The sequence below is a fragment of the Euprymna scolopes genome, chromosome 36, assembly GCF_053919585.1.
Source record: "Euprymna scolopes isolate OS-2025 chromosome 36, ASM5391958v1, whole genome shotgun sequence".
NCBI classification, from domain to species: domain Eukaryota; kingdom Metazoa; phylum Mollusca; class Cephalopoda; order Sepiida; family Sepiolidae; genus Euprymna; species Euprymna scolopes.
Window position 1 is genome coordinate 32,719,762 of NC_136517.1, and position 72,089 is coordinate 32,791,850.

Here is a 72,089-nt window from a genome sequence, read left to right on the forward strand (position 1 = left end):
GTATATATATATATTATGCATGTATATATATATATAATGCATGTATATATATTATGTATATATATGTATATATATGTATATATATGTATATACATTTATATATATGTATATGCACATTTATATATATATGTATATATGTATTGCTCATTCAATGTATGTATTTTGCTTTTTTTTTTACATTGTCCTAATAGCTTTCTTTCCGTTGACTTTAACGCCTCTACCAACGTTCTATGCAGTTCCTCGCCCCGAGACAACCAACAATATATGCTCGTATGTATTTAGTAAGTCGATGCTATTTTTATTTCACTTATTTGTCTTCCCCGAAGTTACCTCCCCTTACTCAATGTCAAAGCACGACAGAATAAAACAAATAAAATTTTGAGAAAAGAAGACAAAAAGAGAAGATTAAAAGAAAATGGCTTCCATTAAGACATGCGAATGTTAAAAATGGCGAGAGATCTGGCGTTGCGCTTGACTCCATTAGAAGGCATATTGTTTGCAGGCATTTCTCCGTGGATTAGGACATTTTTTATTTATTTATTTATTTATTTATTTATTATTATTATCATTATTATTATTATTATTATTATTTTTTATTTTTTTTATTTTATTATCTTTTTTAATTCCGATAGCTACAGCGCTGGTTATGAGCAGAGTAATGTGGGTTTGGTGAGGTATTTTTAAATGGGTCTATGGTAGACGTGAAGTTATCGTGGAATTGGAAGTAGAAATCGTTTGCATAAAAGTAGATAAAATTGGAAAATAAATGAGTAGGATTACGTGGACAATCCCAAACCCGTATGTTTCAAGGCGGGGCATCATATTAATGATAAAAGGAAGAAAGAAAACAAGGTACATTTTGAAGAAAGGAAAATAGATATAAAAAGACTCGCGTGGAGAGAAGACGTTTCAATTAGTCATAAAGTTGAAAAAAAAATGTCCAAGTCATTTTCCGATACAACATCCTAAGGAAACTGATTAGCTCCAAGTGGGGAGCCATAACACACACAGTAAGATGTACTGTCTTGACCCTCTGTTAATCCTTTTACGGAGTATTGCGTGTCTTGTTTGCGAGAGATGAACGCATGCCAAAAATTTAATCCAGCATTGAACACCACCTGCCGCTTGACCACTGGCTGCCTGAAACCTATCAACCTGAGCGATCTGTACCTCCTCAATAAGATAGCCCCTGCAGATGTGAGACTATAAGTTGCCAACCAGGTAGAGATCACGAAAAGCTAAGTGATAAACACCATCTCCTTCATGGACGTGACCAAAAGACTCAACGATGGAAATCAAAGAGATTATTTCTTAGCCACGTCGAAATTCTAACGCGCGCGCACACACAAACACACACATATGTATATATATATATATATATATATATATATATATATATATATATATATATATATATTCTTCTAAGTTTCTCGTAAAACCTTTAAAACTATATAAAAGATGTCCTCCATTGAAATATTATTTTTTCAGTGAGTCAATTACTTTTCTGTATCGATAATTAGTTTTACTTACATGAACAAACAATAGTGCCAGTGTTCTTAAAGGAATCATCAGTTGTTTACACAACCTTACTAAGGCATTGGAAAATTTTAAAATGACAAATGGAAAATTTAAACAATCTTTATTTATAAAAATAATGTCTTTTAAATGTTGCCCATTTTCAGCTTAGTATATTACCTCTCGTTATGGCAATGCCAAATGACCACCACGTTCCCCAGACTTGACTACCTCTGACTTTTTCTTGCGGGGGATAGCTTAAAGAAAGAGTCTATGCTAACAAACACTAAACCCTGCAAGAATTAAAGGAAAACATCAGGAACGAAATAAGGGAGTTAAATCGCAATCCAGAGATTCTGCAATCTGTCATGAATAATGTTTTGGAAAGAGGACAAATATGCAAAGCTGAAAATCGGCAAAATTTAAAAGACATTATTTTTTATAGATAAAAATTGTTTAAAGGCTTCAAAGTTAAAAGTTAATTTTTTTTATATTTCCCAATATCTTAGATTGTGTTAAAATTACGGAAAGATATCATTAAAAAAAAACACTCTATTTCAGTTCCAAACTATTTAGACACTTTTTTGATATGTTGTATATTCCAGGGATATAATATTTAAAAAAAAAAAAGAAAAAAAAAGAAAACTTCATTGCTAAGAAAGACCGTTACTATCCATTTCAAATTCTCGACGACTCACGAACTGTATTCAATTTGGTCACCGAGGATTTCAAATGTGGGATATTGGCCTTCTGCAAACAGTAAAAGCTTTTCCATGTTTTTTTTTGTTTTTTTTTGTTTTTTTTACTCACTTTTTCCCTAACAAGGCATATCGTGACTTGGACGTAAGGGTCTACTATTTGGGACCATACCTAGGAAAGATTAACAAGATGTTTGTTTACATTACATTTAAACTTCTGGTAGCAGGAAGGGAATTCCAAAGTCAAGCTGTTAGAGGGAAGAAACTATTAGTATAGAAAGCTTTCTGGCATTTAAAGATCTCAACACTAAAGGGGTGAGATTCTGTCACTAAGCGGGCTTGTCGGAGATATGTACCTTGAGGGGACACAAGTGCAACGAAGCCATCAGTTAATGAAACCATGGTAAAAAATATATAATATATATATATATATATATATATATATATATATATATATATATGCATACATATAACCCTAACACCCTCTCTTGTCAGAGGGCCGGGCCGCATCCGTCGCTATCCTAGTTCACGGGAGCATACTTGTGATGTACTTCTGGCCGTGTTCATCGCTCCCGGCTCGCAGGACCATATATGCAACCCAGCAGGGTTACATTCTTACTTGTCTAGTGGTGGACCCCTCAAGGGTGACCAGACTCTCACTGGTCACTGGAAAATATCTTTCTGCTGCTCAGGGCACGCGAAATGTGCATGACAATATGTCCGTGTGGCAACATTGTCGATTTCGGCCATCACTCTGGCTTCGTACTGGATCCAGTCTATCTCTTTCATCATCTGGCGTCAGGGCATACCTGAAATAAACTGCATCTTCATTCAGGCCGGCAATCGAGAAAGAAAGAAAAACTCTTGTTCATTTCCGTAAAAACCAACAAAATAATTATTCATAAATCGTTCTACACTTGTTTAAAGTCGAGTTCTTTGATCCGAGCTTCATGATGCAGGTTGTATAACTTAAGTTCCTCTAATTAATTTCACAGCTAAGAACAAGAGCCTTTAAACTTAGCTCTTATGAGGCCCCCCCAAGGCGAGGCGAGAGCGATGTGGACGCCTCGATGCCAGCCAGTAAAAGGACCCTAACTCTAAAAAGCCAATCGTTTTTATAAAACTGGCCTCTTATTCCCTCTCTCATATTGAAGATTACTTTTCCTTTCTTTTTCTCTGAACCTCTTTTTTTGTCTATCCCATTATCTTATTCTTTTTCTTCTTTCGTGAACTCCTTTCTCTATCCCCTTATTTTATTCTTTTCAGTTTCTATTTTCTTGTGACCCTCTTCTTCCTCTTTCATTACCATATCTCTCCCTAGGTTCAATTTATTTATTTATCTGTCCAACTAACTTATCACTGGCTTGGTGGTCTGGTAGTTAAATACCATAGGTGGATCCAAATGACAACATCTCCCAGACACCAAAGCAGACCTTTTGAACCCAAGTCATTGTACCTGTCTCAATCAATTAGTAGTTACAATTCATTTTTACCAAATCCAACTAGAAAAACAATCTCTTGTTCCACGAATCCTATCATCAGATTGTATATTTTCTTTTCATTGAAAAAGATACTATTTCTTCTTTGGTGGACAGAAATCTCATAAACATCTGTTTTTCCTTGACCAAGTGTCAGCATGGCCCCTGACCATACCTCATCCACTCTCATCTTCATCTAGCTGTATAGGATATCTGGCACTGCCTGGGGTCCCGTTACATCCGCCCCTTCCTTTTACTTTTCAATTAGTCATAATTGGTATATATGCGACCTGCACCAGAAGCCTGACCCGAAACTAGTAATTCTACAATCAGTCAATAAAAAGCAACTGACAAAAATTGTCCATTCAGCATGCAAAAATGTTCTGGTCCAATGGTTCTAGTTGTACTGCTGTATATATTATAATGTAGTATGTATGCGTGCATAAGTACTTGTATGGAGTTTATAGTTCTTATCACCAAAGAAAATGGCACTCATTCAATAACTAAACATGCACCCATGTTTATATAAGCTTCCACAGCTCATGAGTCATGGATCTTAATATTCGCCTACACATGCATTTTTTCAATTGATAAACTTCCTTTTGTTTTCACTTTACTATTGAGGTGACTAAATCATGTACATGCAAAACAGTTTCTTGTTTCCCCTTTATTTTCAGTTTTTCTCTACAACTGGCCATGTGCATGCAAAACATGTGCTTCCTTTTTCATTTTTTTTTTCATTTTCGGTACTTCTTTATGACTTAACCTATGTGCATGCAACTGAGGAAAGATAACCATGCTCAGTTCACTATCAAAGGAGGGTTCATACACCCTTTAAACTACTTGCTCATTTTCTCTTTCTCATAAATCATAAACAATCAGAGAAATATTTGCGCTTTTGATATTTGTTTTTTTTCATTCTTTTTCTTTTTTAATAATGGCTTACGGACTGGCTTTGGGGTCCCTGTTTGTAACCTTGGATTTTGTCGATGGTTGCAGCTCATGCATGCTATCCAGGTTTTGGTGGAGGGCACTCATTGGTATTCCCGCCTCGCCCAGGTGCGCTACTGTTAGTGGTTTGTGGTTACCTGATTTCTTCTTACATTTAACACTGGGGAATCCTTTCAATATTGACTCCCACATTTTTATCCAGCTATTTGCTAATTAAAAAAAACAATCTCCAGATTTTTCTCACACCTTATTGAGTAAAAGAAAGGTCAGATCCTTTCCACACATCCATTTTTCTGATATTTCTCTTCTTTTCCAAATTTAGTTTGTCCTCAACTAAACTATTTCCTTTCAGTCAGAATTCCCAAATACAATACAGAATTCCCAATACAATTAATTCTCTATCCTACAAGATCGACAGAAGTTTCCAGGCACACTAGCCACATGCAAATTTTCCAGTGCATCGAGCCAACTGATGGTAATAAGATCTTTCATCTCATAATTCACACGGAATCAAACAGAGATCTCTATCCATTTCTGGTGTGATTAACCCTCTTTAACTGTGTCTTCTTTCAAGCATTGTATCTCCGCATGACTAATTTATTGTTCATCCGTGGGTCTAATTGCTCCCCTTCAAATCACAATCTTCAAAAAAATCTCACTTAATTCTCACATGATTATCCGAAGCCAACAAAATGAAAACGAGGTAAATATGGTATTCTGGTGACTGAAATAACTCCAACCAAACGTGGCACAGTCAAGCCACATATACGCCTCTATTTATTTATCTCTACTTGCTCAATTGCAATCCACTCATCTGCTATACAAAAATTCGAATTTACCATCAATACTGTGGGTTTTAAATCTGAGCGACATGTTGGGCACATAAAAATTATTAGCGCTACTCCAGTAGAGTGCTCGATTACAAAAATATCTAAAAACGTAGAATGCAATATCTTTACTCATAACATCATAAACCACGGAGTTTTTTTTCTTTTTTTCAGACGCATCTCTCTCAATCCTTTACACGAAGGGAAAGAACTCACGTCCTCAGCTCATGCATACCTCTTGGCATAGAGGCACATTTCCCAATGATATTTCATACTTTCACAATTTCAAAGCCTTCTCAACAACTGCATATTTATTTTTTTTCAAAACAGAATACTATAAACACCGTTAGTTTCTTTAAGACATTCTACTCGACAGTTTAAGTGATTTAATACTACTCTCAAGTAGATTATTATTTCGTTTTTGTTTTCCCTCATGAAGTTCTCCAACCCAACGACTTTCTATGGAACAGTTGAGAAGCATTTTACTATTTCATCTTCTATGAATTCTCCCAGGCTAAATTATTCTTTCTTTTTTTTTTTCAACAGCTTAAATGTTTTAATGTCATTTCCAACCAATTTACCACCTCACACTCTGGGAAAACTCTCAGGCCAAATGACTTGCTATTCGGCAGTTTAAATGCCACAAAATCTTTTTTCAAATAATTCACTATTTCGCACCTTATGAAAACTCTCAGATCAAATGATTTTTTTATTCAACAGTTTAAATGCTTTAAAATCACTTCCAACAATCTACTATTTACATTTCATGAAAGTTTTCACACTAAATGGTTTTCTATTCAACGCAAGTGAGAATGCTACACAACAATTTCACACGGTATCAGTCCTCATCTAAATATTTTCTTTTCTTTTTTAAAAAAAAAGTACATTTCAATACAATTATTAAGATAACGAAACAGTCCCCTTCATTTTTTTCTTCAATCAAATCACAGTTCTATCAAACTCCATTTGTTTTATCCTAAAAAGATTTAAGATTCAATTCCATGATACACATGTTTTAGTTTCTCTTCTGTCTATCCCCATTGGTTTCTATCTACTAGCACATCTGAAAGAGCGGCCCGTGCCACAGCCTGTCAATACCACGTGCGCACAAGGGCCCGGCATGCACACGGCAGCACCAACAGTTGCAACCCAGTCCATTATCAGATTGTTACCCCGTTAACTACTTATGGTCTACCTGGTTCATTGCTCTTAGGCTGACAGGAACCTTGCTTCCCCAATCTCAGTTTTTTTTCCTTTAATTTTAATAAAATTCTCCAACCAAACGCCCCTTTATTTGACAGTCTAAATGTCTCACCACCAATCTCAGGCAAATCATTACTTCATCTTTAATTTATTCCTATGAGAGCTTCTATTCATTACAAAATCAGAACGGCATCGATACCGCCGGTTTCTATTTCTCTAAGGATCGGTATACTTCTCTCAATCTCTATTTGATTTCCCTTTTCACAACCATTCTTCAGGTTATCTCGGCATGAGCATCTTTTTTCTCTCTCTCTCTCACTTATTTGACCTTTCTATCTCATGGTGCATTATTCTCAAGAGTTTTCCCGTTCATCAGTGGTGCACAGTGTCTGTCACTGCGGACCGGCCGTAGAAATCACATATCTATGATATTCGTATTCTCACATGCCTTTTCCATGGCATCTCACGCAGACATATCCTGTGTCTCGTTAAACCTTTGACCACTCAATTCTTCATGCCTTTACATATAGTGCACATTGCACAATTCTCAACCTCAACTTTCTAGCACTCCGCACCTCTTCACATCCCACCCGCGGGGATCACATCGTATTTAGCCAATTCTTTCTTTTTTCCATATAAATACATTTAATTAAATTACAGGCGCTGAAAATTCATACAAACTTTATCAATTTTAATAACACCTTTACAAAATGGTGACTCTGAATATTTGAAAAAAAAGCTATCTATACAAGAAAAACAGCTTATTTGTGACCATTATGATGAAAAAAATGTCCATAGGGGAGATTGCTAAAATATTGAAAATGTCTAAAAGAGTTGTTTTTCGGGTTATTGAAAATAGATAAAAAAAAAGGTTTACCATTGACTGAAAAGTAAAAATCGGGACGACTCCGAATAACAACTAAGAGGGAGGATAGAAAAGTCACTAGATCTGATCGTTTTAAAACTGCGACTTCGATATCCCGGGATTTTACATACGAAACTGGACAAAAAAGTTCCCGACAAACGATCTCACGAAGATAAACGAAGTTGGATTATTTTCAAGAAGACCATGCTCAAAACCTTTAAGTTTTATTAACGATAAAAACGCCAGATTGTTATTCGTCGAAAAGCATTTGTTTTAGAAAGAAAAAAAAATGGGAAAAGCTTATTTTTTTTTTTACAAGAGGAAGTCATTTCAGTGGAAATTGCCCACTTTGTATGTAACATCTGCTTCCGGATGTGCAAATCTGTGGCGGAAATGTAGTGTTTATCCAACTAGAACAAGCAATTAATTGATTTGATTGAAACGTACAATAAAATATATAGGAGTGTGAGCTATTCATTCATCATCATTTAATCCCGGGCAACGTCGGGCTTCCCTGCTAGTAAAGATGTACAGGAAGAAATAGGTAGCCATGTTAGGTAATACATTAATATAAATCTAGGCAACTGAGATAGATAAATTAAATCGATAAATGTATTCTATTCTGAAAGGAAATGAAACAGGAGTTAGGGATGGAGGGCTAAAATCCTGTTACGAATTTCTAGTTTCTCTGACATGGAAGAATCAAAATAATAAAGAAAATATTTCATATGATAATGTAGAGATTTTTGACACTGGAAAAGAGTGTTTTCCGTGAATGTTTCCGATGCTTGCTATATATAAGTGACAAGAGAGATGATCCATAATTGTATTTATTCATTCGATTTTTACTTTTTCCCGCGTTTTTCTTTTTGTTTTGTTTTTTTTTTTTTGGTCTGCCATATTTGGTTTCGTCATTCCAAAAACAAATATGGACGCATTTGGAAATGAGATAAAACCAAGTAGAACGACGAAGTAAAATATGAAGAAATAAATAAAGAAAAAAGAAAAAGATTAGATTTAATGTTTGAATAAATGGCAGGAATTATTGGAATCACAGAAATGAAGAAGACACGTAAAATCAAAAACTGGTAAAATGAAATGGGAATGGGAATAGGAATTGTAAAATGAAATAGGAAAGGGAATAGGAATGGTAAAATGAAAGAGGAATGGGAATAGGAATGGTAAAATGAAATGGGAATGGGAATAGGAATTATAAAATGAAATAGGAAAGGGAATAGGAATGGTAAAATGAAATAGAAACGGGAATAGGAATGGTAAAATGAAATAGGAACGGGAATAGGAATGGTAAACTGAAATAGGAACAGGAATATGAATGGTAAAATGAAATAGTAATGGGAATAGGAATGGTAAAATGAAATAGGAACGGGAATAGGAATGGTAAACTGAAATAGGAACGGGAATAGGAATGGTAAAATGAAATAGGAAAGGGAATAGGAATGGTAAAATGAAATAGGAACGGGAATAGGAATGGTAAACTGAAATAGGAACGGGAATAGGAATGGTAAACTGAAATAGGAACGGGAATAGGAATGGTAAACTGAAATAGGAACGGGAATAGGAATGGTAAAATGAAATAGGAAAGGGAATAGGAATGGTAAAATGAAATAGGAACGGGAATAGGAATGGTAAACTGAAATAGGAACGGGAATAGGAATGGTAAACTGAAATAGGAACGGGAATAGGAATGGTAAACTGAAATAGGAACGGGATTAGGAATGGTAAACTGAAATAGGAATGGGAATAGGAATGGTAAAATGAAATAGGAACGGGAATAGGAATGGTAAAATGAAATAGGAACGGGAATAGGAATGGGAATAGGAATGGGAAAATGAAATAGGAACGGGAATAGGAATCGTAAAATGAAATAGGAACGGGAATAGGAATGGTAAACTGAAATAGGAACAGGAATAGGAATGGTAAAATGCAATAGTAATGGGAATAGGAATGGTAAAATGAAATAGGAACGGGAATAGGAATGGTAAAATGAAATAGGAACGGGAATAGGAATGGTAAACTGAAATAGGAACGGGAATAGGAATGGTAAAATGAAATAGGAAAGGGAATAGGAATGGTAAAATGAAATAGGAACGGGAATAGGAATGGTAAACTGAAATAGGAACGGGAATAGGAATGGTAAACTGAAATAGGAACGGGAATAGGAATGGTAAACTGAAGTAGGAATGGGAATAGGAATGGTAAAATGAAATAGGAACGGGAATAGGAATGGTAAAATGAAATAGGAATGGGAATAGGAATGGTAAAATGAAATGGGAATGGGAATAGGAATTGTAAAATGAAATAGGAACGGGAATAGGAATGGTAAAATGAAATAGAAACGGAAATAGGAATTGTAAAATGAAATAGGAACGGGAATAGGAATGGTAAACTGAAATAGGAACGGGAATAGGAATGGTACAATGAAATAGTAATGGGAATAGGAATGGTAAAATGAAATAGGAACGGGAATAGGAATAGTAAAATGAAATAGGAACGGGAATAGGAATGGTAAACTGAAATAGGAACGGGAATAGGAATGGTAAAATGAAATAGGAAAGGGAATAGGAATGGTAAAATGAAATACGAACGGGAATAGAAATGGTAAACTGAAATAGGAACGGGAATAGGAATGGTAAACTGAAATAGGAAAGGGAATAGGAATGGTAAAATGAAATAGGAACGGGAATAGGAATGGTAAACTGAAATAGGAATGGGAATAGGAATGGTAAAATGAAATAGGAACGGGAATAGAAATGGTAAAATGAAATAGGAATGGGAATAGGAATGGTAAAATGAAATGGGAATGGGAATAGGAATTGTAAAATGAAATAAGAAAGGGAATAGGAATGGTAAAATAAAATAGAAACGGGAATAGGAATGGTAAAATGAAATAGGAACGGGAATAGGAATGGTAAACTGAAATAGGAACAGGAATAGGAATGGTAAAATGAAATAGTAATGGGAATAGGAATGGTAAAATGAAATAGGAACGGGAATAGGAATGGTAAAATGAAATAGGAACGGGAATAGGAATCGTAAAATGAAATAGGAACGGGAATAGGAATGGTAAAATGAAATAGGAAAGGGAATAGGAATGGTAAAATGAAATAGGAACGGGAATAGGAATGGTAAACTGAAATAGGAACGGGAATAGGAATGGTAAACTGAAATAGGAACGGGAATAGGAATGGTAAACTGAAATAGGAATGGGAATAGGAATGGTAAAATGAAATAGGAACGGGAATAGGAATGGTAAAATGAAATAGGAACGGGAATAGGAATGGGAATAGGAATGGTAAAATGAAATAGGAACGGGAATAGGAATCGTAAAATGAAATAGGAACGGGAATAGGAATGGTAAAATGAAATAGGAACGGGAATAGGAATGGTAAAATGAAATAGGAACGGGAATAGGAATGGTAAAATGAAATAGGACCGGGAATACGAATGGTAAAATGAAATAGGAACGGAATAAGAATGGTAAAATGAAATAGGAACGGGAATAGGAATGGTAAAATGAAATAAGAATGGGAATAGGAATGGTAAAATGAAATAAGAATGGGAATAGGAATGGTAAAATGAAATAAGAATGGGAATAGGAATGGTAAAATGAAATAAGAGTGGGAATAGGAATGGTAAAATGAAATAGGAACGGGAATACGAATGGTAAAATTAAATACGAATGGGAATAGGAATGGTAAAATGAAATAGGAAAGGGAATAGGAATCGTAAAATGAAATAGGAATGGGAATAGGAATGGTAAAATGAAATAGGAACGTGAATAGGAATGGTAAAATGAAATACGAACGGGAATAGGAATGGTAAAATGAAATAGGAACGGGAATAGGAATGGTAAAATGAAATAGGAACGGGAATAGGAATCGTAAAATGAAATAAGAATGGGAATAGGAATCGTAAAATGAAATAGAAACGGAAATAGGAATGGTAAAATGAAATAGGAATGGGAATAGGAATGGTAAAATTAAATAGGAAAGGGAATAGGAATCGTAAAATGAAATAGGAATGGGAATAGGAATCGTAAAATGAAATTGGAAGAGGAATAGGAATGGTAAACTGAAATAGGAACGGGAATAGGAATGGTAAAATGAAATAGGAATGGGAATAGGAATGGTAAAATGAAATAGGAACGGGAATATGAATGGTAAAATGAAATAGGAACGGGAATAGGAATGGTAAAATGAAACAGGAACGGGAATAAGAATGGTAAAATGAAATAGGACGTGAATAGGAATGGTAAAATGAAATAGGAACGGGAACAGGAATGGTAAAATGAAATAGGAACGGGAATAGGAATGGTAAAATGAAATAGGAATGGGAATAGGAATGGTAAAATGAAATAGGAACGTGAATAGGAATGGTAAAATGAAATAGGAACGGGAATAGGAATGGTAAAATGAAATAGGAATGGGAATAGGAATGGTAAAATGAAATAGGAACGGGAATAGGAATGGTAAAATGAAATAGGAATGGGAATAGGAATGGTAAAATGGTTTTCCTTCACCCTAAAAAAATTGCTCCAAAGTGTCTTTTTTTTTCTTCCAAAGTGTAAACAATATTATGTTTCAGAAATTTGGGGATTGATAATTTGTATCATTTGGATTATTCGGACTATTGTTTTCATCTTGATTAATATTTACATGTGTTGGTCGATGTAACCGACCTTTATACCGGTGTCTTTTGCCGAACTCTGGAATCGTTCCACAAGAGACATCCATCGACGAAAGAAGGAAAACTGAAATACAAATGTGCTATATTACATGTTCTATACCGTCACTGACTCAAGTCCAACATCAACAAATTCCTGATGAATCCTCCCCTTAAGTAAGACGCTCTATCAAATCTCCAGTACTAACTTCCCTTACACAAGTGTTCATTTGCTCCCCTCCGTGTCTGTTGTAGTATGTAGTGTCATCAACAAATATACCCATCTCGAAGGTAATTTTATCAGGGTAGTCATTTATGAATATGAGGAATAATAAAGGTGCACACTCGTTTTTATATCATGCTGTTTTGATGTGATTAGACAAATCGCCCAGACTTGCTGTTGAGTAAGTTTCCAGATGTTATTGTATGGACACTTTTATTGATATCACACACAGTAAATTCTAGCCCCCCTTCGAAGTAATCCTTCTGACTAAAATGCACTAATTATACATTTTATTTGTGAGATGTGGTGAGACGACAACAACTATGGATGGCAGTAATTGCTGAGAATGCAGTTAGGAGATTCCTATCCCGTCGCGGTTACCACCTGACGAAGGCCAGAGGAATAGTTGGTCGAAACATCGTGAAACAATATCTAAGAAAGATAGATAGACTGAAAGATAATAGACTGAAATGAAATAAAACAAAATTGGTAAATAATAAAACCCATCTCAATAATGAATTCCAATTGAATAATGTATACTATTTAGTATGGACCTGACCATGAAATAGATAAGAAAATAAACAGATTTATAAAACCAAAAAGTCCAACCTTGATCGTAGCGCAGTCCATAGAGATGTTGAATCTTTACAGTTCCAGGTGAAAATTGTCTGAAGATAGCGGTTTCAATTCTACCCAAAGCCGGCCAAAGTCTTACATGGTGAGTCGACAAAAATTATAAAAGGCAGTAATTGTTGAGGATGCAGTTAAGAGATTCGGAGTTCCTATCCCGTCGCGGTTATCACCTGACGACGGCCAGAGGAATAGTTGGCTGAAACGACGTGAAACAACATCTAAAAGAGATTAGGATAATAGTCCGCAATAAAATAAGATAAATAACAACACATCTCAATAATGAATTCCAATTAAATAACATTATACAATGCACTAGTTATACAATGTCCTAGTGATATACGGCCGAGTGGTCCTAGACGTTGTATCAAAGTTTACAGTTACCCAAAGGTGCTGAGTTTAATCCTGAACGAAGGCAGTGAAAAGTAACATTCAAAACAGAGAATCAGCAACTATGTATCAGAGCCTAGCTGGAGTCCGAACACGGTACCCCCGTAATAATAATAAAGGGTTGGGTTCGAGACTCCTAACAAACGGTTCCCCAGTTTGATACAAACCACCTGATGAAGGCCGGAGGCTAAAACGGCCGAAAAGTTGTGACTATAACAACCAAGATAAGGAAGTCAGTCCGACAATCTCAATCGATGCACTAGTTGTACCGTTCTAACAACTTCTGGAAGACCCCATGGAAGTCCTTTCATGCGAGCGTGTCAATAACCCGCGTTACAACCTCGCTCATCTCTTCAATTGTCTCATAACGACATCCTCTAAGGTTTTCCTTGAGCTTAGAGAATTAACAAAGGTCACAGGAAGCAAGTTCTGGACTATAGGGAAAGTGGGGTATTGTCTGGATGCCAATCTTCATCAAAGACAAGGTTGGAGCAACTTTGCACAAATCTTCAGCATCTTTCAGTTCCTCGCGAATAATTTTTTTTTTTTTAATTTTTTTTTTTTACACAGTGATCACCACTTATCAAGGCCCGGAAGCCACTCAGGGATAAGGGTTATTGCAAGTACATCACGTTAGTGAGGAGATTTTATGAAGTGTTTAATTAGGGGGGCGGTTCATTAGGAATTTGTTAACATTAGACTTGAAGACATCCAAGTTGTAGTCCGGAGGGAAGCAGGCAGACGGAACAGAGTTCCACAGGCGTGCAGTTCTAAGAAAGAAGCTTTGTTCATGGAATCTGCGTTTTGATTTAGCCACAGATATAGAGTGAGGGAAATTTTTCACAGTGGATTCAGCTAGACGGGTTTTTCGTGAAAGTTTGGCGAGGGGGGACCAGGGATTGGAGTTCAGACGAGCACCTACCATGAAAATAGCGATAAAACAAGGATAGGCTCGCAACGTCTCTTCTGTGGGAGAGGGGTTGCAGGGTAGAGAAAAGGGCATCCCCCACTAAACCACGAAGTCTATTTTGTACTCTGTCAAGGCATGATAGGCTGTTTTTGGCAGCTCCTGCCCAGATATGGCAACAGTATTCCATCCTTGGCCGTACTTGGCTTTTATATAGATAGAGAATTGCATCAGTAGTGAGATATCTTCTGGAGCGGTAGAAGGATCCCACCATCTTTCCTGCGACCTTGGCAACAGACTTGATGTACGTGTTCCATTTCAGATCAGGAGTAAAGGTCAAACCCAGAAGCTTGTCAAAACACGGGGCCTCACCCAGACGAGAGCCATCCATCACAATTGATTCCAGCTGGGGATCAGAGCGTTGATGATGTAAGGATAGGAGTTTGGTTTTAGATGCATTAAAGGTAACTAGCCACATCTTCCCCCACTGAACCACGCGCTCGAGATCAGAGGAGAGAGAATCCGAGAGAACTTCGTCATTTACAGCCTTTGATGTGTTGCCGTAAATGGTCGTGTCATCAGCATAGATGTCAACGAATGATTTAAGTATGTGTTTAGTGAGGTCATTGATGTAGATCAGGAAGAGAGTTGGGCCCAGGATTGACCCCTGAGGGACTCCAGCATTTATATTGCAGGCCTCCGATTTTTGTCCATCTACCACTACTCTTATGAGCCTATCGGAGAGAAAATATTTAATGATTGAGAAAACATTTCCAGTTATACCGTAGCTGGAAATCTTGTGAAGTAGACCCTTATGCCATACTTTGTCAAAGGCCTTTGATATGTCAAGAGCAATTGCCCTAGAAAGGAAGCCTTTGTCAAGAGATTCACTAATCCTGTGGGATATAACCGTCAGCACATCTGCGGTAGATCTTGCAGAGCGGAAACCATATTGTGTGTCACTAAGAAGGTTATTCCTGCTGAGGTGGTTGACTATTTCTCTATTTAATATTGATTCCAGTAACTTACTCATAACACAGAGAAGACTTATTGGTCTGTATTGAGAGGGAGATGACTTATCACCTGAATTCTTAAATACAGGGCAAACTGATGAGGTCTTCCAGGGGGTCGGAAAGCACTTCTCCTTAAGGCAGCGCTTAAATAGTTTCGTAAGTATGGGAGCAAGTTCTGGTTGAAGCTTTTTTAACACTATAATTGGGATACCATCAGGGCCATTTGCTTTACTGGAATCTAGGTTTTTTATTAGCTTGGCGACCTCATGCACGGATATTTGTATGTTACCTAGCTTGTTCTGTGTTATAGGAGGAAATATGGGGAGTTGATGGCCTTCGCGAATAATTGTGTGTACAGTTCCTGATATCAGACTCTGTATTTATTGTTTCTATAGACACACGAATGCCCTTATTAACGAAATTCTTTATTTTGTCAACCAACTCTGGTGTTCTGACTTCCTTACTCCTCTCGCACCTCATCGCTCACAGACTCTCTGCCTTCTGTGAATTTCTTATGCCACTCTAAAACTGATCGATTCATGTAAGATGATCCAAAAACAGTCTGCAGCATTCCATATGTTTTTTGCGGCATTTTTCCAAGTATAAAACAGAATTTTATTGCATATCATTCTTCTAAACTGTCATTACATTCAAATTAAATTTTTGAAATTCACCAATGTGACAATCAGGCTTTAGTAGGGTGTATTCCAATTCCTGTTGTATCTGTTCATTTGTACCTGAAATCATACAAAATGGCCAGTCATCTCATCAGATGTATAGCAATAACATACTGAATTTTCAAGAGTCTACGACCATTTTTAATGCCCGTACCAAAGTGTCTGGAAACTTATTGAAGGCACTGTACCATTTCTCAAATTTCAATACCGTGAACATAATGTAATTTCTGTTCTGATGTAAACAACTAATTCCCAGGCATTACCCTCTTCGAGTTTTGGAGGGAAGTGTAGTATCTTTTCTGTATTCATGATACTATGTTCCCAAGAATTAACTTCTTTTGGGGGAGAGGTAGTGTAATATCTGTTGTTGTCATGGGAAATCGCTCCTAGGCATTACTCTCTCCGTTAAGGGGGTACACTAGTATATATTCCGTTGTCATGAAATCAACCTTTCTCCCCTATTGTTTTTTTGTATTTGAGGGGGAATGGGGGTTTCTATTATCATAATACAATCCACCCAAGCATTGCCTCCTCTATTTTTCTAGTAGTTTCTTTAATACATGTTTTTTTTTTGTATAATAAAGGCATTGACTTCTCTTTGTGGCAGTGTAGTATATGTTTTTTGACATCACCGATTATTAAAAATATGCGACTGGAGGAAGTATATATTTGCTAATACGAAGAAGAAGAAGAAGAAGAAGAAGAAGAAGAAGAAGAAGAAGAAGAAGAAGAAGAAGACGAAGAAGACGAAGAAGAAGTAGATTAAAAAAGGAAGAGGAAGAAGAAGAAGAAGAAGAAGAAGAAAGAAAGAAAAAGGTTTCAGAGGGAGAGGAGACATTGATGTGGTTGCGGTACGTGTCGACAGCTCTAATTTTACGAGAGATACGTGTCCACAGTTTTATGGGTGAATATTATACGAGCCAGGTGCCTAAGAGAGATACTTACTGATAACGCCCCAAACAACAAAAGCTGTCTGTAAAAACAGCAAAGAATAAACAAAACAAAACAAAAAACAAATAAACAAAAAAGACAATAACAACAACGACAATAATAATAATAATAATAATAATAATAATAATAATAACCACAACAACAACAACAACAACAACAATAATAATAATAATAATAATAATAATAATAATAATAATAATAATAATAATAATATATAACTAATACATAGCTTGACGCCTGTAAAAATATATCCGTTTGAGATTAAACGAAATATATAAACGCCCGGTTTAATGAGTAAAACGTTGGAAGTTAAGAAGGCAAATCTAAAAGGAAAAAAAAAGACAGGGAAAAAGGGTATCATGCCTCTTTCCTCACTAACTGACACCAGCATAAAGACACGCGCAACAATTACAACCTAAAAAAAATAAAACAATGAAGGACGCATATTTTTTGTTAAGTCATTTCCAACGAAGTTCAATATTGCAGTATCCAATTCACAAAACAAAACTATCACGTTGCCCAGAAAATTTATGCCGATTTTCAATCATGTTGCCCCCAAGTATCGTATCGTTTTTTTTTAATTTTTTAAAATTTTATTTGTGCAAAGGGGTCACCATTCAACAAGTTTTATATCTAACAGGGGATTGTAAGCAGTTGAGATGTTATTATGGACTGAGTTTTCTCCCCTGAATTTTATAAAATATGTTTACACCATGAACTTTAAGCATGTGAATTTGGGTTTCTTTATCTCAGCATGAATTATTATTTTTTACAATTAGTCGATTAACTTCGAATATTAAAGGGAAGTTATAAAAATTTCTTATTTCACAAAATCTCATTATGGAATTGAAGTCACCAAAATTGTTTTCCGTTTATTGTTTTCTTAAACATGCGATAAAACGTATAAAATGCACACACACAAAAAAAACACAGTCCAGGAGGAGAGAGAGGAAGAGAGAGAGAGAGAAACAAGAGGAGAAAAAATAAGCCAGCACTTTGTTATTGAAACAAGGCATCACACACACACACACACACACACACACACACACACACACACACACACACACACACACACACACACACACTCACACACACACACACACACACACACAAATACTTGTTTATACGAGGTCAAGATTCCACCAAGTTAATTGTACACTAACTGATATAGAAGAAATGGGCTTTAAGGAAGAGTAGAGGTCCTCATCCACCAAATCCCTGAATCGATCCCGCACTCTGTCAAGAAAAGGAAGAGTGCTTCAAGTAGCAGCCTTCTAAACATTTCATCAGTACCGCATCTTAGGACATATACAGCTTCCATACAGGTAGCAGATGCATAATGAACTAGGTACCATCCGGATGAACAGCATGGTACAACCATCGTCCAGCAAACCTGGTAACACACCGAATAAACATTTCGTACCTCAGAACCGGCCCGGAAGTTGATCCTCGGAGCCTATCCAAAACAAGGGGCCTCGTCAAGGAAGAAACGATTCATTTCGACTGAAGGCAAATGGGTCCGAGCATTGGTGGTAAAAAGAAAGAAGACCTGCTTTCCATTTGCCAGAAGTAAAATGCCCCACCCCTATCATCGTAGAACATGCCACAGATTTTAACATTTTAATCTAATGATCTAGCAAACCGAGGCGAAATCCGACTATGGAATAGACCAATTTCGTCTCGAACAAGGGATGTGGTCATCTAACTAAGCTGTAACCCAAGTTTATATTCACAAGTAGGATTTTTCTGTGTAAGTTAATAGACTGTCTGGTGTGTGACACATTTGCTCATGTGGCAGGGTACTTGTCTCGCATGTAGGAGGCTCGGGTTTTGAATCTCGAGTTTTGATATGTCTAACTAATGAGCCCAAATAAGGGCGAAACTTGTCTTGGCTTCCGGTACTTTGGCAGTCATGGCTCTTGTAATCTGCGATGTTGTTTGGCTGCGCAAATAATCATATATACATTCAGTTGATAAATATATTTTAAAAATAAAATAATATACATGCCGCTCCCCATATGGGGGTACCAAATTGGTTAAAGGGAAAATTATTCCCAACTCGCATTTAGGTAAAAATGCACTTTCGTAAATAATTGAATGCATTCAAAACGTATCGAAAAAAACTGAAACAAATAACACGCGCGTACTCACACACACACACACACACACACACACACACACACACACACACACACACACACACACACACACACACACACACACACACAAAACGCTCTCAAGCCAATCCACCAAATGGAAACGAAGCTACATGCACACATTGTGAAAGGCAGTTTAAGACAAGGTTCATTACTTATATATATATATATATATATATATATATATATATATATATATATATATTATATATATATATTAGAGAAAGTGAGAGAGAAAGAGAGAGAGAGAGAGAGGCATTGTATCAAAATTTAAATTCTGTTATCATGACGATCTAAGCAGTTTATATTCAACACGACAACAATCTTTTTTTTTTAATTTTTGTATAATTTAGTATTATACATATTTAACTGATAAGCTCTTGTAGTTTGATTAAATTATGAAGACTTTTAATATTTGTATCGCTTTGAAAATATGATACATTATCCAGAGACAGATTTAGTTGGCTTTATTACCACCATCTATATACAGTAAAGCTTTTTTCTTTTTTTCCTTTTTTTTATTTTTTGATTGATGAGCATCTATTTCTACGAAGTTAATTCAACACGTTTTCAGAATTTTTAAGATGAAGGTAACTGGTATCACTCGAACTACCTTTTTCATCCTGGATGTTATTCATAAGTCTCAATTGATGCCCCCCTCTCCCTTCAGATGCAGCTCACTGAACTTGCAAATTTGCATGTAATTTGGATATAGTTATATCAATTTTTAAATGTTAAACTTTTAAATTTAACTAAAATCTAACAGCAATGATTCAAATGTCAGAATTACATGGTATACAAATACTATTTATATATAATGTGTTCTTTAGAATTGTCTGATCTAATTCCTGCTTCTTTTGCTCCTAACTCGTTTGACTCTTTGGTCTAACTGTAACCATCAAATCGCTGTTATGATATACAGCGCCTAGCATTCTTGAATAATCGCCCGTCAAATACTGGACAGGTACAACGTCGTTTAATTTCAGTGATCTAATGAAAACTAGTGTTAGCACGATTATGTTGTACTTTAAAAATATTTGACTTCAATTATTCTCTAAAACTTTTTTTTCGGGGTTAAAGAGTTAACGAAAGGGCGATAACTTCTGATACAATAATATAATGATGATAGATAGTTGGGGATTCCTTTCCGGACATTATTTTTCCTCATTGGTAGTAAGTTTTTGTGTTACCCTTTGGGGAGAAAAGAAAAAAAATTTAGACCACGCACTGTCTGACACACTCAGAGACTGGCTCGAATCATCCCTCTCAATATAAAGGCTGCAAACCAGGAGTATTCTTTTTTGTGCTTTTATATACAACGCTAATACTCCTAAAGTAAATGCGGCAACTTATTACAGTAGCTTCTTTCCAAGAACTGCAAAGTTATGGAACTCTTCCTGCTCGCTGTTTTTATCCTATCTACAACCTTGATATTCTCAAGACTAAGGTCAAAAGGCACCCCCTGATATCTTTTCGCTAATCATCTTTTTTTTTTTTTTACACAGGCATCACCACATTATCAAGGCCAAGAGGCCACTCAAGGATAAGGGTTAAAGAGTGTACAGTAAAAATTGGACAATATGGTAATCATTAGTAATGAAAATTCGGTAAATTTGATAACTTATATGGAACGGCTTGCGTTCTTGTAAGCTCCTTACAGCAATGACTTCTAGTCTTGTCTCGAGCGATTTTCATGAAAAATCTCTTGAAAATATTAGAGCTTTCGAATCTGGAATCCAAACAATCAACTTCACAAAAAATAGGCTACTACTATAAATAATTAATTATTTATAGCATTTTGAGATGAGGATGCGCATGTTTTTGAAGGACCTGGAGCACAAATAAATTATATACCATGACAATTATATGAAATGAAGAAAATATCAAAATGTTTCTCGTTTAAAATCATCAGCATTTAATACTTATTTTGACTTTCAAAGCAAGATATATATATATATATATATATATATATATATATATATATATATATTGTATTTAGGACGCACGTTTTCATTTACACTGACATTGTTGAACAACACGGAGTGTTTCTGTTTAAACGGCTTTTTGTTTTGGTAATTTTTCAATTTTTCGTATGAAGGTTCTAATATCTCGATCGGATTTGTGTGATAAAGCTCCGTTTTTGTCTATCTGTCTTTTTTGTTGTTTTGCAAGTACTTAAAACTGATTTACTTAAGTCGTCTTCAGGCAGTTTTTGATTGCTGTTTCGTTTAAAATATGGATGCGTTTATATGCTCCAGTTCAAATTGCGTTTAAATTACTTAAAATAATGGAACGTCTCATGTGTAAAACTGTTTTTAACATGCTAAGAACGTAGCTTAAATAAATGTACAATGTGTGATTTACAAAATGGTATGTAAGTTACAGTGTTCTTTAATTTTATTTCCATCAATCCATTCATCCAACCAATACATCCATCCATTCATCCAACCAATACACCCATCCATTCATCCAACCAATACATCCATCCATTCATCCAACCAATACATCCATCCATTCATCCAACCAATACATCCATCCATCAGGAAAACTGAAAAGCTCCACTATTGCAGAATGTCCTTAATAAATTAACGTTATTAAAGATTTTAATGAGTGTACTATAATTCTGGTCGTATACCTATGATGGTTATATTAACAAATAGCTTCTACTTTTGCTAAAATAGAAAAAAAATTATTAAACCGTAAAAATCTTTTCTTTTTTTTTTACAAACAAAAAAATGGTACAGAATCCTTATAAAATTTACTTTTGAAAGAAAAAATACTTAGTTCTGTAAAAAGGGGGAAAAAAATACTGAACCATAAAAGTCTCGAATTTCTTCTGCTTATATTATTAGGCTCTTGAATAGCACCGTTAGTTAAATCATGGTTATCTATTTTATTTTACAATGTGGATTTATTGTAAACTTGATCGTTTTCTGAAAGTTTCTAATCTACTTTCTACTAAGTTTTCGGGGGTTTAAATATATAAGATATAAAATACACCCTACCATTGATTAGCCATTTAAAATAACATTTATTGAATTAGTAAGAAACATATACATTTTTACTTAATAATAACGCATTTACTGTCCTGATGAATAAAACGCAATGTTTAACATTTTTTAAAATCATGAATCATAATAAAATATTTGCTTCAAGTTACTTTCAGATTATTTAAAGTTTATCCTTTCTGAATCAAGTTATATATATACATATGTATATATATATATATATATATATATATATATATATATATATACATATGTATGTGTGTGTGTGTGTGAGAGAGAGTATATATAAATATATATAAATGAGTATGTTTGAGGACACTTCTCAACCTATATACTCAACAAATGTTTGATCTACAGACTTGAAATTTGGCAAATAGTGTATTCAGAAATGTGGAAAACTTTTTTAATCGGTTTTGATCTTGAAAAAAGGGCTGCTAAGGAGTCACAATTACAAAAAAAAAAGGTACGTGTGGTTCGTCGGATTTTTATTTTTTGGCCAACTGTTTAACGAATGCGCATGCCTGAATCGTTCACATGACATTACCTATGTTAAGAATACGTAGGTTTGAAAACACTTTTAAAAGATCATGTCAGACTGTCCTAACGGTTATCGCACTTGACTTACTTTCTTTAGGTTTTGGATTCGATCTCAGCTCGAGTATTTTTCTAACTTACAAGAAGTGACCTGTTTAGAAAAAAACATATTACTCGCATGCACATGCCTCGGTTTCTTTTTTTAAAAGAATTTAGAGTTACATTTGATACGAGCAGTATTACTGTTAATATTAAATAAGAATTCTGCATTAATGAACATATAATATTATGCGCAATTTACGACGGGGCAACGCCGGGCGATCTGCTAGTGTATATATATAATATATATATATATGTATATATATATATATAATCATTTTTTTTACTATAATAATAAAATACCTACAGACACTAACGTTTTATCCTTTCGGAAATCTTCAGTGCAAAGCGTCACGATTAATACAAGTCGAACGATTCGAACCCCGCAACATGAGACATCTCTGGCTCGATTAGCGAAGATCTAATCCATTCGGCTACCATTAACCGCGTGAAATAGCGTTGAATTTAAACATTTTAAATGTTCATTTACGTCAGTCAGAGAGTGATCTAATCGTTATACGATGATCTATGAATAAGAGCTAAATTGACCGACTTTAATTCAACTGAAAGTGCTCAACGATAAGAAACGGATTTCTTAAAGGGGCTGTCATAATTATTTTTTTTTACTATAACAATTAAATACCTACAGACACTAGTGTTTCATCCTTTCGGGAATCTTCAGTGCAGGGCGTCACGATTAATACCAGTCGAACGATTTGAACCCCGCAACACGAGGCATCTCTGGCTTGATTAGCGGAGACCAAATCCATTCGGCTACCATTAACAGCGTGAAATAACGTTGAATTTAAACATTTTCATTTTTTAAAATGTTTATTTACGTCAGTCAGACAGTGATCTAATCGTTATACGATGATCTATGCATATATATATATATATATAGAGAGAGAGAGAGAGAGAGAGAGAAAGAGAGAGAGAGAGAGAGAGAAGGAGAGTTTGACAATATGGAGACGGACAGACATATAGGCTCTAATATATTAGATTATATATGTACAAACAGAAACGTTGATGAACACATAACTTGGCTTGTTACTTTTTATTTCTTTCTCGCTCTTTATATATATATATATATATATATATATTTCCACCGCCTATACCTATATATATATATATATATATATATATATATATAGATACATACACACACATATATATATATACACACATATATATATACACACACATATATATATACACATATATATCGTCCTTATTTTCTTTATATTTCTTTTACGACTTCTCGTCTTTATCTTTTTATCACTGTTTATATTTTCTCAGTATCTCTCTCTCTCTGCCTCTCTCTCCCTCTCTCTCTCTCTCTCTCTCTCTCTCTCTCTATATATATATATATATATATATATATACTAGCAAAATACCCGTCGTTGACTGGGTTCAAAAACAGCCTACAGAAAATAGACTTTATTGACTGGGTTCAAAAACAGCCTACAGAAAATAGACTTTATTTTATTGGTTCTGCTAAAAAGGTAAGAACTTAAATTATAAACAGAATAGGAACAAAATTATGTAATGGTTACTAGACAGGACATCGTCCATAAAAAGAAGCACAAACGCATAAAAAAATGAAAACATATAAACAACCCGTGCACGTATGTAAAAAAAAATAATTTTTTCTCTTGTTTTTCTGTTTTTACTTATGTTCACCCCTTACAAAGCATATTGCCACTTGGACGTAAGGGGCTACTGTTTGGGGCCATGTCTAGCAGAGATCAACAAGATATTTGTTCATGTAACATTTAAACTTCTGCATATCAGTACAGCCATCAAAGCAGGCAGCAGGAAGGGAATTCCAAAGTCTAGTTGTTCGAGGAAATAAATTTTAGAATAGAAATCTGTCTGGCATTTAGGGACCTCAACTAAGCGGGTTCGTCGGGGATATGTACGTCGAGGGTGTACAAGTGAAACGAGTTCATCAGAACACATTCTATTAAAATATTTGTAAAACAGGCACAGTGATGCAACATTGCGGCGATGGGACAGGGGCTGGAGCTTAGTTGATATAATTTGGACCGATTAAATTGACAACTCTTTTGTGGACCCTATTTAAGTGGGAGCGGCCAGCAGTAGATGCACCAGCCCGGATGTGGCAACAATACTCCATGCATGGGCGAATGGTGGTCTTGTAGAGACTCAGGATATTCTCAGGTGTGAGTAGTTATCTAGTTCAATAGAGGGAACCCACTTTTTGGAGCAGCAGCCTTTGCAATGTCCTCTATGTAAATGAAAATGATTACACTTATGTTTTACTTGGTCTATCTTGCTCAGGTTGCAAATAACATTTTTATTAGTATGTCAGTGTAATTTGGAAATATAATGTTCGTTAGCCTGCCATGTTTAAACTCTAGATTGCATTTTCGTTGCTAGCCTGGATTTGGAATTGCATTTGTTAGTTTGTCATATGTACTGGTAAAAAAAACATGGCTACTTCGAATTGTTTTGTTTTATTGCATTGTAATTATTCTTTAAATACAATTTAAAAAAGAAAACTATCTGAATTTACGCCTTAATAGCATTATAGTTGTTCTGGACTGAATTTTTGAAAACTTATATTTATTTGTAATAAGAAAAATTACTACTGAGATATAATGTACTACTGTGTAACAGAGAGTATGTCTTCAGGGCAGGGAGTTGAGCAGCGAAAAGTCTGTTAACTTAAATTTCTGCATGTTAGTGCAGACAGGGAGACAGGATACATAGAGTGAATTCCAAAATCTAAAAGTTCGGGAGAGGAGACTCTTAGAGGAGAAAATTGTTCAGAATCGTATGAACCCTGCAGTGAATACGTGGGATTTTGCTTCGTGTAAGGTTTTGAATTGGAAGCCATTTTTAATTTCAGAAGAGTTTCCGATTAGTAGTTAATCTATACAAGTTTTTGAGATTAAGAATTTTCAGTGGACAGCTGTTCTCTACTTTATAATTTTGTAGCCAAAAAGCAAAAGACCCTTCTCGTGTTGACACGGAAAAATTATTTGTGGAATGCTAAAAGATTTAATTTTTATGGGGCAGTACTGGTTTCTGATTCGTTGATAGCAGAACGTGAATTGAGTGGCTCTTATTAGCAGCGTTTATAAACAGAATCTTCCAGTTTTGAGAGAGCATACTCCAATAATCATAAAAGATATTGCAACACCTCCCTATTTATTTCAAAACCTAAAAGTTCGGGGACGAGACTTTTAAAGTAGAAGGTTCTCCCAAATCTATGAACTCTACGGCGAAGACGTGGGATTTTGTTGCTTGTCAGGGTAGCTCGGAGTATTTACATCAAAAGGGACACTAGTTTTACTAGATTGTTGAAATATATTCGATTAAAGTACCTATAAAATAAGCATAGGGATGAAACATTGCGGCGATGGAGCCGGAGTCGAGCTTGGTTGACAGTGCGAGATGTATTAGATTGAAGAAGGTTTTTAAGCTCTGTCATATTTAGAGAGTGCTAATTGATGCACTAGGTCATAGGCAGCGACAATGTCGTGCATGGACGAGTAGCTTTGTAGGAATATAGGATGCTGCCAGGCGTGAATATTTTTTTCTAGCACGACAGAGGAAGTCTCGCTTCTTTGGAGGTGCCTTAGCAATATCTTCTATGTTTTTTCTTCAATTTATATTACCTGTGAATGTCAGATTGGAAAGTTTCAAATAATGAACTCTCAATTTAAGAGTTACTAGTAAGGCTACCCGGCGTTGCTCGGGACTGTAGAGGATAATGAAAACAAATTTGAACATACCTGTTATTCTTTAGTTTATTCTTGCTAAATTTTCGGTATCTCACAGGTAGGAGTGAGTTTCTCTTTACATCAAAGTACTATAGTGAAGAAGCACCGGGTTTTTTTATATAAATGTTATACTACTCGAATATATTACATGGTTTTCGATTTTGATAACTTATGTACGTCACAGATGATAATTTCTTTGTTTTTCATATGGGTACTTCACTGTTTAAGTACCTTATTTCCTGGGTAGGATACTGTAGAAGTACCATTTTTTTTTCTAATTTAAAAATGAAATAACTCGATACTTTTAAGTAATTTTGTGTTGTGCTAAATTGCGTCTAGAGTAAGAATTTGTTTGTTATTTTATCTATTGCTATAGTGAAGAAGCACCTTATTTCTCATTTAAAAATCATGCTATTCGATTATATAACGTGATTTTCGGTTTTAATGACTTTTATGCACGTCACGGGTAGGATTTGACTTGTTTTTCATATGAGTACTATACTACACAAGTACCTTATTTCTTGGGTAGGATAATGTACAAGTACCTTATTTTAATATATAGATGAAACTACTCGATGATTTTACATAATTTTTTGTAGTGCGAAATTTTCCGTTTGTCAGAGGTGAGAATTTGTTTTTATAATAGAGTGCTATAATAAAGAAGCACCTTATTTCTTATATAAATGTCATACTACTCGAATATATTATATCATTTTCGCTTTGGATTACTTTTATGTACGCAACGGGTAAGATTTCCTTTGTTTTTCATATGGGTACTATACTGTACAAGTACCTTATTTCTCGGATAGGATACTGTACAAATGACTTTTTCTAATGTAAAATGAAAAAAACTCGATACATTTATGTAATTTTCTGTTGTGTTACATTTTCTGTACACCAGGGGTAAGAATTTGTTTGTTTTGTTATCTGGGTGCTATAGTGAAGAAGCACCTTATTTCTCATATGTAAGTCATACTACTCGAATATTAAACGTGATTTTCGGTGTTTAATAACTTTCATGTATGTCGCAGGTAAGATTTTCTTTGTATTTTCATGAGTACTATACTACACAAGTACCTTATTATTTTGATAGAATTTCTTGTACACATAAATACATTAAAAACTAATAATTGTATGCGATTTTTGGAATATAACTATACAAATATGCAGACATATAATACACCAAATTTCTAATGATCAGTTAATTAGTATAAGAGTGAATCCAATACATACAAATATATACGTATATACGTATGCTAATCATTTATAATGATCGGTTAATTAGTTTAGGAGTGAATCAAACACATAAAAATATATAAACATAGGCACATATTTAAAATTCATAATGATCAGTTGATTAGTTTAGGAGTGAATCCAATATAATAAAGATATATAAGCATATACACATAAATAAAATTTATAATGATCGGTTAATTAGTTTAAGAGTGAATCCAATGCATACAAATAGTTAAACATATACACATAATTAAAATCCATAATCCATAATGAGCGATTCATTAGTTTAGGAGGGAATCCAATACATAAAATATATAAGCATATAATCATAATTAAAATTCATAATGTTCGGTTAATTAGTTTAGGAGTAATTCAATACATAAAAGTATATAATCATATACACATAACTAAAATTCATAATGATCGATTAATTAGTTTGTGGGTGAATCCAGGACATAGGAATATATAAACATATACACATAATTATAATTCATAATGATCGGTTAATTATTTTATGAGTGAATCCAATACATACAAATATATAAACATATACATATAATTAAAACTCATAATGATCGGTTAATTAGTTTAGGGGTGAATCCAAGAAATAGGAATATATAAAAATATACACATAATTAATATTCTTAATGATCGGTTAATTAGTTTAGGAGTAGATCTAATACAAATGCCATTACTTGATTTTTTTACGTGATTTTTGGAATGTAACAAATAAGCTATCATATATATGAAATTTTCGTTACGTAAATCAAAAACATCTTTCTGTATTTTTTTAATAAAGGTTTCTTGTGAATTTATTACATAACACTTAAAAATCAAGAATATCAGATTGGAAAAAAAAAAGACCTGATGGAAATCGAAACGCAACAACTGTGCTAGTGTAATCGGTCATGTTACCCGTTGCACCAAAGGGACAACAGCTTCAATAGCATTGTGAAATATCTATCTTAATACATATATTTCTCTTTTACTCGAGGTACGCATGCGCAGAATGACGCCATTGTGCTACGCTCGTAAAGGTGTTATTACTTTAAAGTTTGAACCCTTTTTTGAAGCCCTTAATAATTATTTATATCGATTAAATGCCCCTAATAAAATTCTGCACCAAAACTGCAATCTTTTGAGTTATTGCATGTCTATGAGGAGATACAATTTGGAAAACGGAGATAGACGCACACACACAGAAATAGTGAGATTTATATATTAGATTATCTATGGCTGGAAAGTGTTTTTTAAAATAATTTTGAAGAAAAGTGATTTTTCTTTTATTATATGGATGCTTCGAACTTCTGTTCTCACCTTGAGTGTTATTTTCAGAAAGTTTCGATCAATAAAACCTCCGCCTATATTCAAATGTATCTTGTTGAACGCTGGGATCTTTCTGTCGAACTCAGGAAACTTATTGTCGAACTCGGAAATCTGCACGGAATTTCGAACGCAGCCGTATATTTAATCCAGAGAGGTAGCATGCTCTCATTCCGTCATCCATGGTGGGATAGAAGTTACAAGTAATTACCAACTGTATTTTGAATGTCACCCGCGTTGAGAATTAAAGCTTCCACCGCCAGAAAAGTGTTTTACAGCTGATTTTTTTTTTTTACCAAGTACTTTTTTTGAAACCACGTTTTGAAAACTACACCACGGATCCTTACAAAGTTCAACAGAAACATCCCTGAATTCGACAAGATACATCTGAGGAAGGTTGGAGGTTACATCGACCGAAAGCGTGCGGAAGCAACACTCAAGATGAGAACAGAGATCAATCTTAATCGCGAAAACTTAGAAACGCAAAGGAACTTCTGTTTTGGTATTTTCATCGATAAACGCGCTGACCGCGTGAACGTGTCTTAAGAATATTCCTTTCTTTTTCTTTTTTATTGTTTCAATTTTTTAAGGCAAATTTATTTTGGGGATTCTGGCAGCTTCAATAACAGTTTTTAACTTTACAATGAAGGCCCTTACTAGCCATTTCTTTATTATCATTATTATTATTTGCTTTTGTGCTTTTTTGTGCGATATCTATGACTTTTGGGTGTGACGTCTTAATTAATCACGCGTCGTGAAAGACGAGCCCGGCGCACGTGTCCGTAGCTTTTATTTCTCGCGCCAAGAAAAAAATGAAACGAAAAATAAAAGAATCAGCCAAAAAAAAAAAAAAAAAAAAAAAGAAATAAGAAATAGATCTGTCATCGCGGCTGTTCAATTTCACCTGCGGTATATGTGAGTGTCGAAATACGAAAAAGAAATTGAACAAGTAACGGAGAAAGAAATGGAGCGAGAGAGAGAGAGAGAGAGACAGAGAGAGACAGAGAGAGAGAGAGAGAGCTCTACGATTTTGTTGATTAAACAGGATTTACAATTAAAGTTATACAAAAAAGTGTTTATTTTAGGGAGCTTTTAATCGTATTCGTTTTTCGTGTGTGAATCTATAGCATGGCACAGGGGGGCTGACATCTATTGTATAAAGAATAAACGTCTGTGTGTGTGTATGTGTGTTCGTTTTTGCCGCTAAAAATTAAAAAAACAAAACAAAACAACGGACCACCTTGAATATGGTATTGACTGAAAGAGAAGGGATCCGGATGTATAATATCTAAAAATTAGAAAGTCATCAATTATTTGTATAGCAGCTGTGTCCACACGGAACTTCATTTCTTATTTATTATTTGTGGACCCTGGCAACGCCGGCTATCCTTGCTAGTTTTTATATGATAAATAGACTATTCCGTTACCCGTTGAGTCACAACAACTACCACTGTTTATTTTACTTAGATATAATGCGAAAATTTATAAATAATCATGGAAATTCTTTATGCATAACTAAGAATAATCTGCCTGTAGAAGGAAGTGGCGATCATAATGGAGTCGCCTTCTATGTTTTTGTCGAGTTATGTTTTCAACTGACTGCAATATGGTCGTCTTCAAGTCTAATGTAAACAAGTTATTGATGAGCCATTCTCTTAAGTAATCCAATTCACCAAATTTCCTATACTAACGTTTACTTCGACATTGACTACTGTACACTCATTAGCCCTTATCCTCAAGTTGTCTCCGGGCTTTGTAAAAAAATGTCTGACTTTGTAAATCCAAAAAGATACTTTAATATGCTAGAAAACTTCTTGTGTCTGGTTGGCTACTATTTGTTCAATTTAATTTAACCTCAAAATGTGGCAATCTACTGCAGACATTCTTTTTGCGTAACTAAAATGACTACGTATATTTTACGGTACTTATGCAGTATAAAACCGTGATATGGACTGGGAGGTTTACGGAAAACGCTGGAAGGTTCCGAACGAAAGTTTCATGATTTTTTTTTCACACAAATTCTGGCCAATATTTTAAATGAATGCTATATTATTTCTGCTAATAGAATGAAAAATTAGGGGAAAATGAAAACGATTTCATTGAAAAATTTGTTGAAAAAAATAAAAAGATTTCATTGAATAATTATAGGACAATTTTTAGGAAACGTTTACAAAATTGATGTTCCAATCAAGTAAAGAAAACATTCGTTGTAAGGTAAGTTTCATGAAGGATTCTTTTGAATGACAAAAACTGATCGCACACAAACACTTACGAGGATATTTTTCATGATTTATAATTTGTTTAATGATTTTTATGACTTATATTGTTCAAATCCAGATAATTATTAAGATTTTTATAATAATAAATCAGCGATAACAAAAAAAGATTTTATTGTATCGGATACTCTTCTCATCTTGAGTGTGATTTTCACAACGTTTCGGTCGATATAACCTCCTTCTTCAGGCGTATCTTGTCGAACTCGGGAATGTTTCTGTCGAACTCGGGAATTTGGACGAAATTTTGAGCGGAACCGTTTGTGTATATGTTTTAACGTTGTGTTACGTGACCTAACTGTATGCCTGTGATTATCCACTAATTGGACCAGTTGTCCTATCTACATATGTGTTTAAAAGTCTATTTTACGGCATGTGACCAGTTTAAGTGTTGATGTGTACGTGTGTGTCAGACATGTATTTACGACCTAGCTTTTAAACTGCGTTGTTAGCAATCTGTCTTTTGCCTTAGCTGGGATGTCATCTGTCCTTGGATGAAACTGGAACCCGTTTGACGAAGACGTTTCAAACGATCCAAGATGATGATGGATTTTATCTAAAGATTATATTTCTACTTCGCAGGTGTCGTCCGTAGAAAGTAAATATTCTCGCCTCTAGGTTTCGCTAGTATCCATTTTAAGACACGTCAGTTCTCTCCCAAGGGGCAAAAGACGGTCCGTTAACCCATCCACTCAGTTTGACGTCTGGAATTCGACTCTACACTATGTCCAGCAAACCTTAACAAGTGAGAAACGACACGTCAACTTCCGATCAACTGTTCATAGCTTCCGGTGCAAACTTGATCAGTTAACAGTTTGACATGTCTGACATGTCTACCTTTATCAAAACATAGTTCACATCTCTTGTTTATTTCGTCAGTGAGATAGATAGATAGATAGATAGATAGATAAATAGATAGATAAACCGATAATTAGATATACTGATAGACAAATTGCAGATAATTTATCTTCTGCTTAGCGAACTGTATAACCCAACTATTGTACATAAAAAATGTAATTTCTCCCTCTGAGTACCTAAAGCTAAACGGATGTTGCATGAGCAACATTTCTTTTCAGCGAACCACACATCCGTGTAAAGTGATTCTCCGAGTCTGCTTACCATCCGACTATCACATAATCGTTATTAAGTGGCAATATCAAACAACCCTTGTTAAGCCGTTCTTTTAAATAATGAAAATTCTGCCTAATTCCGTCCCCTCATTATCAATCCTCAAGGTGTTGTCTCACCTTCCAACTGACAAAATGGTTATCCTGACGCTCTGCACTTTTTTATTTACATTGGAAGTGACGTCACACAAATCTTATAATACGGATGGCTACAATTGTAAAAAAATTTTTTTTTATTTTTCTTTCATTTTGAGCTCTTTTTTTCACCTGTTTGTTTTTGTTTTCTACAATTAATAAACCAGTTTACAAGTAAAAAATAATTTGTTTTAGCGAATTTAATATTTTCCCTCCCATTTGTTATATTGGTATTTGAGCGGAGAATCTAACATTTCTTTTCATTTTGAGAATTATTTTAGTTTTTAATTACTAACACAGCGGAGAATTCAACTTTTTTTTTCTCCCATTTCTTATTTTGAGTGGAGAATTTATTTTATTTTCATTTTGAGCTCTTTTTTCGATCCAACGTTACCTTTTATAGGTACTCCTGCAGTCCTGCACTTTACGAACCGAGCTATTTTTAACGCTATTATTTAGAAACCTATTATTTAACATGGGGAAGGGAGGATGTATTGTAACTATTCTGTACTTTCACCTAACAATTCAATTAAAAGAAAACGGTAAATATGAAGAATTACTCCACCCTCAAATTCCTTTAAAATTACCACTCCTAAAGGTTTTCGGGGTCGCTGAAAATGAAAATAACGTTTAAAATTACGGCAAACGAGTAGTTTCCAAGATTGAATTTAATTGATTGTAATTGTAGAAAATGATGTTGTATTCTTTGAACCCAGATAAATGATTTTTTTTTTAGTAAATTACATTTGGTTACAATAAAATGTGTTAATATTAATATCGTTATTATTATTATTATTATTATTATTATTATTATTATTATTATTATTATTATTATTATTATTACTATTTTTTGGTAATTACCTTCCGATATATATATATATATATATATATATATATATATATATATATATATATATATTGGAGGCAGTATGTTCCCCTTTATGTACATTTCATTAAAGAGTAGAGACAATTCTTGTTTGTTTCTCTAACAATCTATTTTTTTTACGGGATAGCTTTCGAACATTTTCGTAAGTGTAAAAATAAATTTGCCGTATTCACAAACGTTTCCGACCTCCACAAGTCGTTCTCAAGCGAATGATAGAAAAATTAAAAAATAAAATAATTAATTGAATGGAAAAACGATTAAAATCGTTTAAAATATTTAAAATACTTATCGTATTCGTATTGAGCTTGATTAATAGTTGTTGTTTTTTAATATGGATTAACAAAGCTTCAATAATTGGGAGGCGTCCATCACAGTGCGAGACAGCTAAAATTACAGTGTTTTTTTTTATACTGACCACTGATCCTATTTGAAGAGTGCTGGCATCTTCCGACAGCATATCTTTATTCACTCCTTTAAGATCAACATAGTATTTCGTTGTTGACTGTCTGTTCAGTGGGAACGCAGTGCATGTCCGTGTTGTTAAAAAAAGGGATCATAAGTTTTTGAATGGATTTTCTCTGTCTGGCCTTATGTGGTCTAGGAGAGCCAGCATGCTTCCACTGGCAACTAGAACGCACACTTCTGTTCAGGATCCTATTTGTTATTTGCCAAAACTGGTGGGGACCAAGCCGCTGATCAGCTGCTTTGGATTTAACAGACTGGGCATATAGCCTTCTTGCATTTTTTTTTTATTACTCTTTTACAGTGGTTGCTAGCAGTCCTGAAAGCAGCTTTAGTCTCAATACATCTATTACGTTGGTAGCTATGGAAAAAGTGATTTCTGTGCGCGATGGCAGCAGCACATTCTGGAGAGAACCATCGCTGGCTGGTAGGTTTTTGTTGGAATTTTTTAGATGGTATGAACTCATTGCAGTAGATCAAGCTGTCATCGCGTGTCACCAGAGACTCAAGAACTGCTGGATCTGAATTGACCAGCTTAACCATCTCCCCGGTGTTTTCTCTGAGTCCCCTTGAGACGTCGTGCCAACCTTCTGCATCTGTAGTTCCTCGCAAATAATTGTGGGCATAATTCCCACACTGGCATCAAACTGTGTACTTTCTTCTATTTATAGACAAACGATGGTTCTTATCTATTAAATTCTTCACATTCTGACTTTTTAATCCTCCCACAACTCTCATCATTCCTTCAGACTCCCTCTCTTTTAAGCTTCTCTTGTGTTACTAAAAAAATTCTGCTTGATTCATGCAAGATGGTCCAAAAGCAGTCTGAAGGATTCCATACATTTCATTTTCCCAGTTTAAAACATAACTCTATTGCATATCCTGCTTCTGAATTGTCCTCACGTCAAGATTGCATTTTGGAAATTCACCAGCTCCGACAATAGGTTTAAGTAGGGCATATTAGAATACCTGCTGTAACTGTTCATTTTCACCTTAAATCATAAAAATAGTTAGTCATCTAATACGATATATAACCGACAAAATGCTGAATGTTGAAGAACCCACAATTTTAAATGCCCATACAAACAAGTCTGCGAACTTATTAAAGTCATGTACTTAATTATCACGTCAAAATTAGTGAAACATTACAAAATTATTGCAGTAAAATATATATATACTTTCTCGATCTAACGATTATGATTACTGTAGTTACCTCCCTTGACTCCATGCAGTTACCTCCCCTGTTTTTATCATACTTATTCGATTCATGATTTAAAAGGCAATTTTAATTAATAACTGATTATACATTTTAAAAGGTTTTTGTAATTTTGGATTTGTTACACATTCTAGCATGATAATTAAGTTGATACCGTTGCTTTTGGTTGAAACTGGCAAGAGAATTAAGAATTGCCATGAATATTTAAGTAATTACAATTGCTTATATTTTAAATTTGCATGGCATGACATTTAGGTAAATAACATTGCTTTTAGTTTATCTTGGCATGCACAATATATCATTGCTCTTAATTGCAATTGACATAATAATTAAGTAAATAATATTGCAGTTAATTGCAATTGCCATGCCAATTAAGCAGTTGACCGTGCTTTTAATCGCTATTGATATGGCAATTAACAAGATATCATTGCTTTTAATTGCCATTGGCATTACAATTAACAAGTTACTTCTTTAATTGCAATATGCATAAAAATTAAGTAAACATTGTTAATTACAATCGGCATGAAAATTAAGTAGATAACATTGCTTTTAATCGCAATTGGCATGACAATTAACAATATATCATTGTTTTAAATTGAAATTGGCATAACAATTAAGTAAATAACATTGCTTTTAATTGCAATTCGCATGACAATTAACAATATATCATTGCTTTAAATTGCAATTGGCATGACAATTAAGTAAATATTGCCTTTAATTGCAATTAGCATAATAATTTACAATATATTGGATTTAATTGCAATATGCATAACAATTAAGTAAATAATATTGTTAATCGCAATTGGCATGAAAATTAACAATATATCATTGTTTTACATTGAAATTGGCATAACAATTAAGTAAATAACATTGCTTTTAATTGCAATAGGCATAACAATTAACATGATATCATGGCTTTTTATTGCAATTGGCGTGACAATTATCAAGATATTTGCAAAAGTTGTTCAGGGAAACGTCTCTTACACCGGTACGTCTAACAGAGATTCATTTATTAAGAGACGCACTCATTACGTCTGTGTAAATTCCATCTTGAAACGTTCAGATTGTATAGAACCCAAACTACAGGAATATTGCCGATGACAATAAGTCTGTTACATCTGGATCAGGCAGGGGCATCTATTATCATCCTGCTCCTCCCCAACCCTTATGTGATGAAATGTCAGTCCTTTCTAAAATGAGATGTCGGGGATCGGGTTACTTTTGATCAAATACCGTACCCTTTCGACATGGGGTGGGGTTCTGTACTTTTTAGCAATCTGTCCATGTGTATACGCATGCGTTTGAGTGTCTAGTTTGAATTATTTTCATTTACTCACAAACATTACCAACTACGCGTTTTGGTTGCTTTTGAATGTGTACGCATGAATGTGCATGTGTGTGTGTGTGTGTGTGTGTGTGTGTGTGTGTGTGTGTGTCTGTGTCTGTGTCTGTGTGCGGCATATATTTAGGGGAAGGATTTTTGACAGAATTTATAACTAGTACTACTATTATTATATAATAGGAACTTTGTATGTGTGTGTGAGAGCGAGAGAGTTCCCGATGGACTCGAAAACGACTGGATATATTTTTATGAAATTTCACACGAAGGTAGTTTATATACCTGGCAATGGTTTTATATAGTTTTTTTTTCCATCGGAATGTCCTCAATAAGTATCGATTATTTATAATCGACATAATCCGATGAAAGAAGAAACAGATCAAAGTTAACACCGTGCACACTGGGCGCATTCAAAAGGAATTTATCTGTTTAAAGCACAAGTGAAGAATGATACTTGACTTTTATATTTTAAACTTAAATACACACCAATATTTATAAAAAATATTATTTTATAAAATCAACAGTGGATTCTCTACAGTGCAATATACACTACAATCTATTATGAACTAAGTCAGCGTGAGAATTATGTGATCTAACCTCCCGATGTACCGCGATGGGTCCCCAACTAGAACAGGTACGTTATCGATTTTATTGAAAAATGATCGATTTCACAGATTTCGATGGCAATAAATATATAGGAGTTTAAAACGTTCGTTGATCATCATTCAATCCCAGGCAACGTCGGGTCACTCTGCTAGTTAGGCATAAAATGGAGCAAAAATATAAGCTAAAACATAACTATATAGAGACAAAATTTGATTCATTATTTCGTTCATGTGTAGACTTTGTCAATAATGCATGGTTTAAGTAACAGAGTCAATATTTATATATGAATGCTATGGTAAGTGTCAAAAACCTAAATTATGTGATTATATTTAGGAAATAAAATGCGAATTCGTATAAATAAGCATGGTGTGACTCTTATGGCCTGTTTGATTCTTTTAGTGGCTTGAATTCCAGGGGCCTGTACGAAATAAATGCTTCTGTTTAAAGCGCAATTGAACCATGGTTCCTGACTTTTTCATTTAAAACTTACATTGAAGCCATTGTCACCACACAGGCAGTAAGGCCTGGTTCTTTAATATAAGTGCGCGTCACAAAATGAATGTTTCTGTTTAGATCACGATTTAAGCATGATACTTGACTTTTGTATTTTAATTATATATAAAAATATTTTTTTAAAAATCAACAGTAGACTCTCCATCGTGCAATGTAGACTACAATATAATGTGGATTAAGTCACTGCGAGAGGCATGAGCGATTCCTCCGGGCACACCGCGACGCGTCCCCAACTAGAGCAGTCAATCGATTTGATGAAAAATGGACAATTTAACCGATTTCGATGACAATAAAAATATGGGAGTGTGAAACATTAGTTGATCATCATTCAATACCGGCCAACGTCGGGTCACCCTACTAATATATATATATATATATATATATATATATATATATATATATATATATATATATATATATATATACACGTAATATATATATATTTGTATATATATATACATATGCATATATATATTAACATAAATACATATACATATATATATATATTTACATATAAATACATATACACATATATATATTTACACATTTATATATTTACATATATAACAACACATATGTATATGCACACATTTATATATTTACATACATATATACACATTCATATATACACATATATATACACATACATATATTCACACACACACACACACATATATGTATATATATACATATATATATATATATATATATATATATATATATATATATATAGAGAGAGAGAGAGAGAGAGAGAGAGAGAGAGAGGGGGAATAAAAAGGAACAGACCGACTTATGTGTTTATCATATTTTCTATATACATTATTTCGGAGAAGACGTGTCAAGGTCGAAACTGTAGTTGGTCCGCGGAACCTGTTTCTAATACGTTGCTTTAATTTGTATTCATTAAATGCGCTACTTTCTATAGAACAGTTTTAAAATCTAGTCTGCGAGTCCCTCTTGTCAACCTACACTCTCTTTCTCACAGAAGAGACGTCGCTAGTCTTTCTCTACTTTATCAATATTTGTGTTATAACTTGTCGAATGAGCTAAAAATCCGTCGTTCTCTATTGGATGACTTCCACTGCAAGAACCCGTCTCTCTACCACCGGTACAAAGTACTTTCAACGTACTCCACTAATGCGTTGTGCTCGAAATACCGTACATAATTTTGCGTTGGACATACATATTCCCAGTTATTAAAAGATACATTTTAAGAAGGCCGGTCGTTACATCGGCTGAAAAGTTGTTAGAAATATACCCAAGTAGTAAAAATCATACAGATCTTTACTTATATATGAAAGCCACCTTGTCTGTGTGTATATGAGTGCGTGTGTGTGTGTTTGTTTGAGTTTGTTCCCCATGGACTCCGAAACGCCTAGGTCAATTAAACAAAAAATGAGACAAATGTACTTGATATGTGTGGAAGTTTTCTTAAAAAGGTTTTGCATGATAACGCCTCCGATAAATAACAAAAATCGATAATAAATTTCTTTAAAAATCCAATTAAAGAAGGAAGTCGGACTTTTAAGTTAACGCCTTATACAGCTTAAGATCAGAATTTCATTTCAGAAGTTTTATTACCGCGCAGGAAGAAAGTCGCAGCGTATACAATCAACAATAGGTTCTTTAATAAGACGGGGGCGCGTTCGAAATAGATGATTCTGCGTAGAGCACAATTGAACCATGATACTTGACTTTTGTATTTTAAGTTTTAATCTAGTCTCTTATGTGTCATTATGTAAAAGTCTTGTATGGGTAAACATTTCTTGCTCCTTATTCAATTCCGGGCGACATGGGGTCCCCCGTTTGCAGTACAAATAGATGTGGTATTAATTTTCAACTTGAAACACAAATAATATAAACAAATTAACTTCAACCTATACACTAGTGTGTGTGTGTGTGTGTGTGTGTGTGTGTTTTGTATGGTACGCAATAGGAAACCCGAATTCGTCTATGTTTTAATGGCGAAACCGCATAGTTTTTATAGTCGTTGCCGCCTGATGACGCACTAACGAGGACAGCTATCTCGAAAACTCTTACTATCAATGGAAATACCGTAAGAAGCTGAAACAATCTTCGAGAATGACCTCGAATGTTGAAAGGCGCTGTTCACTGAAGGATTAAATACACACGCACGCACGCACACACACATTGAAGACAGGGGTATTTTTTTTTTTAGATATTTATCAGTTTGAGCTTATTCTGACACTGGGATTATATTAAAGAGATACCGAAAAAGCTGAAAGAGCGTCACAAATCTAGCATTACTACAAAAAAAAAAAAAAAAAAAAACTTCCGTGAACCAGAAATACATCTTGAAAAATATATATGTCTACGCAGATCATATTTGAAGAATTCTTAGAACACTTAAGTAGCTGAAACTAAGCCTCTCTCCTTTCAACATCAACGCTTGGATTCTTGTTTGACCACATTCGAAATAAATGGCTTCCCCTTTGAGGAATACCCGTGTTTGCCTCTCCCCCGCAAGGACCCGGGACGCAGTGGTGAAAGTACTTGTAAAAATCAAATTTAAATGTAATATTGTCTTAAAAATTTAATTCTCAATGTGGGCGACCGGAAAATACAATTGCGAATTACTTATGATCTCTATCCAGTCATAGCTGCCGGAACAAGAGCATGCTAGGCCTTAAAGTAAAAAAAAAAGGATTTCGTTCGAAATTCCGTCTAAATTCACGAGTTCGAGAGAAGCATTTCCAAGTACGACAAAATACACCTAAAGAAGGTCAGAGGTTACATCGACCGAATCCAAATAGTACGTATAACCTTGTTTTACTTTGAATAGATCTTCATTGTCGTCTAAACTTAAAGACATACGGCTAATCCGATAAGATCGTTGGAAAGAGCTGGAATCATTCCACTGCTCTAGAAAGTATCTGATTTCTGATGCAATCCTCTACCGATGTATGAGTCAGATACGTCCAAATATGGCATACATAGGTAACTGCCGGACAGAGAACCCTTTTCATGCATAGATTAAGTACAATATCGACTTCGAAATTTAAGCGTCATCAAAAATAAGTTGTCAACAATAGGGAGAAGGCATTATAATATGGGTTGATATCATAGGGGATAGACTTATAGGTCCTGTCAGAGTACCTAATAGCGTGAAAATTACATCTGCATTATATTGTGATATATAAAAGTACGCATTACATCCATGACTAGACGACATACCCCTTTTCTTGCTGAAAAACGTGACTTTCATGCATGACAACGCACCTTCTCACACTTTGGAGTTCCATGGAGACAAACTCATGGTATGACCATCGTGCTCTTCAGCCTTATCCCAATTGGAAACTGTTGGGTCTTTCTCAAAAGGGACATTTACGCAGACGGAGGGCAGTACATAAACTAATTTTGAGGGGCCACAGTATAGATAGTCAGATATACCGTGGCCCCTCAAAATCTCCACAATTTCCTGAACGAATTTTCGTTGAACTGTTGGAACTTGCTACTAAATCAGTCTCCTTTAGTTTCAACAACATTATGTACCGGCAAATTGACGGGATATCTATGGGTAGCCCTCTTGGTCCTTCGCTAGATTTCGTTGGATTTTTGGAAAACGAATTATTTTCCAAAATTACTAAGCCAGCATTCTATACACGCTACGTTGATGATACTTTTGCATGCTTTCCCTCACGGAGTGGAGCTGAACAGTTTCTTCGTCTTCTTTGAAACCTGCATCCATCGTTACAATTTACTATGGAGGTTGAGGACTGTGGCTCTCTCCCATTCCTCGACGTTCGTGTTTCTAAAGTTGGTACTACGTTTGAGACCTCTGTATATAGAAAACCTACATTTACAGGGCTCTATCTTAATTGGTTTTCCTTTGCCCCTCAGTCTAGAAAAATAAACCTCATTAGCGCTCTTACGCATCGTGCACTTATGATTTGTTCACCAAACCGTCTTGATACGGAACTTGGTGAAATCACAAATATTTTTCTTAGCAATGGATATCCCATAACTATAATAAAATCTACTATTGAACGTAAAATTACTACATTTAATAGTGTTAAACGTATTGGTCCATCACGTTGTCCCATTTATTTAAAATTACCATGGTTGGGTCCTGTTGGCCTTCATATTGTTAAAAGGATTTCTTCTGCTACTCAACGTTGTTTTCCAGCTACTATGCTTAGAGTAGTTTACACAACTCGAACCTTTTTCTCTTCTTTTCGTAAAGATGTTTTGCCAACCATTCAAAAGAATTCTGTTGTTTATAAATTTGTTTGTCAGTGTGGAGCTGACTACGTTGACAAAACATCCCAAAGATTAGAAATGAGAATATCCCAACATATCCCTCGGGATATTCGACTACACCAGGTTTCGAGAACATCCGGGCACTCCCAAGCTCATGAGGTCGCCATTGGTAATCACCTGATGAGTATAAATAGGTGTTCTGATCAATATTCCGATGGGTGGTTTTCTGTTTTATACAGTGCTAGGTCGAACTATCATCTCAATATCATTGAGGCGTTAGTTATTAACAACTCTCGACCTAGCCTGTGTAGACAAAAGATTTTAAAACATCAGTTGGTGATATTCATTGATTTAAAACCACCTGAACAGTGAGATATTTTTTTTCTCACTGTTCTTCCAACTGAAACCAAATTCCCTTCTTCGCTCATTCGTTTCTTAGTTTTTAATTTATCATTCTGACGTTTCCTCTTAGAGGGTCAGATGATAAGGCCTTAAGGTAATTCTAATAATTTCACCTGCCCGTTTCTTGTTTTTTTTTTTTGGTATTCAAATTATATTAAATTATGTTTCCTCTGAAATTCCTCTTTCCATTTTGCTGTACCAAAAATTTACATTATATATATATATATATATATATATATATATATATATATATATATATATAGCCTAGGGTGTGTGTGTATCTCTGTTTAATATCTTGAATATATATTTCAGCATCTTTATCAACATAAATTATTTGGGGACTATTTTCCCAAGAAGAGGGGGTGTTGTACGGTTTAATCATGACGCTGATTGAGTTTAATTTTTACCGAGAGGAAACAACCCGAAGACAAAACGCTGACAAAACGGTTACGAAACTAGAGTTCATAATATTTTAGTCATTAATTCGTGTGGCGATAAAACCTCTAAAATACATTTGTGATGTTAGGATATATAAGGACCTTAACTTTTACTTCTTTCATTCGATTTCATTGTATTATTCGATTATCAGTCCCGATACGTATCAAAGGTATTCCAATACAAAACACAAGAAAACTCCCAGATACATGAAGGACATTTGTGTAAAATTAAAAAAAAAATGATTAAGTCGTTTCGTTGCTAATGAGGGAACGGACACGCACACAATGCCTTATTATATATATATATATATATATGTATATATATATATATATATATATATATACCCAAAACTTGCGGAGGAGTTTGGTAGAGTTTTCAAAGATCAAACCGTTGAACGTTCACTTTTGACAGCCAAATTTCAGAGTCCTGCGTCGTATAACTGGACCTTCACTGCCTTGTGGGGCAAAGTTACTTTTAACCAAAGTCTAAGGTTGAGGTAACCCTGACAGAACGCTCCAGAGAGGTTTAGGCTCTGTAAGCTGAGGCATACATGACCCACCGGCATGTAAAATATGCTCTGGTTCCCAGCAACTTAAGTCCCACTTATGGATCAAATGGCTCCGTAAGCCGTGGTTAAGGCAACCTGTCTAGGAGAAGGAAAACCCTGATATAAAACCTGCGGCGACTGCTGCTTCCAATGATGTTGACTTGCTCTTCTTTTTGGTTCAATGTGGCAGTTGTTCAGAGAGTGAGATTGTCTTGGTGCAAAATCTTTCCTCAGTATAAAAAGCTCCAAGCACACGCATTACTTGATATGTAATGGAATACACATTTTACCATCAGTGTGTATCTCGATAACAAAAAGGCTGGCTGTAGCCTAAAAAGGCAAACGGATACTTAATGAGGACTGATGCGGATATGGGCGTCAATGGAAATAAAGGCTCTGAAACATCCAAGGTCTGGACCGGCAGGTGTTCAGAGCACCACAGCCTGGACCCGGTCATCAGCAGATGTGTAGGACTGTAGAAGGTTCATAGAAGTGACCGTCCGGCACGTTCTGCTATCATGTCGGTCTTACTTGAGCCAGAGATGTATTAAGTAATGGCAATACTCGAGAACGAGTTTGCTGCCATCATATATATATATATTTATATATATATATATATATATATATATATATATATATATATTTATTTATATATATATTAATATATATATATGTAAGCACATATATATGTATATATATGTGTGTGTGTATATATATCTGTATATGTATTTATATATATATATATATATATATATATATATATATATATATATATCTTAGAGGACAATAAACCTCTACATTTGACAATTTTGAAATATTGTAAATTATAAATATTGGAGAGTTGAAATACCCACAAACCTAACTTTTGATCGCACTCAACACTCTGCATCTCATCACCCATACGTATTTGTAAAAGCCTATGAAAAGCAACTTAGTTTGAGACGAGCAGACATAAGAATGCCAGACCGATGCAATGCCTTATAACAATTAAGTGAATCAGTCGAAAGTACTCGCAAAAAATAAGAAGAAACACATAGGAGCCTGTATCCGACAATTATACAGATTAACTCGAGGTAATTTTTTTAAAAATTAATTTTTCACGAGTCCGGTGTTATTTATAATTATTAGAAAGTTGGAGATTGTCCTAAGATTTTATTTTTTTATGTCGCACATAAGACGTTGAAATTTCGATATCTTTCTTTTTTTAGTACGCTGGTTCACCATAAATAAGGCATATTGCTATTTTGACGCAAGACTTAGGACACTTTCGGTGGTGGTGGGGGGGTTATGTAAGAAGATAAGCCTGATACCTGTTCACGTTACGCTTAAACTTCTGCGTGTTGATACAGTCAGAAAGGCATTAACGGAGGGAATTCTTAAGTATCCCAATCTACGGGGACAAGCTATTAGAGTAAAAGACATTGCCACAACAAAGGTTCGCTTATCTTTGTCCTCAAAACTCTAACCCAGCTTCATTAAGGACACAAACTTCGACTATGGTTGCTTTTTTTTCTCATCTTTGTTCAATATATCACTGCCAGGTTTTATACCCCCGTTTGCTTAGCATGTATCTGTACTGATTGCATAGTCGTTGTGGATGGTGTAACATTAGGTTGGTGCAAAAATAATGTCCTTTTGACCTACGACTATATATCTATCTATATATCTATAAAAGTGAACTTGTCTGTGTGTTTGTCTCTGTGTGTGTGTGCGCACGCGTGTGTGTGTGTGTGTGCATTTTCCTACGCAATAACTCTGCCAATTGTCAGTCTACAAACTCGAAATTTGATAGGCAGAGTACTGAGATTTGTGAAAATCTTTGTAATCCGTTTTCGGACAGAAATTTGTTTGTTAAGGGGTCAAAGTTCAACGATTTGACCTTTAAGAACTCTACCAAACTCCTCCGACAATTTTGGGTCTAAACACTTGAAATTTTAGATATAGTTTCCTTGGGCATGGATCTAACTTAATAACTTGATTTAAGCCCAAAACAATAAATGTTAAGGGGTCATAATAGGGGTAAAAGTTTTTTAAAATTGACGTTTTTTAAAACATTTTTTTGCTCAACATACATCTCCAAACACCAGGGCAACGTCGGGCTGAAATGCTAGTATACGTGACCGTGTCTGTGTGTGTATGCGCGAGTGTGTGTGTGTGTGTGTGTGTGTGTGTCTGTGTACATTTTCCTACGCAGTAACTCTGCCAATTTTCAGTCTACAAACTCGAAATTTGATAGGCAGAGTACTGAGATTTTGGAAAATACTTGAAATCCGTTTTCGGACAGAAATTTGGCTGTTAATGGGTCAAAGTTCAACGATTTGACGTTTGAGAACTCTACCGAACTTCTCCGACAATTTTGGGTCTAAACACTTGAAATTTTAGATATAGGTTCCTTGGACATGGATCTAACTTAATAACTTGATTTAAGCCCCAAACTATAAATGTTAAGGGGGAATAATAGGGATCAAAGTTGAAAAAAATTGACCGGTTTTAAAAAAAAAAATTACTCAACATGCACCTCCAAACACCTAGGCAACGCCGGGCTGAAATGCTAGTATATATATAAAACAACATTATTTTTCGACCAACCTAATAGAAAATGTGGTATTATTAATTGGATTCTCTGTTTAGAAATAGCGCCGGAAAGATAAATGCCTTCCCTCCCCCAATTAAAATCCCAGCGTTGTTTTCCGATAAAATAAGAAACTACAAAATTCACACACACACACACACACACACACAAACACACACACACACACACACACACAAAATAAATAAATAAAAATAAAAATAAAAAAAAAATAAAAAAGAGTAAAGAATATATACTGATTTGAATATCAGGAGTTTAGCACGGGATTTCCTCGAGAAATGGTCCTTGGTGAGTTTTTTTCTCTTGATTCGACATTTATCTATCGATGGTTGGAAAGGATAATGAGAATCCCAGAAGGTCAGAATGAGTAGCGGGTGAGGCTTGTTTGTTCTTGAACTTTGCGCTAATATAAATAAATATGGTTTTCGAGAATTTTTTTTTTTTTTTTTTTTTACTGATGATAAGGACGCTTATAGACGCGGGAATGTGTAGAAAAACGTGGGAGGATATTTAAACTCGTGGGTGTGAACATACATGTGAGCCACACACGTGAGGGCGGGCGAAACGCAAGAAGATAGGTCACAGTTTAGGGTGCACAATAACTCGAAAGTTTACCCACGACACACACACACACACATATCTATATTCCTAGATTTTTTGTGCATTGATATTCATATTAAAACCCCTCCTGTTTCTATTTTATTTCAAAAAAAAATACAACTTTGTTATACATGTATATGAGTCGTGAAATCGCATCCATCTACAAAAGATTTAGCTAATTTGCATATTCTTTTAAACGTTCATGTTAATTTATTCCCTGTTAGTTTTTTAGTTTTTCGGTTTTCTTACGGGATGATAATCTTTAGTTAACTATTACGTGTAATTATATTCATGCAGATATTCTACATGATTTATACTTGCGTAATATTTCCGTAAAAAGGTTATAGTAAACACAAACCTTTATATATATATATATATATATATATATATATATAGATAGATAGATGAGATATGTTTTAAGATTGCTGGCGCGAAAACAGGGTAATCGGAAAAATACCACATCTTATCTATATATATATATATATATATATATATATATATATATATATATATATATATGCTTAAAACTTTGCCTTCTAAACTCCGTCAGTTTTTAATCTACACACATAATACTTAATATATAGGGTAGTCGAATCCATGTGAAACTTTATATTTAGGTTTTAACCGGAGAAAATCGGTACAGATCTGAAAATGAAAGAAATAGAATTTGCCATTTGAAGGACGAACGACGGTATTACGAATATGCATGCGTAACATAATAGCTATCGCTCATGTTTTAAGTTTCAGCATTGCAGCAAACATGTTTTTATAGTTCAGGCATAAACGTCCAAGGAAAAAATAAACCGTAAGCTAAACGGTTTGGTGGTGGCGTGCGTGTCATTTTTTTTTTTAAATCATTAATATATATTGGGTTGAATATAATATAACAATAAATACGAAATCTGCATAATTCAAAATAGCATATTTAAGTGGATTTTACGGCAGGGTAATGCTAGTATATATATATATATATATATATATATACCCAAATCCTCTAGTCTTGATAAAGGGGAGACTAACACTTGATTCTATGGTTTCAAATGATTTGAAATAACAGCCAGGGGAGACTTGATTCCAAATATTTCTAATATTTTATATCTCCTCTCTTTTGGAAATATGAACGAATTATGAATAGCAAATAATTCTTATACACTGGGGTCGAACACCCTATATATAAAGTTTCATGTCTGCAGACCCCCCCCCAAAAAAAAGAGGAGTATTGCAGGCATTTTTTAAAAAGTAAATATATATAAAAGGAAATTTCTATTTACTATAAGCTTTTTACGCAAAGATTACATAAGCATAAATCATGTAGAATATCTGCATGAATATAATTACACGTAATAGTTAACTAAAGGTGATCACCCCATAACAAAACCGAAAAAAAAATATATAGGGAATTAATTTGAATGAAGGTTTAAAAGATCTTTTGCTAGTGAATACAATTCCACGACCCATTTTTTTTTTTTTTTTTTACATGGGAGTCACCACTTTTCAAGGCCCCGGAAGCCACTCGGGGATAAGGGTTATTGCGTGTACAGTAGTCAATGGGATAAAATCGTACACTTCTAACAAAGAAGTTTTGTTCATGGAATCTACGTTTTGATTTAGGCGCAGATAAAGAATGGGGAAAATTATTTACAGTGGTTTCAGTAAGACGGGTGTTTTTCGTGATAGATTGGCGATGGGAGACCAGAGGTTGAAGATCAGACGAGCACTTGCCATAGAAATAACAATAAAACAAAGACTGGCTCGCAACGTCTCTTCTGTGGGAGAGAGATTGCAGGGAAGAGAAAAGGGCGTCCCGCACTAGGCAACGAAGTCTATCTTGTACTCTGTCAAGGCAGTATAGGCTGTTTTTATCAGCTCCTGCCCAGATGTGTCAGCAGTACTCCATCCTGGGGCGTACTTGGCTTTTATATAGATAGAGAATTACATCAGGGTTGAGATATCTTCTGGAGCGGTAGAAGGATCTTACCATTTTTCCAGTGACCTTGGCAACAGATTTGATGTACGTTTTCCATTTCAGGTCAGGAGTGAAGGTCAATCCCAGAAGCTTTTCAAAACATTGAGCCCTCCTAGTCGAGAGCCATCCATTTCAATTGATAACAAAGTTCTATTTTCTGTATAAATAAATAGAAAAAATGTTTTTTTAATATGAATATCAATACACACACAAAATATAAAGACTATAGATTCTGAAAAAATATCATAAAGATTGATAGGATTCGAATTTAAATACATGTTATCTATCTATATTTACATAAAACTAAATTAAAGTAAATATAACACACATTATCCAATCTTAGTGTTTTAGTCCATGCTGTATTTGAACACTTGCGCCACACACACACACACACACACACACACACACACACACACACACACACACACACACACACACACACACGCACGCGCGCGCACACACACACAAAGTGGCATTTATCTATCTATCTATCTATCTATATATGTATATATATATGCTTGTGTGTAGCATATATATATATCTGTTTGTGTGCAGCATATATATATGTATATATATATATATATATATATATATATATACACACATGCATACATACGTACATATGCGCGCGTGTGTGTGTTTGAGATCCTTCCTCAGAGTTTCCGATACAACTCAAATTTCACACAAACGGTAATTTATCCGTCTGGCGGTGTTCTTAGATATGTTTTGTACAGAAATCCATCAGATAAGTATCGATAATCGAAAAAATCCGATCTTAAAAATAGTCTTTTTCTCTTAAAGATAAAAAACAAACAATTTCAAGGGAATATTTTACGTTACATCGGCCAGGGGAAATAATAAAATGTCAGCAAATTAAATCTTAAAAAAAAAACAGACATTGTAATTTGGATATGTAGCTCGGTGATAAAGCATTCGATATCAGATCGATGGATCCCCTGTTCAAGGTCAGGTGTACCTCACCATTTCCTTTTTACCTTATTGATGAGTTCAATTTAAGATAAAAAGAACTATTTAAAATCGCAGCAAATCATTTCTTCGTTTGCATATTTAAAAACTAAACATTAATCAGAAGTGACAATTCTAAGTCATTCGTCGTGAAGCCAAAATATCAGCTGACGTGATATTTAAACAAACACAGAAGGAATTTGATGAACGACATTATCATTATTATTATTTTTTTATTATTTAAGCGATTTTGTCCACGGGACAATTTATTCCTCGTAATATATAATAAATAGCGTATTGATTCTATCATAATACACGGGCAAGCTGCATTAATTAAAATATGTTGAAGCATATTGTACGAACTAGAAGCGCCGGGCAGCCAGCTACTATATATATATATATATATATATATATATATATATATATATATATAATGACTGCTTGTATTTCCCTTTAATCCTTATCTCTCTCTTTTTCTCCCCCTACCCTGCCTGCAAAGTCTTACGCATTTTACACCCTTCCCTTCTTTTTCACCTTTTTCCTCTCTCTCTTTCCCTTTCTCCCACTCCCACTACTCCGATCCGTTTCTGATTGAATATTTTAAACTCCACCTCATCCCTTTTCAATATTTATTTAATTATAAAATTTTAAAACTTAATGTTGTCAAATCAGAATTGAAACCTCCTTCTCACTCTCCGTTTTTTGCTTCTTCTAATATCGTTTTTTCCAATCATAATAACCATTTCTGTTAAAGTCTGAAGAAGTTACTGAATCGTTGATACAATTCGGTAAGCGAAACACGTGTAACTAAGAAGATAAAACGGTAATAAAAATATATACATTTACTCTGCAATAGTATTGAGCACTTTCTTCAGGTTTTTACTAATTGTCATTTGCTATATATATATATATATGATATATATATATGATATATATATGATATATATATATCATATATACTATATATATATATGACATACATATATGTGATACATATATATATATATATATATATATATATATATATATATATATATATATAAGATGTGGTATTTTTCCGATTACCCTGCTTTCGCGCCAGCAATCTTAAAACATATCTCATCGGCGAGTTTGGGACAAAGTTTGCAATGTTTAATTTATAATCAGAAATCTTGAGTCAAGATAATGACAATTTTGGAGAAAGCACCGTTTGAAGATCGCGTACGAATCTGAGAAACATGATAATTGAATATAAACAGCAACAATATATCCGTTTATATTATATTTAGGTAAATCCCACAAAACACTGTATAAAAGTGTAAACAAAATTTTGAACAGACAAAAAATGCCGATTAGCACGTTTGATTGAACACGATAGAGTTATTCTTTTTTCCGATCTTGTTGGATATCTTTTCTATTTTCCGAGCGGTCTTTTTAATTTATGCAGGCATATATATATATATATATATATATATATATATATATATATATATATATATATATATATATATATATATATATATATATAATGACGCGCAAAAGTTGTTGGTCGGCGATATTTTTCCCAAGCGCTTTCTATCGATTATCGTCAGGAGAAATTGTTGTTGTTATCTTTTCCTTTCCTTGGAGGCTTGGTATATATATATATATATATGTTTAATTGGATGTCCGATAGAAAGCGCTTGAGAAAAATATGGCCGACCAACAACTTTTGGGTTCTTAATACGCCTGCCAAAATTAAAAAGATCTCTCGGCAAATAGAAAAGATATCCAACAAGATCAGAAAAAGGAAAAACACTCTGTCATGTTCAATCAAACATGTCTGAATAATAAAGTGCTGCTAAAATATACAAATTTTCAGTCATTTGTCAATGTATTACGCCATCTTTTATTTTATTATAGAGTCATCAACTATAAATTCGCGTAATTAATAAATTGTAATCATTATGATGTATACTAACAAGATATTTTACGATTTTGTAATCATGCCAACATTCCTTTACCTTTTGTTTAAAGTTGATAAGTTGCTTTTTTTTCTAATGAGCGGAATAAGTTCCAAACAAAAAAAAAATGATATAATAATTACTTAGCTGATTCAGCGCTACGAACCAGATGTTAAAGAAATAAACGGTAAGATAGAGAACATCGTGAAATTTGGAACATAGACTTTTGTAACTTATTTGTATATGCTCTGTTGTTACAGTGAACTTTATAAATAAAAGGACGGGTAGGAATAAAAGATGAAATATAATTGAATAAACACATTTCCCCAAATACAAATTGGAGCAGAGCAACTTGCTTATTTGGAATATCAATTAAAACAAAAAGCAAGTTGCTCTGTCATACCCTATATATATATATATATATATATATATATATATATATATATATATATATATATATATATATATATACACATATATATATATATGTGTGTATATATATATATATACATACATACATATATATATGTGTGTGTGTATGTGTGTATATATATACATATATATGTATATATACAGTGATGATCATATTTATTGGCACGGTAAAATAAAAGTTAAATTTTGTCTAATAAATTCTAAAAAAAGGGATTAAATTAAAGAAAATAACAAAGTATATTATGTATTTTTAACTGGCCTTTCCGATGCAGCAATCGGATTTTAGAAAAAATAAATAACAAAGGAACAACAAACACAATTGCAAAAAACCCTTGTTCAAAATTATTGGCACGATTTATTTAATAATCAATTGTATAGCCTTTGGCCTTGATTACCTTCCTCAGTCGCTTTTCATAGTTTACAACCAAGTTGTTGCACTCTTCAGTAGTAATTTTAGCCCACTCTTCCTGACAATAATCCTTCAATTGAATAAGATTCTTAGGCTTTCTTTGCATTACCCTCAATTTTAATGTTCTCCATAAATTTTCAATTGGATTAGGGTTTGGGCTTTGTGATGGCCACTCCAAAACATTAATATGATTGTCCTCAAGCCATTTCTTAGTCAGTTTAGCCGAATGCTTTGGGTCATTATCTTGCATGAACCACCAACGACGACCAAGTGAGAGCTCTTTAGCAGAGTCTTTCAGGTTTTCATCCAATATTTTAACATAATCTTCCTTTTTTATGCTACCTGTGACCTTAACAAGTCGCCCTGGTCCAGAGGCAGCAAAGGATCCCCAAAACATCAAACTGCCTCCACCGTGCTTCACTGTGGGTATGGTGTTCTTAGGCAGGAAAGCTTCGCCAGATTTTCTGTAAATATAAGACACTTTATTATGGCCAAATAACTCTATTTTCGTTTCGTCAGTCCATAGAACACGTTTCCAGAATGCAACATCTTTATCAATATGACGTTTTGCAAAAGCTAGCCTTGCTTTCAGGTGCATAGGCTTCAATAAGGGAGTCTTTCTCGGACGACATGCTTTTAAACCAGCTCTCTTCAAAACTCTACCAACTGTATGTTGAGATACATTCATTCCAGAGGTGCTCTGTTCATCAACAATCTCCCCAACAGAGATCCTTGGGTTTTGTTTTACTTGTCGAACAATTTTCCGTTCATCTCTTGGGGAAAGAATCTCTTTTCTCCCTCTACCCTCTAAACTCATAACGTGGCCTTGCGATTTGAACTTGTTTATTATGGCTCTAACAGTGGATTTGGGAAGGTTTAGCTTCTTTGAAATCTTATCATAGCCCTCCCCATTGGTATGGCATGCTACAACAAGCTTCCTGACGTCTTCGCTGTGTTCCTTAGTTTTAACCATGGCGATTGAAAATTATAATTTAGTCACTTATAATAGTTTAAATAAATCGCTATCTAAAAATTATCTGAAAAAAATTATTCACTGAATTAGCGTTAAACAAGCATAATATGGCTATAAAAAAGTTCAGAAAGAACGTAAACCGGAAATTGATTGATATTATACTGATACTAAAAGAAAAACAAAGCCGTGCCAATAATTTTGAACAAAGGTTTTTTGCAATTATGTTTGTTGTTCCTTTGTTATTTATTTTTTCTAAAATCCGATTGCTGCATCGAAAGGCCAGTTAAAAATACATAATATACTTTGTTATTTTCTTTAATTTATTCCTTTTTTTAGAATTTATTAGACAAAATTTAAATTTTATTTTACCGTGCCAATAAATATGATCATCACTGTATATACATATATATACACATACATACATATATATATACGTATATATATATATATATATACATACATATATATATACATACATACATATATATATATATATACATACATATATATATATACATACATATATATATACATATATATATATATATATATATATATATATATATATATATATATATATACTAGCTGTTAAGCCCAGCTTTGCTCGGGACCCATGTACTGTTCATAACTTTATGTGCATATATATATATATATATATATATATATATATATATATATATATATATATACAGTTTGACTCATGTCCAAGTAATCTAAATCTATAATTTTAAGTGTTTAGTAACAAAATTGGCGGAGGAGTTTGATAGAGTCTTATAAGGAAAGCTCTTTCAACTTTGACCTCTTGGCAGACAAATTTTTGCCGCCAAACTGGGTAAAAAGCTTGCTGCATCTCTAAATACTCTTTATATATAATTTCAAATGTTTAGGCACAAAATTGACTGTTTAGCTTGCTAGATGCCGCAAAGGTCGAATCTATTGAACTTTCACCTCTTGGAAGCCAATTTTTCGGGAAAAATGGAGTAAAAGCTTACCCTATGTTTGGATACACTTTATGCAAAATTTAAAATGTTTAGACCGAAAATTGGCTGAGTAATTTGGTAGAGACTGCAGAGGTCAATTTTTCAAAAACTTTGGCCCGAATTAACCGCATAACATTTAATATTTTGGGCTCAAATCAAATTTAAAAAGTTTGATTCATGTCCAAGTAACCTACATCTAAAATTTCAAGTGCGAACACCATAATTAGCGGAGGAGATTTGTAGAGTTTCCAAAGGTCAAATCGTTGAACTTTGATGCATTGACAGCCAAATTTCTGGTCGAAAACGAACCAAAAAGATTTTCCCAAATCTGTAGACTGAAAATTGACAGAGTAGTTTGGTAGCGAAATGTACCCACACAGCCACACACACATACAAACGATTTCACTTATATATATATATATATATATATATATATATATATATATATATATATATATATATGTACTAGCAGTTCCGCCCGGCTTTGCTCAAGCCCTATGTACTGTTCATAACTTTTTGTGCATATGTATATATTAAAAAGTGTGCATAAATACGATAATGCATTTCTATATATTAGGCTTCCTTAACTATTATATAGAAAAGTTGCTAGAGACCGCAGAGGTCAATCTTTTTAAAACTTTTACCCATGTTTAAACCCCCTAACATTTATTGCTTGGAGATCAAATCAAATTAAAAGTTTCACCCATGTCCAAGGAGCCTACATCTAAAATTTCAAGATTTTGCATCCAAAATTGGCAGAGGAGTTTGGTAGAGTTTTCAAAGATCAAATCGTTGTACTTTATCCCCTTAACAATCAAATTTCTGAGCGAAAACCGATTTAAAAAAGTTTTCTCACATCTTAATACCCTTTATATCAAGTTTCGATTCTGTAGACCGAAAATTGACAGAGTAGCTTGGTAGGGTAACCTACACACATATGAATATATATATATGTATATATGTATGTATATATATATATGAATATATTATCTATACATGTATATATATAAATATATATACATACGTATATATATACATATGTATATATAAAATAAAAGTTACAATAAGTTTACTAAGGTAAAAAAATGGTAAACTTAAAATATATTATAAATATTAAAGAGTTAAAATTAAATATGTTTTTAACTCTTTTTCAAGATGTCTTTTAACATATTTTATTAATCATTTGTTTATATGTATATATATATATGTATATATATATATATATATAAGTAGATTGTAGTTTGCTTGAAGCATTGTTGAAGAAAATTATAAGGTAAAATTAAAAGCCAAGAACAATGCGAGATTTTTTTTTTATAGAGTAAAATTAAATGAAAACAAAAGAAATAAATTTCTTTTTTTTTGTTGTTTGTTTTTTCTTTTTCACACAAATTTTAACTCTAAACAACAGTAATTTTTTTTTCTGTTGTATTCAATGTATTCACGTGGCAAACTCTGCGGCTGCTTTTCCAATTTTGAACACTCTTCCGCTGTCTTCTCTTGAAAAAGGACTAATAAGTCTGAAATATATTGAGATTAATAACACCATTGAATACAACAGAAAAAAAATTACTGTTGTTTAGAGTTAAAATTTGTGTGAAAAAGAAAAAACAAACAACAAAAAAAAAGAAATTTATTTCTTTTGTTTTCATTTAATTTTACTCTCTAAAAAAAAATCTCGCATTGTTCTTGGCTTTTAATTTTACCTTATAATATATATATATATATATATATATATATATATATATATATATATATATATATATTACATTAAAAATGCGAGTATGAAAAGTAATATGGTTAAGATTAAAGTTAGAAAACTTACACAAATGATATTTATTATAACAAAAAAGAATGAGACAATACATATATTATAGTAACAGAAATTAGAACTACTTTATATTAATATAATAAAACACCGTGTTTTTACGAAAAAAATAATGAGAACTAGAGATAAAACGTCAATGTTGAAAAAGTTTCTATGGTAACCAACTGTCAATCAGAAGAAACCGTCCTCATACAACGTCAATTTTCGACGGCTTTATAATTACTAATAAGCCAAACTTTTACCAACTTAAAGCTTTCTAATCATCACTCCCCAACCTCTTAATATTGACGTCCAATTGCAACACTTTGCAGAAAGAATTGTTTCGGTCGGTCTAGACAATATTCTCTATTTTTTTTTCTTTTAGCCTGATCTTAATTTTTTTTAAATTAGTCTGAAATCACCTTTTCTAATTAAGCCATCGATGAAAGATGACATGCTGTTTTTCTGGCCTTTTTTATTTTTCGATCCCACTTGACTGGACACCAACTTTTCTTTGGATTTCCATTATTTCAGCTGCTTTGAAAACTTTCCAACCGGACTATTAACAACACACTTGATTAAATTTTGCGCTTCATTCACTCTAAAGAATTATTTCGGCCTTTCGGATTACCTTAATGAAATCTTCATTCATTTTGTTTTTATGTTTTTTTTTTAGTGTTTTTTTTTTCACATATCTAATATTTTTTCATTTGTTTTTCTTGTCAACTTATGACTATAATTAGTTGCGGTTTCACGTAATGCAATAACCAGCACATTCCAGCATTGCTACAAATATAATTTGCTGATCTTTTTCTGTCCTCTGATGATAAGATTAGCAAGAATAGCATTCTTTGAAACTCCGCGTAATAAGGACTTTGTAAATTTTTTTTGGAGTATTCAGTCGAACAATAAATTTGGATTGTAAAGTTCAACTTACTGTTTTAACTTTCTTGTTCTTATAAATGTACCTATCTATCTATATATCTATCTCTCTCTCTATATATATATAACAGCTATATATATATATATATATATATATACATAGATACATAGATAGATACATAAATAGATAGATAGATAGATTGATAGATTGACACATGTATGCATCCATACAAAAGCTAACCGGTGTTGGCTAAAAGAATTAGTTTTAAGAACATTTTAAGCCTTTGATTTGATTTGTTTAAAAGTGCTTCATTTGTTTGCACTTGAAGTGCATAGTTAAATTTAAATGCCCTGCTTTAATTTTATGGGGGTTTTCTGCATCTTCCGGTCTTAGGCGATCTATTATATAAAGAAAATAACATATTTCTGTCTGTCTTTCTGTTAGACTTGGTAACACTCCATAACAAACAAGAGAAAGAGGGGGGGAGAGAGAATGTTAAAGATCTTATTATAAATGTTCCTAATGAATGTCTGTCTGTATGTGTGGCGCGGTTTATCTCAGCCTACAGACAACTCACCCAGGCAAGTTAGGTACCGAAAAGTAGCTTATGAATCAGCGGATGTTTTAGTGATATTTATATCCATGTTTGGTGTATGGAAATGCAAAAATAATGCAATAACGATTTACTAAACAACGTTTTATTTACTGGATATTTTTCCGGTACAAGGACCCAAGTTTGTCCAGCTGGACAAAATTGGGTTCGTGTATTCCAAAAAGTTACTGAAAATGTGGCATGGAAGGATTTAGTTTAAAAAAGAAAACCTGTTATATTTTTATGACAATTTTTAACTAATCCATTTCATTAGCCATGGCCCTAGACAACGCCCGGTTGCCTTGCTAGTCAAATAATATCGCAGACAAAACAAAGGAAGACAAACGTTGCGTTGGTGTAATAATAGACTCTAAACTGAAATGCTACAGTTGTTTTTCGTAAGTTATTTATCTGCGATAGAAAAAAAGCGCACCGATAAAACTATGTTGAACTAATCATAATCTAGCCACAGCACAAACAACAAGTGCGAGAAATAATGCGAACCATATGTGGGCAATTCCAGCAACGAGGATAGAATTTCTTTTGCAACCACCGAAGTGAATGTTTTAGGCGTCATAGGGGCCGTGGTTTGAGGGGGCGAACGACTGAAGGGGATTGATTTAATTTGAGAATTAGCGAAAATAAACAATTTTTTAAAGTGATAAAAAAGTCTCTTACGTGCATCATTGTGTAACAATCACATAAGTAAATCAATTGTATATGATATGCCATATATATATATATATATATATATATATATATATATATATATATATATATAATATATATATATATATATATAGCGTGTTTCATAAATTGTAAAAAATGTACTCACATTTTAATTGTTACCAGCGTTGTCTGGACAATAATTGTAATTAATTTAAACTTTTGTTGCTATTTCATTTCACTCAATGAATATGAGTAAAGGTTATATTGTCATTAAAGTGTGAGTACATTATGTATATATATGTATATATATATATATATATATATATATATATATATATATATGTATATAAACTAAAAATACCAGCGGTGGTTGACGTTATGTTTTGAGAAAAATAGAAAAACCGAATGAAATTATTAAAATAATCAACGTTTCGTCCTTATTTCAGATGACTTCTTCAGGATATTGAAGTAAAACGGCAAGAAAAGAAAAAGTCATAGATCATACGAAAAAGAGAACAGGTTTGTCCTTCCCGACATGGGTAGGATTCAAAAACAGTTCTCTTTTTCGTATGATCTATAAGTTTTTCTTTTCTTGCATTTTTACTTCAATATCCTGAAGATGTCCTCTGAAATAAGGACGAAACGTTTATTATTTTAATAATTTCATTCCTGTTTTCTATTTTTCTCAAAACATATATATATATATATATATATATGTATATATATATATATGAATATATATATATATATATATATATATATATATATATATATATATATATATATATATATATCTTATTTATAATATTCCGAATTTTATTATTTTCATATAATTGAGAATTCGGTAATCGTTCATATACCAATAAATTTTAAGTCCGTATAAGGTGACTTCATTTGTAAGCTTCAAAATTTCCAGTTTTTGCAATCGAGCATTCATATACTATTTCCACAAAATCAAGACAACAAAGATCGGATTCATTGATAGAAACAAGTAGTTCATTTTTATTTTATGTTGCAATCGTTTCGTCGCTGTTCGGACAACTAAAAAAACCTGATATCCTTGGAAAAATTTCGCAAGAGAATCCTCTCGTCAGACGTTTATAAAAACACGTTTTTAATGAACAATGTGAAACTCATTCTCCTTTTAAGGAAAACCATGTGATAAAAAAAAAATTACCTACATTTCTTTCTTCAGGGATTATTCTTCCGTTTTCCGACCACATGGTTTTCCTGAAAAGGAAACTTGATTCTATATTGTTCATTAACGAGTGTTTTTCTCAACGGCTGAAAAGAAGGCGTTCTTGTGAATTATTGTCAATATTTATTGTCAATTTAAACATAATGAACATCATTTCTGAAACCTCGTACATTGATTTTGTTTGTTTTTTTTTCCTTTTGAACTGATTTTTAATTCAAAATTATGAATCGTTTGATCTCTCTCTCTCTCCATATATATATATATATATATATATATATATATATATATATATATATATATATATATATATATACAAATTAAAATTTGAAATTAAATTCGGTAAATTACACATATTTACGACGACGAATTCATTATTCTAACAATGAATACAAACTGTAAAATTGTATTTGATCTTTCTCGTATATTGAGCTATTTATCTGATTTGTGGTACTCATCAGATGTTCACCTTAAAAAACTTAGAAATTTTAGTTACTATGTTTGTTAAAAATGATGAATTCATGACTAAATATGATGCAAAGACATAATTTTGCAGACTTGTTAGTCGAAATTCGAAACAATATGCAATAGATACCTTTTGAAGAGTAATAAATGGTCAAATGAGAAAACTTGATATTGGGAACTTGAAGAATTATTCTATTACACTCTCTCTCTCTCTCTCTCTCTCTCTCTATATATATATATATATATATATATATATATATATATATATATATATATATTATGATGTTTCTTTTTTCGTTTTCAATTGGTGACGTGCAGGAATGCAAAATAATATTATGAAAAAAAAATTTTTAACTTTTTTTTACAGGTACATATTTTCGACTGATCCTTCAGTCGTCATCGGGGTAGTGAAAATGATCAGCATACACGTGGAAAAGGGGAATGGAAAAGAAAGGGGTAGGAGGAAGAGGAAGAGGAGGAGAAGGAGGAGAAGCATGTATAGCCAAAGAAGGTGCCACGTCAGTATTAAATATATACACATATAAGTACGCACATACACACATGCACACAGTACATATACAAATATAAACGAACAATAAAAAAAAAGGTTCCTTGGACCTGAATCTAACTTAATAACTTGATTTGAGCCCAAAACAATAAATTTTAATGGGTCAAAGCAAAAAAAAAAATGACCACTTTTTTTTTGCTCAGCGTACACCTCCAAACACTCGGGCAACGCCGGACTGAAATGCTAGTCAGTTATAAAATAAATGATACCGCTGGTAGTTTTAGATTGTCAATCTGTTGCTATCTGTATGCATTATTCTCAAAATTATGTAAAGTGAATATATATATATATATATATATATATATATATATATATATATATATATATATATATCAACAGGCAGATCAACAACTAATTCAAGTTGGGATCGAACATCGATCGCCTAGTAACATCCATTGCAGAGTGTAATGTTTTCGCAAGTGCACTGTACGAAAGGTTTTTTTTCTGGAAAGACTGTGTGGTAATGTTTACTGAAAAATTAATGGACCAATTTATATATTAAAGAGTATTATTAAAAGTATACTAGAATATACGCCACGAAAGTTCATGAATTAAGAAAAAAACTTGTTAAATAATAAATAAATCGATATTTTGTTTTTTGGTATCTCATTGGGATTATTTACATATATTGATACGAATACTTATATGAACTTTACATCTAGTGTTATTCAATCTGTAATTTCAAAGTCTTTAAAAATTTCAGTTTTATATATATGAATATATGTCTAAATATATATATATATATATATATATAATTTATATGTATATATATAAATATGTGTATATATATAAATATATATATATATATGTATATATGTATGTATTTTTTCTCTTCTTCGTCACTGATATTTTTTCTCTTCTTCCCTGATCTTTCTTAATTACATTATGTCTCGGCAGCCGTGTCAAACGCATATTTTCTTTTTCTTTTATTAATATTATTGGAATTTCCCCTTTTCCTTGTTTGTGAATTATTCCATGGATTTCGGCCTTTTGGGTTATTTTGGACCATCTTCCAAATGCTTGATTTACTTGGATTGTACTTGTGTGTGCGAATGGAAATGTAATAAACTTTCTTGGATTTAGATGTTTGGATCTTACCGTCATTAGATAATTTACCTTTAACCAGACTATCAATTCACGTGCAATCACCTTTTTCTTCACCATATTCCCTCTGCTTCACTTTTTGTTATCAAGTAAGATCTTTGACTTAATTGCAGTTTCATCAAATACTTTTGCATGCAAAATCGGATCCCGCATTTTGCTAATTTCCTACACTCTGATGAGAAGGAAAGCATTTCTTCGAAACTCCGCGGATTAAGGACTATCCATTAATCAAGTGTTTCCTTTTCAGATTAAATATGTTTTTAACTCTTTTTCAAAGTTTGTTTTAACATGTTTTATTAACTGTTTGCTCTCATGTATATTTTATATATATATATATATATATGTGTGTATAAATGTATGTGTATATATATATGTATGTACATTTATATATGTATATGTATATATATATGCATGCATGAATATATAAATATATATATATATATATATATATATATATATATATATATACATATATATTAGTGTTGCGACAATTAATCGGTAACAGAATCGGGAATCGGGAATATCGGAGCTTTTGGGGGTATCGGAATCGGTATAAAAATCGGAACAATTGGAGCCTATTTTCCGATCCCAAAACCGATTCCTTAAATTGTCTTTTTTATTTGATCTTGGTTTAAGAAACATCTTCAATTGTTTGTAGTAACAGTAAAATAATAAATATTTATTGATTTAAACTTCCAGTAAGACTTACATCTCCATATCACCGCCCTCACAAATGTGTTTTTACGTTTGCGAAAATATAGGCATATTTAAGATGTTTTTTTTGTTTTTTTTTACAATAATCGGGACAAAATAACACTTTTATAGATAAATATTAGGAATTTACAAAGAATCGGAACCGGAATCGGTAACTGTATCGGAATCCGGAATCTAGTACGGGATCACTATTGTATTAGATTCGTGAAAAATATTGGAATCGTCCCATTACTAATATATATGTATACATATATGTGTACACACACACACACACATATATATATGCATATATACATATATATGTTGCATTGAAGGTGGTATTATGTATGATGTACTAATATGCGCGTATGTTACGTGAGTTCTTATTTAGTGTTCTTTTTTTGTAAAACGACTTATATATTTGTTGTTGTTCATGGTTGTAGAGATAGTGTTATGTAATGGATGGCTGGAACCATCCGATACATAACTGGAAAGAAAAAGCTTCTTTAAAACAAGACAATAAAAGATTTAAAAGGTGGACATCGAATAATCGATTGTCCACCAGTCGAAACGAAAAAGTGATTACGTCGTAAACAGAGAAATCGGACGACGATTTTTTTGTTTACAAAACAAAGAAACGTGGCATGCCTTGTAACTTTGGAATGTATAGAAAGTTAGCATGAGAGATAAATTCACGTGTATCAATAAAGTCAATAGTCGGTCAGCTGAAGAGAAATCGGTCACGATGGCATTAGGTCAAGAGTCGGCGAAAAATTGTCAAAACGTGACTATTATCGAGCAGTGTGATTGACAGATCGCGTGGATTGGAAAAACAAAACAAGCGAAAGACATATGCTAATTTAAGAGGTGATTTTAGGAGTCCAGCAGAAGAGAAGAGGCAGAGAAGAGAAGAGGCAGAGAAGAGAAGAGAGAAGAGGAGGAGAGAGAAGCAGAAGAGAAGACGTGCGTTGTCGAGAGCATAACGTTTCACCCCCCTCTCCATCACTGAAATGAACAGTAAGCCACACTATTAAATTTTGAAATATCAAAAATCTCTATGTAAAACGAGAAAATAATTTCAAAACAAAATATATTTTCATATAAAAAGCCAGCGTGTCTTACGTCTTGATTTGGTATGCTGAGTTACGTCTGACCTTTGTGTGCATGTTAAATCTCTTTTAGTCGGAATCGTTATTATGACAAGGTTGACAGCTGAATAAAGCTGATAGAGAAAATGCACAGTCAAGGGGGAAATATCTCTGCCGTCTTAGCCGTTACCATAACAACCAGAAAACATAGACGATCAATAAAAGACGGCTACTTGGTTTTTGTTGCAGCGGGGAACTAACTAACAACGACCGTTCCCAAACCTAGGGGTCCTGGCGCTATATAACCATAGCATATTGGAGACATTGGTGAAATATAAAGAGAGAGATACAGTTCTTATATATAACGACAGGATACATATAATACAGGAGAGCCGACAGCTTGTAATACACAATGAGAGAAGATTTGATATATAGATAGATAAACCGAGAGTTTTACATTTATACTTTTGACAGTTCTGTGAACGGAAGTGTCTCTATAACATATTTTTTAGATGATGATTTTATCAAAGATTCTTACAACATAAATGGGCATTACCTTTTCTGTTGAATAACAACACGAAGACGCCGATACAAAAACACATGTTGACGTCCTTTATTTAATGACCAGTCCTGATTTCGCTCGAGGAATTCAAAGTTTCTTTACATGGCTTTTCTTTAACTTTCGGTTCCAAGGTTTGGTGTCAGCGGCTGTCTCTGACCCCTCTCTTGGCTCTCCCTTTTTCCCAGACTACACATAAAACTCTACCTATATTGAGAACTCGTCACGTAATCGCATGATTAAACATGTGCTCATCGAGCACGTTGCCTTGACATGCATCACGTTGCAAAAATTGACATGACTCCCAGTTCAGTAACCTATTTTTCGAATAACCTCTTTACAAAATATGTTTACAATTTCAATTGACGATTAAATTCCTTATTTTAATTTTCACAGAAACAAATTTCATCATTACATTCCTTTTCCAATAAACAGATATCTAACAATTTTTTGTGAGCTAAACAATTGCGAGTCCACATTCCTTATTTTCAATAACATTCTGTATCAATTTTAACTTATGATTGGAATTTTCAATTCCAAATCTAGCTTCGCAAGTTCGAATCCTTAACTATCCTATTTCATATTTACTCACTTACAAGAACAGGCTTCTGTTATTGTAACATATATAGGTATATGTATTATGTATGTATGTATGTATGTGTATATATATATATATACACACATATATATTGTGAATATTTAGAATATTTAAATGTACACTCAAAATACACATATATACAAACATAAATATATATACATATATATATGCATATATATTCATATATATACATACATATATATACATATATACTTATATATACATATATGTGTATATATACATATATACATATTCATATATATATATATTCATATATATATATATATATACAATGTTATGTATGTGTGCATGCACATGTTGATATATCTGTATTCACCCCCAAACTAATTCACCGATGATTATGCAATTCGGAAAGCAAATGCTAAGTGAAAGGAGTCGTAATGTAGGCCATATTTTTTTTTGTTTTATGCAAAGGTGGTATATACTTGTAGATTTACTCGGCCTACTCTTTCTTAACATTTATAGCCGATAACTCATAATCCTTATTGGCTTTAGAGTACATAATCTTTTCTTGTTTTAAGAGCACTCTACCTAAATTTCGTTTTTTTTTTTTTACACAGTGATCACCACTTATCAAGGCCCGGAAGCCACTCAGGGATAAGGGTTATTGCAAGTACATTACGTTAGTGTGGAGATTTGATGGAGTGTTTACTTAAGGAGGCGGTTCATACGGAAGTTGTTAACATTAGACTTGAAGACATCCAAGTTGTAGTCCGGAGGGAAGCAGGCAGACGGAACAGAGTTCCACAGGCGTGCAGTTCTAAGAAAGAAGCTTTGTTCATGGAATCCGCATTTTGATTTAGGCACAGATACAGAGTGGGGTAAATTTTTCGCAGTGGATTCAGCTAGACGGGTGTTTTTCATGAAAGATTGGCGAGGAGGGACCAGGGATTGGAGTTCAAACGAGCACCTGCCATGAAAATAACGATAAAACAAGGATAGGCTCGCAACGTCTCTTCTGTGGGAGAGGGGTTGCAGGGTAGAGAAAAGGGCATCCCCCACTAAGCCACGAAGTCTATTTTGTACTCTGTCAAGGCATGATAGGCTGTTTTTGTCCGCTCCTGCCCAGTTATGGCAACAGTATTCCATCCTTGGACGTACTTGGCTTTTATATAGATAGAGAATTGCATCAGTAGTGATATATCTTCTGGAGCGGTAGAAGGATCCCACCGTCTTTCCAGCGACCTTGGCAACAGACTTGATGTAGGTGTTCCATTTCAGATCAGGAGTAAAGGTCAAACCCAGAAGCTTGTCAAAACACGGGGCCTCACCCAGACGAGAGCCATCCATCACAATTGATGCCAGCTGGGGATCAGAGCGTTGATGATGTAAGGATAGGAGTTTGGTTTTGGATGCATTAAAGGTAACTAGCCACTTCTTCCCCCACTGAACCACGCGCTCGAGATCAGAGGAGAGAGAATCAGAGAGAACTTTGTCATTTACAGCCTTTGATGTGTTACCGTAGATGGTCGTGTCATCAGCATAGATGTCAACGAATGATTTAAGTATGTGTTTAGGGAGGTCATTGATATAGATCAGGAAGAGAGTTGGGCCCAGGATTGACCCCTGAGGGACTCCAGCATTTATATTGCAGGCCTCTGATTTTTGTCCATCTACCACTACTCTTATGAGCCTATCGTTTACAAAATAGGAGTGTTTCGTAAAAGCCCGGATGAAATCTGCGTATTTTACGATTTCCAAATAAAAAGTGACAGAATAAACAGCCGACTATGTCCTATAACCTTTATTTTTTTAAATAATTTGTATTCAAACGTATTTATTGTAGACTATACACATAACTCAATAGGTTCGTAATACAACACATTTTAGGTACCTTTCGGCTTTATTCTGTAACATAGTCTTGTTCTAGAGCGAAAGACTCATTCCAATATTGCAATGCTGTTATTTTTGCACACCGATTGGGTTTTGGTCTCAGTTTCCAATATTAATCATTTATTATAGTCAACCCTCCTTTTCTAGATAATTCTTTAGAGGTATTTTTAAAGCTAATAGTCGCTGAAACAAAATATGAAGAATAAGCGCGGAAGCAATTTGAACTACAATTCACGTAGTCTTGCTATCATTATAATCGATTTGTAACACGGTGCATTGTCGTGGTGAAAGTGCACTAAGCTCTTCAAAGTAAGCATACCAGTTCTCAGCATATGTTTTCGCCTGGACAGAGTCCGAACAATATTAACTTACAATTGCTTTACTTGAAAAGTATTTTTTCTCATCAGAAACTAATGCTTTATCAACACACGGAATTCAGTTTCTATTTCTTTTGCTTAGAAAATTTGCAACAGTAGCTTTACGTAAAATATTGTAATCCGTAAACTGATAATTCGATTGGGCTCAAATCTTGACCTGTACACTTTTAATGTTTTTTTTTATTTTAAAAATAAATTTTTCATTGGAGATTCTTTATTATAAGCTACATTTGTGTTTTAGTGTTTCAATTGTGTATTTTTTAAACGAAACATATTATGGATCTCAAAACATATATTCAAATTGGGACATCACCGCGGGGTGTACTGAGAATTTAATGGAAATAAAATAAAATTAAATTAAACAAGTTAATTATATAATAAATAATAAATAATTAGAATGTAATAAATATATATAATATATATTAAATAATATATAATAAATAATAAGTAATTAAAATAAAATAAATATAATTATATAATAGATAATAATAAATAATAAATTAATTAAAAATAATAAATTAATTAAAATAAAATAAAATTTAAAAAATGAAGGTATTTTTTGTTTTATTTTATTTTGCTGTTGTTTTTTGGTGTTGTTGTTGTTGTTGTTGTTGTTGTTGTTGGTGGTGGTGGTGGTGGTGGTGATAAGAGTATGGTCCTTATGCAAAAAGCATCCGATGGTCGTGCCGCAAGATTATCGAGTATATATAAAGTTTTCCTTTTTAATCAGCTCTACAAGTCAGACGTACAATATTACAGGTCTGAGAACAGCGAGACTTAGTGGTTGCATACGAAGTTGGGAAAAGTTTAACTCAACTCACTCAAATTGAATGGAGGCCGCACATGCGCAGAAACAACGTTGTCATCTTCACCCAATGGATTTTCGATTTTCGTGTTGAATTTCCACCTTCGCTCTACCCGAAGAAAACCACATACTTGTAATTTTTACAATAAACATATGTTCATTCGTACATTGTTTTACCAACTTAGTCGCTGCATATGTTCTTGGTACGCGTATTCTATATAATCCATTCTTATCGGGGGGCACCGGCAGCAGTTTTTTTTCCATACCTCGAAAAAGAGTAAGTCATAGCAAAACTGCAGGAAGACAGTGCAGATTTATTCGACGTGTTTTTTGTTACAAATCACTGACCAAGATAAATAATAACAATTTAATCATATCTTATCAGCCCATTTCTAATTAACGTTCACACATGTCGTGCGAAAAGGAACCGTAGACTTCATTCTCTATTTCCGTCATGTGACGTAACATCGTCTCACAATCTATTAAGTAAAGCGAAAAATTTAGCACGTGGACCTGAACTGTAACTTCCCTGTTTTCTCAACTAACCCATTTTTTTTTTAATTATTGGTTTAATTGCCCAGTATTTAACAATGTTTGTGACCATATGGCGTCGGAGCCTGCATACTCCTCATGGATTTTCAGAAGAGCTTTATTACTCATGACGCTGTTCCATCACGCTTACATCATTAATCGCCCCTTGCACGGTGTGGAAAAGTTTGACTTTAATACGGTGTTCATAACGCGCGAAAAATATAAAACGCAGATAAAATACATTTGGGGTTTTTTAATACTGATCTTATAAGATACACAAAACAAAGAAAAAGACGTTAATAAAAAAGAAACTTTGAATCCTCTGTCAATTGATAGGAAAAATAAATAAACAAAAATAAAAATTGAACGAGTGAATTTGGATGAAGAATCGCGTAGTTGAAAAATAAAAAAAGATTGATGAAGCTCTAAAGAAGTTTAAGAAAAAGATAGGGGAAAAAGAAGACGAAGTGAGGACGGAAAAAGATAGGAATAGTAAGAAAATAAGAAGAAAGAAAGAATAAAGAGAAAGAAAAAAGAAGATGAAAAAGGAAAAATAATAAGGAAAATGAAAAAAAAAAGACGAGTAAGTAAATAAAGACGACGTTGTTAAAAAGGAAAAAAAGGAAAAGGCGAGAGAAATAATTAAAATCAAACACGAAAATAAAAATGAAAAGAAAAGAAAATAATAAAACTAGCGGGAGAGCGGGGGCCTGGGTTAGCCTGGTCGTACAATCGCTTGAATATGATATTTTAATTTGTTCATATTTCGTATGTATTATTAAAGAGTCGTGATTTCAAAAGTAAAAAAAGAAAAGCATTCGGGTGCCATCAGCTAGAATCGAAACTGAAACCAAAATTGTAGCATTTAGAGCTGGTGACGTTACCACTGTACCAACGTGACACGTATATGAACTGATTAATTATTAAAAATACAAATGAAATATGATGAATGGACAAAATGTATAATGATTTTTTTTCAATTGTGACCCCTTTTTGACCCTTTATACACTCTTTTTTCAATGGCCAATAAAAACGGTCCACAAAAAATTCAATCATTTGCGGCCCCTTGCGCCGATCTGCTACAGTTAGAGATAGAGTTTTAAAATATAGAGACAGACAGACAGACACAGTGAGTTTTATAAATAAGATGTATTAATTATTAGAGAGGAAGGAAGTATGAAATATGAAACGCCCACGAAGGAAAAAAAGGGACTGAAAAAAAAAGCAAAACAAAGAACCAAGAAAGATAAAAAGGTTGATTATGTAGTGAACGAAATAAAAAACGGAAACATCATAAAAACGAAACGAAAAATAAAATGTAAAAATTCATATAAAGAAACAAAAAACTTAAACGGAGAACAAGAAATTAATACAAATAAAAATGATTGAAGTATAAGAAACCAACGACAGAGGAAAGAAAAGCAAAGAAGAGAAAAAGACAGAAAAGTAGAGGGGAAAAAAGAAAGTCAAAAGCACGTGGACGATGAAATATTCAAACGAAGAAAAAAAAAAAAAATTGATGACAAAAAAAAAATTTGAGAATGGAATAAAAAATAAGGAGGTAAGGAAATTGATTAATTAATTTCGTTTCATTTTATTTCTATTTCACTTCCTTTTTTTGTCGAAACGTAAATAAGCGTGATATTGTTGCTTGAATAAAATGCAATTTTTTTCTCATCTAACTTGTCTGGCCATTCAGTTTGCTTTTTCTCACACACACACACACATACAAACACACACACACACACATACACACACAGGAAAGTTAACAGCTTTGTTAATTGCTTCTGTTTAAGAAGAATTCTTTTAAATATTCATATAAAAGGGTTGTTTGACACCAAGTAAAATATTAAATAAACTACAATATATATATATATATATATATATATATATATATATATATATATACATATATCTTATCCCGATATATATATATATATATATATATATATATATATATATATATATATATATATATATATATATATAAGCCTGACGAATCCTACAGTGGATGAAACGCAGAATATTCAGTGTAGCTTAATCGCCATATATATTTTATGAATTACTAACTAGCTCTACCTACGTATTGAGCACTTTTGAAGGAAATACTTAAAGTTTACGCATAAATCTATACTTTCGTATATTAAATTTGTGTGAGTAAATGAAGTAGTTATATATATATATATATATATATATATATATATTAATATTAATGGTTTTACCTATAATGCTCCCTATCTTAGGTTGAGCATATTAGGAAGTGATATACAAATTACCATTAGCATATTAAGCGATGCTCTTTGTGTAAACAAATTGAGCTTAAGTATTTGGACAGTGTCAAAACATTGTTAATTCACTACCTGCATAACAGCAGCCATATAGCGTAATGGTTAGAAGCTCCGACTGTCGTTTGGGTGGTCGGGTTTCGACCCTGGTTGTAGGTAGTTACTTGTCTAGCCCCAATGATGAGTTGTGAAATAGCGAAACAGTACAGTATGTGGATGACTATATATATATATATATATATATATATATATATATATATATATATATATATATTTATATAATTTAAAGGAGATTAGAACAATAGTCTAAAGAGCTGAGTGTATTTCAATGTAACAGTGAAATTACTAGTTTAATTAAAATACAGGAAAGAGAAAGTGCTCGTTGTAATTTAGATATATAATAAGCTCGATAGGTAAATATCCTAGAGCTAATTCAATATTAAGTAATGTGATTGATAATTTAAAATTTGAAAATCAAATTATAATTAAATTAAAAATCTGTTTCATAAGAAGGAACAACAACAAAATCAATTATCTGTACGATCGTTTCGGAAAACAATGCTTTTTATTGTGGTAGACATCAAGTTACGTACAATAATTACATATAGTTTTTTTTATAAGCAAGGTCTCCTCGTCAGCAAATTTTGAGGGTTTTTTATTAAATTTAAAAGACACCATAAATAAACCTAGTATTAAAAGTAAGGCAGATATATCTGAAAAAAATTGAAATAAAAGTTCTGGATTTAAAATTTATAAGAAAATTAATATGAGTTAGAGATAGAAAAGAAATAGAGTGAAATATAGATTTAAATTTAAATTATAAGTTTGCTTTAAGTACCACATTTCAAATATATATATATGCATATATATGAAAAAATAGACACACACACACACATATATATATATATATATATATATATATATATATATATACATATATATACATAGGTATACAGGTATATATATAAAAAATATAGAGAGAAATTTACCTTCTAATTTTTGGCTTTTTGAAATCAGGAACTATGGTTATAATACTCATTTAGATGTTTGCTATAGCTTTTTACCTTATTGAATGATGAATTTTAAACGGGGGGGCACTCGTGCAATAAATTATTTCCGTTAGCGTACTTTTGATTTAAAGACGCTACGGTTTATATTTCGAATGTTGTTTATGTAATCACATGTTGTAAGGGGGGATAATTACATATTTTCTTTACTTTTTTATTTAAGTGGTGTAAGGGGGATAATTGGATTAACTTAATTTATTAAAAAAAAATTGTAATCTATTTTTACTAATAAGTAATTTTTTATGATTTAAGGTGGTTTATATTTATTAAATTTAAACCAACGTTTATGACTGCATGTAAATATTAGCTCCTGTCTTGAATTTAATAGTGTGGTTGTATTTTTTATATCTTCATATTTTAAAAATTTAAAATATGAAGATATAAAAAATACAACCACACTATTAAATTCAAGACAGGAGCTAATATTTTTTTTTTATTGTTTCGTAACTATTTGGCCAATTTGCAAATATTATATCATATAAGATAATTTCGAAACAGCGACTCTTCAGATGACGAAATACATGTTATACATATATAAATATATTCATAATCCCGATTTTAAGGGATTAAGCAGTTGGACTCACCTCTATACCATGTTTATATTTTAAATATAAAATGGTATAGAGGTGAGTGCAACTAAAATATAAGCGGGGTATATGCTTAATATCTTTAAATATGTATAAAGAATGTATTTGTATATGTATGACAAATGTATTTCACCGTCTGAAGAGTAGATATTTTGGAATATTTTTAAACGCCATAATATTTGAATTTGTCAGAATAGTTACGAAACAATTGCAACACATGAGGAAAAACACCATATGGTGTTCTCT